This window comes from Schistocerca americana, chromosome X, assembly GCF_021461395.2.
Source record: "Schistocerca americana isolate TAMUIC-IGC-003095 chromosome X, iqSchAmer2.1, whole genome shotgun sequence".
Taxonomy (NCBI): Eukaryota; Metazoa; Arthropoda; class Insecta; order Orthoptera; family Acrididae; genus Schistocerca; species Schistocerca americana.
Genome location: NC_060130.1, coordinates 451148933 through 451221021, shown reverse-complemented (window position 1 = coordinate 451221021; position 72089 = coordinate 451148933). Strand labels below are relative to the sequence as shown.

Genomic DNA, 72089 nt, shown 5'->3' with positions numbered 1-72089 from the left:
CACGCCATCATCATTTAACGATACAGTAAAGCTGCATGCCCTCGGGAAAAATTAAGACTGTAGTTTCAAAATGCCTCTGAGTACTACGGGACTTAACATCTGAAGTCATCAGTCCCCTAGAACTTTGAATTACTTAAACCTAACTAACCTAAGGACATCCTGCCCGAGGCAGGATTCGAACCTGCGACCGTAGCGGTCGCGCGATTCCAGACTGAAGCGCCTAGAACCGCTCGGTCACTCCGGCCGGCAAGACTGTAATTCCCCCTTGCCTTCAGCCGTTCGCAGTACCACTAGAGGGACGCTGGTTTTGTTGCTGTTACATGGACAATTTAATGAGTCATTCAGACTGTTGCTTCTGCATCTACTGGAAAGGCTGCTGCCCCACTTCAGGAACCACACGTTTGTCTGGCCTCTCAACAAATACCACTCCGTTGTGGTTGCACTTACAGTTCAGCCATCCTTATCATCGCTGAGGCACGCAAGCTTCCCCACCAACAGTAAGGTCTATGGTTCAAAGGGGGGCAGGGGGGGTATTCAGCAGTAGAATAGCAAGTGTACAGGGTTTATGAAAATGAAACATCAGTTTGGGCACGTCAATATTTCTGGATCTAACAAACACATGCAACGAATTTTGTTTCTTGATGAACGAGAAATTCAATAAAAATTTTTTTCATACTCTTTCATCGGTGTTCATTATGCCCCCCTTGAGATGCACGGCATATGTCAATGAGGAATTCAGATTGTTCCCACACTGTAGCGAGCATGTCTTGAGTTAGAGCTTCCACAGCTGCTGCTATGCGATGTCTCATTTCTTTCACTGTTGCTGGTTACGGAGGTACATAAACAGGGTGTTTTATAAACCTCCACAAGAAATAATCACATACAGTCAAGTCCGGTGACCTTGGAGGCCAGTAATGTAAGGCTGAATCATTTGGTCCAGTGCGACCGATCCATCGTTCAGTAGTTCTTTGATTTTAAAATTCCCACACTTTCAGAGTGTTCTGTGCTGTAGGACGATCCACACCATACATAGTACGAAAGTCACGCTGAACAGTTGTTACTGACCCGCACTACGCAAAACGTAGAACACAAAACGCTTTCTGTTGTCCCGACACCATTTTTACTAGAACTGAAGTGGGCCCAAACTGCTGCTATCCAGCGGGAACCATGTACAACTCGAGAGATTACTCTTTCCAGTAGTACGTTTTTCACGCACATATCTCAAATAACATAATATTTATGATATCTGTTAAAAATCGGATGATTCTTTTTCACACACCCTGTATATCTAAAAGCAACGAATCATGTATATTTTAATTTATTTAAAAATATCACTAAGTGTGAAAGTGTGATCATCTGAAATTCGAAGCTCATTAAATCAGAAAGAAAATTTTAGTTACTCAAATCCTAGTTCACGGAAGTAAGACAAAATATGAACTATGACGTTTTAATCTACTGAAGAATGAAGTGTCTACTCGCGGTATTTACAGTGAAATAATATACATACATCAAATGAAACCCAACATTAACACTCAAAAATTTATTGATAATCTCAGTCTGCATGTGCCATTCGTTAGACAGCAGCATCAAATTATATCCATTTTTTTCTTAGCACACAAAATAGTTATTAATTCTTTTAAATACATTAGTAGTATCTACAGCACAATCTTCACAGTGAGTTTACAATATCATATCACCATCACCATAAGGAAAAAAATAATTGTGCTCTACTGATTGGCGTTCAGAGTACCTACAATTTCGTGCACAGTTATTAAATAAGTGAAGCGTATGATTTCATTTCACATCATTAAAAGCATATTAGCACCGCAATGAAAGCAAAATAAAAAAAAGTCACCAACACGCACAACAGTCATTCTAGTTAGAAAAAATTTTCCTGTGGAAAGGAGCATACGGTAAAAATGGAAACATTTGTGACACCTTTACGAATTTTTGCAACACAACTTTACACAGTTATGTACTGCAAGATTTAATTTCCACTTATTTGGATTTTTATAATCTTATCCTTTTATTTTGATAACAGTGAGGATTTTATGGATAATGCAATACTGAGAAAATGGAATATGGATTATCAAAAAGCTTCCCCCCATCCCCCCTCCCCTCCCAAGATCAGGACAAATCAAGCCAAAGCCTAAGGCAGAGAAAGTAGAATTAAATTCAAAAGTGAAAAATATGTGCTGACCTAGCGTTACTTTTTGTGACATAGCTATTTTATTTATTATCTATTTGTTGAGTTTTATGAGTTTCTGTTTTATCAGTACATAGAATAATATTCATCATGAAGTTTCCTATTTGCAAAGATTTATTCTTCTAATTTTCTTAAAATCCAAACAATTATAGACCTATCCTCATTTAAGCAAAATAAGAAAGAGAAAAATGACTAAACCGCATTAAATAAGGTAATTATTCTAGACTTTTACGTATCTTTTCAGTAGAAGCACTTCTAAAAAAGTTCAACTTACCACAACACATACATTGAACAAGATATCCGTTAAGCAAGCTGATTAGTTAGAATTGTTAAACATTTACTTACTGGTTCGGTGAAATGATAAAAAAACCAAGTCGTTGCGCATTTAATAGAATATTCTGAGCAACTTTATGTTGTACACAGACCTATCACTTTAGTGCGATCACCACCAATATTCGACATCAACGTGCAGTAACCATTCACAGACGGCAGCACTAGCAGTGGAGAGAATATCAAGTGTGTCAGGGGAGGAGGAAAACAGTGCAGTCGTTGTCGTAACACAGTTACGGAGTTATATATCTGACGTCCAAAATGGCATTATCGTTGCCTTTCGGGTAAAGGGCGGAAGCGTTTTCGAAATGGCAAAGTTTGTAATCTTTTCACGTGCCGCCGTGGTTAAAGAGCTGAAAGGGGACAACGACGCCAGCAGAGATTTGGGCGGACGAATGGAAGTGCAACTGTAGAGCAGCTGACCGCCCGCATGAAACAAGGAACTACCAACTATGTCTCCCCTATGACTCTTCAGCGGACTTTGCAGAGCATAGGCCTCTGCAGCAGCTGTCTGATCCATGGACCCATATTTATCTTCAGATAAATCACTTTTTATGCTCCACTGTACGAGTGACTATTGGCATCTATGGTGCGAACCGTCTGAAAGGAAACATCCTTCAACACTCGTCAGATGGATCCAAGCTGGGGCAGGGAGTGTTACGGCCTGGGGAATATTTTCTTGACATTCCGTGGGTGATTTAGTCATTCTGAAAGCCACAATGGATCAACAAAAACATATTCTGACGTTGGGGACCATGTCCACTCCTACATGCAGTTCCTTTTTCTTCGCAGTGGCATCTACCGCAGCAGGATAAAGCCATGTGTCGCAAAGCTTGCAGTGTACACGTGTGGTTCGAAGAGCACCAAGACGAGTTCACTGTAACCCACCCCCCACCCCCCTCCGGCCGCAAAACTCCCCTGATTAAAATTCAGTTGAAAATCTGTGGGACACCTCGATAGGGCTATTCAAGCGTCTGATCCTGAACTGATAAACTCAACGCAGATGACAACGGCACTAGAGTTGGTTATTCAGGCTTTTGACAGATGGTCATTAATGTGACTGGACTGTGTATTTAGAAGAAAATGTATAATGCGAATTAAAATTTTTTCTTACGTTACAAAACTATTGGTAAATGTCCCTAATTTCATTAAAGAGACTTGTTTACCACAACTTCAATTATAACACTTGTTTCTGCTGGTATGTTCGCTGTGATCAATTTGTCCTACAATGTGCGGTGATAACTTTTTTCATCAATTGCTGCTAACATTTTTTGTGATATTTAACTATTATGCAGAATATTCTATACATACAACTATTTATCAACTTAATTTCCATTATGTAGTAATTGAACGTCATCGGCAGTAGCAGAAAGACTCCATACGCACAAACACGTATCTCCATCTGTAAACTCAATGAACGTTGACCCGCTAAAGCGCAATTCTTGTACATCTACATCTATATTTATACTCCGCAAGTCACCCAACGGTGTGTGGCGGAGGGCACTTTACGTGCCACTGTCATTACCTCTCTTTCCTGTTCCAGTCGCGTATGGTTCGCGGGAAGAAAGACTGCCGGAAAGCTTCCGTGTGTGCTCGAATCTCTGTAATTTTACATTCGTGATCTCCTCGGGAGGTATAAGTAGGGGGAAGCAATATATTCGATACCACATCCTGAAACGCACCCTCTCGAAACCTGGACAGCAAGCTACACCGCGATGCAGAGCGCCTCTCTTGCAGAGTCTGCCACTTGAGTTTGCTAAACATCTCCCTAACGCTATCATGCTTACCAAATAAACCTGTGACGAAACGTGCCGCTCTTCTTTGGATCTTCTCTATCTCCTCTGCCAACCACACCTGGTACGAATCCCACATTGATGAGCAATACTCAAGCATACGTTTAACGAGATTTTTTTAAGCCACCTCCTTTGTTGATGGACTACATTTTCTAAGGACTCTCCCAATGAATCTCAACCTGGCACCCGCCTTACCAACAATTAATTTTATATGATCATTCCACTCCCAGATATTTTACTGAAGTAACTGCTACCAGTGTCTGTTCAGCTATCATATAATCATACAATAAAGGATCCTTGTTTTTATGTATTCGCAATACATTACATTTGTCTATGTTAAGGGTCAGTTGCCACTCCCTGCACCAAGTGCATATCCGCTGCAGATCGTCCTGCATTTCGCTGCAAATTTCTAATGCTGCAACTTCCCTGTATACTACAGCATCATCCGCGAAAAGCCGCATGGTACTTCCGACACTATCTAGTAGGTCAATTATATATATTGTGAAAAGCAGCCGCGTGGGATTAGCCGAGAGGTCTAAGGCGCTGCAGTCATGGACTGTACGGCTTATCCCGGCGGAGGTTCGAGTCCTCCCTCGGGCATGGGTGTGTGTTATTGTCCTTGGATAATTTAGGTTACCTAGTGTGTAAGCTTAGAGACTGATGACCTTAGAAGTTAAGTCCTATAAGATTTCACACACATTTGAACATTTTTGTGAAAAGCAATGGTCCCATAACACTCCCCTCTGGCACGCCAGAGGTTACTTGAACGTCTGTAGACGTCTCTCCATTGAGAACAACATGCTGTGTTCTGTTTGCTAAGATCTCTTCAATCCAGCCACACAGCTGGTCTGATATTCAGTAGGCTCTTACTTTGTTTATCAGGTGACAGTGCGGAACTGTATCGAAAGCCTTCCGGAAGTCAAGGAAAATGGCATCTACCTGGGAGCCTGTATCTAATATTTTCTGGGTCTGACACGATCGCTGTTTCCGGAATCCATGTTGATTCCTACAGAGTAGATTCTGGGTTTCCAGAAATGATATGATACGCGAGCAAAAAACATGTTCTAAAATTCTACAACATATCGATGTCAGAGATATAGACCTATAGTTTTACGCATCTGCGCGACGACCCTTCTTGAAACCTGGAACTACCTGTGCTCTTTTCCAATCATTTGGAACCTTCCGTTCCTCTAGAGACTTGCGGTACACGGCTGTTAGAAGGGGGGGGGGGGGGGGGGGTAGGGGGGCAAGTTCTTTCGCGTACTCTGTGTAGAATCGTATCGGTATCCCGTCAGGTCCAGTGGACTTTCCCCTGTTGAGCGATTTCAGTTGCTATTCTATTCCTTGAACATTTATTTCGATGTCAGCCATTTCTTCGTACGTGCGAGGATTTAGAGAACGTACTGCAATGCGGTCTTCCTCTGTGAAACAGCTTTGGAAAAAGGTGTTTAGTATATCAGCTTTACGGGTGTCATCCTCTGTTTCAATGCCATTATCATCCCGGAGTGTCTGGATTTGCTGTTTCGATCCACTTACTGATTTAACGTAAGACCAGAACTTCCTAAGATTTTCTGTCAAGGCGGTACATCGAATTTTTTCTATCGAACACACAGAACGCTTCACGCATAGCCCTCCTTACGCTAACTTTGACGTCGTTTTGCTTCAGTTTGTCTGAGAGGTTTTGGCTGCGCTTAAATTTGCATTGAAGCTCTCTTTGCTTTCGCAGTAGTTTCCTAACTTTGTTGTTGAACCACGGTGGGTTTTTCCCGTCCTTCAGAGTTTTACTACGCACGTCCTTGTCTAAAACGCATATTACGATTGCCTTGAACTTTTTTCCGTAAACACTCAACATTATCAGTGGCGGAACAGAAATTTTCGTTTTGCTCTGTTAGCTAGTCTGAAATCTGCCTCCTATTACTCTTGCTAAACGCATAAACCCTATTTACTTCCATATTCAGGGATGCTGCAACGGCCTTATGATCACTGATTCCCTGTTTTGCGCTTACAAAGTCGAAAAGTTCGGATCTGTTTGTTATCAGTAAGTCACTAATGGCTGCACTATGCAAGAATAGACTATGATGGAAGTATACAGGGTGTTGTAGTCAAGCTTTCAGTACCTGAGAGGGCCCTCATGAAAAACGAGAGTTCATAGTGCAATGAAACTTTGTGGAAACATCTTAAGGACATGTGGAAGATAAGTAACGAGTAAAACTTTGAAAGAGACGTTCTAGGTTACAACTGTTGCTCAGCGCAGCGACTATCTGCAGTCACGACAGTATGGAACCACACTACAGGGACCATTTCACACTTGTGCTCCGAGCGAGGCGCGCAGTGGTAAGCACACTGGACTCCTATTCGGGAGGACGACGGTTCAATCCCGCCTCCGGACATCTTGATTTAGGTTTTCCGTGATTTCCCTCTCCAAGCAAATGCCGGGATGGCTCCTTTGATAGGACACTGCCGACTTCCTTCCCTAATCCGATGAGACTGATGACCTAGCTGTTCGGTCTGCTCCCCCCAAACAACCCAACAATCCGTACTTGTGCGCAGCACTTTTCGAATGGTGAACTAAATAGTGATCTGTTGTCATGTAATAGGTCATGCACTGCTTGAAGATCACTCGCAGCGCCCAGCAATCTCAGGCATAACAAAAGTGGAACAATTGGCCATCGGCCTCTCTCAGGAGCAAATCCAAAATCGGCAGTTAATTCCAGCTTTTAATCATGTTCTTCAACCCCGGTGCAGAAAGAGGACACCCTTTATTCCTTTAACGCGTCGATGCTCGTGAAAGACAGCAACATTACTGGTGCTGTTTTGATAAAACAGCTGTACTAGTAGTGCCCTGCTCACCTTGTCCAGACCCATGTTGAATGTCTGTAACAATTATGCATAGTGATGCTTATCTTCCAACCCTACGTCGCTATATCAGTACCGGCGCCTAACGGCAACTCGTGACACTAACGCTCTTAACAACGTGAATACTGCAACGCATCCACCGTCTAAACATTATTTCTGTATAGTTGGCTTCGCATACGGTACATACTTTTCCACTTACACTGCCTCACGTGTTTAACTATAATCACCCTGCATGTTGAATGTGGACCTGAGCTACAGCGTTTAAGAATATAATGCTCCAGTGCACTGTTGTCACTAAGTAATACCTAACGCACTAAGTTGCCGAGATTTACGGTAGATCAACATTACTGTAGCACTCTGCAGTCAATTTCTGGGTGTCAGCCTCTTGCACTTAACAGAATATTTCATTAAATAAGAAGATCAATTTCAGTTGATCTTCTTATTTAATGAGATATTCTGTTAAGAGAGTGATACCCAGAAATTAGAACTTATTCAAAACATTTACCACACTAACAAAAAAACTTCCCGTCAATAAACTGTATCAATAACAATAAACTGAAATTTACGCAGGGGCAGATTGACATAACCACTGCGTCAACAAGAAATTACACATCCCAATTAAGCTATATACTGCAGGTTTTCAACTCACCAACTCCCATAAATAAATTTACAGGAATCTGAATCTCTTATGTTATAAATCTGAATGCATACATTGACGGAATTTAACCTGAAATATTTAAAAAGTGCAATTAGTAGAAATATTGGTCACTTGCTTAATTATCAGAAAAATCCACAAAAGGCATCCTGGTAGGGCAAACAGATGAAAACTACCAATACACATTATAATTTTACCTGAGAGAATGGGAAGTTCTGCCTCTAATATTATCATGCTGTTAAAATTTTCTTTTGTATGAAATTTCACCCTGAATAATAAAAATCTGATCTGGCTACAGTAAATAAACTATAAGGCAGGAACCAAATTCTCAGAGTGCAGCAGAACATACAAAGGGATCCTTTACTCAACTGGAACGAAGACGAATTCCAAGTCAGATCTTCAACCATTCTAATACCAGCTATCAGAGGAAATGCTTCTCTCCTCGTACGAAAGATACCTGCCATATAAATGTAATCGCACTTTGTTGATTCTAATGATACGAAAAGATTCACTGATATGCAAATTCTCGAAGTATTCACCACTGCAACAAGTTTCTTGACGTTCTCTGCTGCTCCCGCTCACCTTGTTTGGCTTATAATTGTGTATAAAAGAAGAAAATACGGTATGTGCTAAATTTTAAGTACACTGTTCTCGCGTCTGATACTAATATGAACAAGGGATAAACAATCAAACGTGCAAATGAACATGAATATGCCTTAGATTGAAAAATAACTCCCGGATGACAATAATTCCTGAGAGATTCACTTTAGTTATTATTCAGAAAATAGGTTCGTTAATTCATGAACCCCACATACAAATGTTCCCCCATGGACAACGTGGGTGTACGGTAGCACAAATTCAAAAAAATCAGTAAAAATAGCTCTATGCACTCTAGAATCTCAGTCATACAATTTACAGTGTAGGAAATTAACATGAAAGACGACTTGTATCATAGGTTGACTCACTGAAAAGTAGATATTGATCCTCGCATATTCAAAGATGCGATCTGAACGAAGACCTAACCTTGCCCACATGTATCAACAATTGGAAAAGCTCACTCTAGAACACCACTTGAAAAACAATGTAATATGGACCTACGCCAATGCAACGCAAGCAAGTATCTGTCTCACCAATAATCCCTAAACGCTGCAGATTAGTAGAGCCCATCTCAAGTAATCCACAGACAAAATTGTGGACTTCACAACTCGTTAGCAGACAATACGATATTCAACAGCGTATAGTTCTCACCAAGTAAAAAAAAGAGTAGTTCTTTTTCTGGACGCTGCTCGATAGAACTCCAGACTCATTATGCAGAAACCCGATTTTCTGATAAGATTCTACATTTGAAATACCACATTAAGGTAAGACTTCGAGTCATGCAAGCGGTTTACAACTCGCACACTGGTACGTAATATGAAATATCTGTATAACAGACGGATAGCAAATTTTAAGGGAATGTAACATAACGAGATATTTTTAAGTCTGTCTATTGAGTGTTAGTCATCAGTCTGGAACTCTTTCCAGGTTAGATTGACACAAGGGATGGAGAGGATCCTAAGATGAGCGGCCCCTTCTATCACGACATCGTTCAAAAAGAGCGGCAGAGTTATCGATATCTTCAATTAACTGCAGGGGTAGACGCATTGGGCACCACGGAGTGTTTTACTGTCGAAATATCGAGATTTTAAGTTCGAAGAAGAATTGAGGAACGGATAACATCATTTCACACACGCCTCGCGAGATGACGGCGCCGAGAAAGTTAGGGAAATTAGAGATCATACGAATGTTTAGCAACAGTCCTTGTTACCGAGCACCATTTGCAACTGAAACAGGGGATCAGGAAATGGAAGAAATTGTAGTTATACTATAAGACACTACACTAGACGCCGTAAGCTGGCTTGTGGATTATAAACATAGAAATCAAACTGCGTAATTACGTTCCCAGTGCTTCATATAATAAAACTTATAACTGAGCCGTCCATTTGAAAGGCACTTTTTAAATTTTTTCTATTGTTTTAGAAGAAACGAATCTATTTCAAGAACTTATCAGCTACCATAGCTCGTGCCAGTGTCGACATATTCTATAGTGCCAAAATCTCTTGCCTGGCAACAACTTTAATGTGGTCTCGGACTCACTGCCGACTGCACTACCTCAGATCACCGGAGGAAGTGTTGGGCAGTGTCGCGTGCACGATTTAGCACCGTCTGACTGGCAGAGGAGTACCCTAGCGTTAGTCGGAGCTGTGCAGTGCCATACGGCCGAAGCGAAACACAGCACAAGGCGTTGTGAACACGGTACTGGCCGGCATTATGTAGGACCCCTAGCACATGATGTATACCACTGCCACTTGCTAGTCACATAGTAACCACTGGTTGATCCAGGAATACAATGGGATCCCATGGGCACAATTTAAGCAAAACGTTCCGTCTATGTTTAAAAGACCAAGCACTAACATAACCTGTTCCTATTTCCTTAGAAAAATGTCGCAGTAATTAGATGTAGAGGCGAAAACCTTATTATTGATGTACTCTACAGAATGGTCGGCGGAGAAACAGCGTTATGAAGTCGAAGACAATCATTGCTGTTGTACACATGTGTGGCACTTAAGTATATTATAAAGATCTCTAAATCTGCAAATGTGAACAATGCTATGAATGAATTGTGTCGCGTAAGTTATGGGGTCAGTATTATCTCTAGGGTTGATACAAATATTCGCAACCGAAAATGTTACTATTTTCTCCATTTTTCTGCAAACACTCGTGCCGTATTTTGGAACCATAACTTATTGTATAGATAGTACCGTTATGTTTCCACCTGTTCTAAAGAATATGAACTGTTACATTCTTCAAGAAGCCCGAGAGTATATCGCCTGCATCATACATCTTACATAGCCGATGGACTAGTTTTGTCACTGCTGACTATACCCATGAATTCGGTACTTCAGACGGCATGTCATCTGGAGTACGGGATTTGCTCCCACGAATATGGTGCAATGGTCTGACAAATTCTTATCGGAGAGCCATTTCTTCCACCTCATCTTCATCTGATTCCTCTTTCCTTTGTGTAATATTGTCTTCATCTTCGATTCGTCACATGGACACGGCATGTTTCTTCCATACCTCGGTTTTTCCTTCTTTGCTCAGTACTGGTTTGTCCTGTGAGCTCTTAATATTCATACAGCTGCTTCTCTTTTCTCCAACGGTTTCGTAAATTTTACTGCAGATGGAATCAATCCTTCCTATAGTCATTCATGCTTCAACAGCTTTAACTTTCTCCTCTAACGCTGGCCGGGGTGGCCGAGCAGTTCTAAGCGCTACAGTCTGAAACCGCGCGACCGCTACGGTCGCAGGTTCGAATCCTGCCTCGGGCATGTATATGTGTGAAGTCCTTAGGTTTGTTACGATTAAGTAGTTCTAAGTCATAGGGGACTGATGACCTCAGAAGTTAAGACCCATAGTGCGCAGAGCCATTTGAACCGTTTTTCTCCTTTAACGATACCTGATTTACCATTTTGCACTACATGTGTACTGCGCTTTTTAGACGACTGTATTCCCTATAAGCTGTTTCATTTGCTGCATTTTCAGATTTTATCCTTTCGTCAGTTAAATTCAGTATCTCGTCTGTTATCCAAAGATATACAAATACTGGGCCTTGTACTTTTGCCTAATTGATACTCTGCTTCCTTCATTGTATCACTTCTGAATGCAACACATTCATCTTCCACTGTATTCCCCTGTGTCAGCGACTTGTTCCGCAAAGCTATCTTGGACACTCCAAAAAACTACAGATTTTTTTTTTAGTTCCACATCCCATCTCCTTAATACCGTACTTTCTGCCTTTTCGTCAGGTTTAATCAGCATTTCATAACAAATAAATTATGGGAACAGCCCGCAACTGCCTCTGGAAATATTTTATTGTTTAAATTCTGTCTTCGAGATCTCTTTCTTACCATTACGTAATGAACGCGAAACCAGACTGCTTCCAGGCATAAGACTTTCTTTCGTGATTCTCAGGCTAATTTGTAGCAGTCATGAAATCGAGCTCAGTGCCAAGTTATTCTTGGTGGCCTCCCCTTTCATTATTAACCCGTTTCTTAGTAGTCATACTATTTTTCCTTCTGTTCGTTTTCCTACCACCGAGTTGCTGTCTCCTACCACAATTACACTGTAGTCTCCGTTCACTGTTTGAATAATGCCTTTTATCGGAACATACATTCCTTGAATTTCTTCGTGATGTTAAAAATTTTGTTTATTTTGGCTACAATATCGAATTCATGCGTTCACTACGTTTTTGAAGGTAGTTTCTCTATATTACTTCTTTTCTATTCGTCATTACATTTAGTCCTCCATTATTAGTATTTGGTGCCGGCCGTAGTGGTCTAGCGGCTCTAGGCGCTACAGTCTGGAACCGCGCGACCGCTGCGGTCGCAGGTTCGAATCCTGCCTCGGGCATGGATGTGTGTGATGTCCTTAGGTTAGTTAGGTTTAAATACTTCGAAGTCCTAGGGGACTGATGACCTCAGAACCAAAGTCCCATAGTGCTCAAAGCCATTTGAACCATTAGTATTTGGTGATGTGTTGATGAACCTGTACACAACTTACCAGAAGTCCTCTTCTTCGTCCCGTCGAAACTCAATAATTCACATTATGCATAATACCAGTCAATGATTCTCACTTTTTAAATTCACGAACCCCCAGGAATCCACCATTTCCGGCTCCGACCCACAGCAGACCAATTTTGTTTCTCCTGATGACAACATCCTACTGAGCAGTCTCCTCCTAGAGATTCGAATGGTAGACTATTTGACCTATGGAATACTTTAACCAAGAAGATACCATCATAATTAACGCAGTAGCACTGCATTTCCTCAGGAAATAGGAATTCCATAGTGTCTAGTGTTACAAGTCCTAGTATAATACTTTTGTGCATGCAACTAATGGCCGGCCGCTGTGGCCGAGCGGTTCTAGCCGCTTCAGTCTGGAACCACGAGACCGCAACGATTGCAGGTTCGAATCCTGCCTTGGGCGTGGATGTGTGTGATGTTCTTAGGTTAGCTGGGTTAAGTACTTCTAAGTTCTAGGGGACTGATGACCTCACATGTTAAGTCCCATAGTGCTCAGAGCCATTTGAACTTTTTTGTTCTTTTTTTGTAACTAATGAAAAGGCTGCTGCCCATCTTCAGTCTTGTCTCTTCACAGACACACGTCCAAACACATCGTAGCGGTATACAAGCCACCCTATCTCAGTAATGTCCATAGTTCGTAGGAGCCTGACACAATATGTACAGTATATATAATTCTGCTGCTATAAAGATCAACAAAAGTTGATAAATTTGAAAAAACTATATTTTCCTGCAGATTTTTCGCTTTATACAAAGACATTTGGAACACACAAAGCACACACGTAAGTAGCATTGCGATCCAGTTGCACTTTCAGCGTAGAAGTAATTTGCTGCTTCCTTTAAGTATAGTGAGTATGCTTATCACTCGAAAACTTTGTTACATAGTGGATAGCAAAATTCATGAGCCAGAAATATAAAAGTGCATTGATGGCCTGTCGTTGGAGTAAATATTTCTGTAGTACTGTGCATATAGAAGAGAGACAACTGGTGATGGGAGTAACTACTGCGGAGCAGCAAATACATCGACAAATTGCTTGTAGGATTCTGTCTCTGGTTCTTTTGCCGAAGCGTGTTTGATGATTTTTCTGACGTTTCACTAGCAAAAGTGGCTGGCATAGTGAAAGCTTCAACCTCCATTGGTAGTGGAGGACTGCGGCTGCTAACATCAGAGCATTAAAATTCGACAATGTCATCCATTCGTGCTGGCGAAACGTCGGAAAAATCATCAAAAAACGTTGGCCGAAGTACGCTAGGCAGAAAGCAACAGGCAATTTGTCAGCAAGTGGACATGAAATCATTAAAAAAGTTTTAGCGTATACATCATTCCGCAGTGGTAGAGCCCAAAGGAAAAGAATACCAGAAGACTCACTTGCAGGTCAGATATCTTTCACTCTGTACACTTTGAAGGCTGCCTATTACTTATCATTAACAACGAAAGAAGGGCAGCCTAGCCTTCTAAATCAGCTGTCATTTATTCATAACATGCTGATGCTGGTGTTCTCATGATTTGGTGGAACTATTGTGCCTTAAATACATACCCGTTATTTAAATATTAGCGTAACGGTTTAGTAACTTTAGTATGGCTCCAGTTTCACCTACTGTAACTCCACATTGAAAAATATGAAGCGGCAGTCAGAGCCACCGGAAACAGTGGTAATGTGCGCGTGAGGTGTGCTTGCTTGTGTGAATGTGTGCATGATTTTCTTTATTTTCTGAAGAGGGCTTTGGACGAAAGCTCAGTGTGTAAAAGTCTCTTCATTGTGCCTATCTGCAACACAACGTAAGTAACACTGTATTCTTTTCATAATTCTTGAAGAATGAGAGTAGCTTTTCTTCAGACTCTTGCCTCATGATATTGCTTTAAAAATCCACTACTTCTTGGTCTTCATGTACGAAGTTTAGTGTCATATATTAATTTGGTTGTTAAGATTTAGGATTCTCTGTACACCCTGCGTCGCTGTTTTCTCTCAGATCCCAATTTAAGTTCTCGTTATCCTCACACAAGGAGTTTTTCCACTGGATTGAGTACTATGGCCAAAGGGATCTTGCTACACTTTGATCTTCACCTCTCATCTGAAGATCATGTAGTGGTAGGAACAAACACACGATATCATAAGTAATATTCGCCTTCTGTGACGTCTTCATGCCCCTCCTCCCTTCCTAACCCCTCTCTCCTCCCTTTCCCCACCTTCTCCTCCAATCAGAGCGCAGAATTTTACTGGTTATTAAAACGAAACAGCCAGTCACACCTCAGTAACGTACCACCAATTAAAACAAAGGAGCCAGCATCCAGAACTTCCATCTTGATTATATTCAAAAGTATCTGAATGATATTAATTTACCGCAATTTCCTTAAGTATCCAAATTACATGATTTTTTAGCACCAGGTTAATAAATATCTTAATTATCTGATTTTATTACCAGAAATTAGGTAAGCATAAATACACACACTCACACACACATATGACATTTGTTTCATGAATGTGCAGGTCAAGAAGCAGCGCTTGTGGGCGACCAGACTTCAGTGTCTGTACTCACCTAGAGTAAAGTTCAGTTAAATATTTCGACAAGAAATGCATTTCGGTCAAACTTGATTCATCAGAACATGACAGTCGACTCTCACTGAACAAAACATATGAAGCAATTCATTTTAGGTCCAATTGAGACTCTGCACAAAAAAGTGACCAAATCTATTATTGTGCAAAACACGTTTGGGCTAAGGTGCTATGCTATGTGGCAAACCACGTAAATATATAGACAGTCTGACTTACTTTCTGTAACTGTCAGCTACTGGAAGAGGTAGGCACCACATTATGGCGTAAGAAGACGTCGCAACGAAACTTTAACTCGTTATATCAATTAAAACTCATATTTTCGCAATATGCAAATATAACTTCATAATGCTCTGAGTATGAGGTGTTAACACAAAAATGACAAAAGAAAATTATTAAAAAAGTTTCCAAAGAAAGCTCGCCAGTTCGAAAACACGATATTTGCAAAAAAATTAAGTTTGTTGTCTAATAAGCTAATTATTTGAGTATAAACACACACACACACACATGTTTATTATCACAGTACACAAGTATAATTACAGACCTCCGATCACCAATGAAATTTCGACTGTGCACCAAAATAAAATTATTTTCCAAAATGCTGAAAGTTTCGAGGACAAACCGTAAGTGGCACTACTGTCATAAATTAATTTTTCTGGAGCATAAAATTTATACATGAGGCTTGCATAAGAACATTGCTGATATAACGTTCAGGTTAAGCATCATTTGTCAGTGACTCAAGTTTGATACCTATATGACACTTCCTTCGTAAGGCACAATAAACTTTGAAATCAGATATTTCCACATCCAAACTACCTGTATGACTTGTCAAAATACACTCAGCTCACTTATTGACACTACTCACATAACTTACAGGTTAATCGACGATCTTAGAGTCATCGCTTTACTGGTACAGTAAAATGGGGTGAATGGCAATAGTTTCCAGATGTAAATGAAAAACTGGTGATTTTAAATAGAAACATAACCAAAATTATGTTCTATAATGGGTATCTTTCATTACTTTATACTTATAAGTAGTTTTGGGAACTACCCTTTGACTTTTTAACATACGAAAATTGAAACTTGATGTTTATATTGACATTATAAAAATAGGAATAGCAGTGTCAATCTTTTCAGTGTACCTTTTGTTGGCGATTTAGGTGAAGAGAGACGTCAACGACTGTTTTGGCTCTATGAGAGCAAGAAACTCAATTTATCTTGTTGCAAAAAAATTTTGTTCAGTACAAAACTAAGAAAACTACATGATATTTGAATTTTTATTCTGCTTTCCAAATAAGCAGTGTTATGTATCCATCTGCTTTATTATAACATGAAATTGATGAATCTGTTTTGAGATACTGATATCAACTACAAAAAGGATCATGTCTTTGAATCTGCAAGTCACAGGTGGCCCAGAAGTAATGAAGAGCTTTTGAACAACGCCTCCTTGACTTAAAAATGATTCCTGACCTTTTAAAATACGCGTGTTTGACCTTCATTTATAAAAAAACAATAGTGTAGCATATAACGTCTAAATAACAAATATTATGTGTATACGATCTAAACGACTGCTTCCTTTTTCGATAAACTATAGTCACAACATCACCCTGTGGGTTGAGAACTGTGCAGGATGGTTCTTCGATTCCTTCAGATTCTTGACTTTCTCTAGAGAAAACGCCGACATTTACCTGTTCTATTCATCCCACAAATTCTGACAACATAATCATACGTTTTCTACTAACCAAAACACGAATCAGAATTATGTAGACTTTAAAACTGAACTTTTACTTATTGAAGCAGAATTGAAAATTTGCTTTCCAGGTATGTAAATTAAAACATCAAAACATACATTCCTACACACTGAGAAAGTTTGAAGAAAGGAAATTCATCACTACATCCAATGTTTGTAATAGAGTCCAACATGACGGGACAGAACTTTCTACACCGTTTCGCTTCTGTCGGCTCCACTCTTTCGATTCCTAACACTTTACAGTGCCATATATTAAAGATACTAAAATACGTAAAGGTTAGTTCCACAACATAACAAAACACCTGTGGACGCTACTGCTGATTTAAATTAAAGTTTTAAGATCTTTTAGCTAACACCCACAGACCATACCCCCCATTAGCTACTTGTGTGACAATTCGTTTTTAAGATCCAGCAACTGACACCATTGCATATGCACATTATAGCCATTAGTGTTCAGATACAGTTTTATGATCCACTACCTAATATCCACTGCACGTACACAGTGTGGGCTATTGTTGATGAAATACTGTTTTACAGTACAACTACTGACACCCACTGCACATAAACACTGTCTGCTACTAGTTTAAATATAGTTTTAAGGTACAGTAACTGAAGTCCACTGCATATACACACAATCAGATTGTGGTGTTGTAATACTATTTTTAAGATACTGTAACTGACATGTACCATCAGGTTAGATTACTACTTCAGTTTTCAATGCATATTTGTTTCTGTCAGCTACACTGCCTAGCCTGTTAACAATATTATAGTCTTTCAGTTTTCCAATTATCACATGAGTTAGGGAAACAGAAGGAAACAAAATTCCGGAGTATAACAACATGACACGTATCAAGCTTTGGAAGCTGTAAAAGATGAGATGCCCATAACAAGCGTTAGTAAATTGTAGTTAGTTTCCAGAACGATCCCGACGTTAAAAAATTCTGGAAAATATCTACTTTAAAGAGATCTGGGCCCCTCCTATGTGTTTGGTGAAGAATATGACGCTCAGCTAGTTTAGTATCGGTTGAAGAGTCAAATGAATGGATTCCCTAGTAGTAGACGTCAACTAACAATTGGTGTTCTCAAACCAGTTGCAAAGTTCAAGTTGGGTAGTCCATTAAAAGCTGCGAAAGCTGGCCAGAGGTGGAAAGAAATGTTTTTCCAAGGACATCCAGACATTACACATGGAATTTCAGAGCCGATAACTCAATCAACATACGGTGTTACTTGTAAAATACCAAGGAGGGGGCATGTATGCAGTGTTGTGATGTCAAGAGCTTACAAAGAGCATTATGAAAAGAAGGATCTGCTATTACAAACTTATTTAGTAAGACAATGTATAATGTACAAAAAATGGTAAAAGATAAATAACAAAGAATTAACACTATTGTGCTCTTACTTGTGTAAATGTATATGGATAAATCAATAAACCATTTCTACAACAAAGCTTGTTGTTTTTTGTTCACTTACCAGTCCTCCTAATTACTGTAAACACAGAACGCAGAGCCCACATGTTCTGTGCAGATTTGGAAATGTGTGAAACACTTTGATACTGTTTCGCTGTAACATGGTGATATATGGGGAAATCGTTACAATTCTACTGTAACATAGTGATCCATGGACGTTCAACATATCATGTAGGATTCACTGTGTTACAGCATAAGTTAGCATTATCAGCAAAAGATGACGAACATTTGTACTACCAGGTAAAGTTAATAGCCTAGGCCGGGTGTTACTGTAATGTTTGGTTCACAATGTTATCAGTTTTAGTCACACTGAGACTAGTTTCTGACAAATTTTTACGTGGGTGTGACGTTGTTTACATTGGTATAAAGGTCATACTATTTTCACCGACCAGTGCATTTTAAACTGTAAGCTAGATGGGCTGTAGTGCCTATGCATGTTTTGTAATGTTGCAGAACAAATCTTAAAAATACATGTGAAAACATTTAATTTGATGGTCCATTGTGTCTTGTAAAATGTGGCACAGATATAAATCTTAAGTCATTTACAAGTGTTCCATAACTTGTGAGTTTCATCAACACTGCCAATATGCTAGCCAACTGATATTTTAAATGTTACAGAACAATTAAGCTACAGCAGTAGCGATGAGTGCTTGCAGTCTAAATATTACGTATTATAGGAGTCAGACGACTTTTTGCACAAATTTGAATTCTCGTTTGCGACGAAATTTTCTAATTATACTTGTGTTTTACTATAAGCTACTGCATGTGTTTTTTACTCTAAAGTGTTACGTCTTTTGATAGTTAAATTTAGTTTGATGCATTGATCGTATTTTCGAGTTATCATACTTGACCCTTTGTGATGAAGCTTGTTCCATGAAAGTCTTTGGCCGTACTTGGTGTTTATACTTAGTATTCAGAGAATTATGTAGTTTTTACGTATTACAAAAAATGCAAATTAAGTGATGCAAACCACTTTGCCCCATAAAGTGGTACTTGGTCATTTCGTCTATATTTGGCTATGCTGAATGTTTCAATTTCATATTTGGAGCATTTCTGTTTGGTTTTGGTATTATTGCTAGTTGATGATGGAAACGAAAGGAAATACAATCCGCAAACGTTTTATAGTGACCTGGCACCATAGTTGTAAAAGGTAGATTTGTCAGCCTTTTTCAAAAGTTAGTTTTATACACAGCTTCTAACAAGATCGAATTTAATCATGTAATAAAAAGCACTATTAGCCCGACAAAAACATCGATTATAGGGTATAAATCGCACTCTCTGAGGTGGAACATTTCCGAAATATTTTTAAAAGTCAGGTGACCGGAGTTCATATTACGTCTACTATCAAAACGACAAAATCTTGGCGTATTTACTCGGGGAATTAGCACTGTGGCACTTAATTCTGTATTCACAGTCATTTTGTAGGTTTCAGGTGAGCCTTGGTACGAAAATTTTTGACACATGACTCATCCAGTACTTGACAGTTATAGAAGCGTAGTTCAGACTGCCCACTTGTTTGAGTACTTGCCTGTTAAGTATAATATTTCAGCCAACTTGTGCTGCACATAGTTATAGGTTTGGTCAGTTTCATTTTGCTACATACCTCCTTTAGTACTAAGAAAAGAAGTGTCAACTGCATGCTTAGGTTGTTATTTTTAGCTATATATGTATTTTCATAACTCCCATGTGGAATTAGCATTGTGGCATTTAATTTGAGAGTTCACAGTCATGATTTAGGCGACAAACATTAGTCGTACCCACTGTCACTGACAGTTACAGAACAGTAATCAACGAATTTATGACTATGTATTTGTTTGTGTGTCTTTGCGCTTAACGTAGTGTATTAGCCACATCAGTTTTGTACAGTTTTCTTAGGTCAGTTCGTTTTTGTGCCCAGCCTCAGTTACGCCTAAAATGAAATGTCAGTTATTACTGTATTGCCTGCTTCTTGTGTTTTGTACGTAAATAGAACAATTTAGGCATCAAACAGCATTCAGACATTTATTTTGGTGGTCAAGAGTTGAGGGAAATGTGTTTCTGGACGTGTAAATAATCAGTTGTGCTTTATACCCATTGTTGTTGTATTAAAACTAAACAATGGCCTCTGTCATGTACTGCTTTACCACTAAATCCCTGATGTAAACTTTGTGTGTGTGTTTGTGCGTGCGTGTGTGTGTGTGTGTGTGTGTGTGTGTGTGTGTGTGTGTGCAGTTTTGTGTGTCCGTGGTTGTGGATGTGTGCATAACCTTACACAATTTTTTGATAAATAAATCATATTGTTTGGATACTGCTTATCATTGCTCAAATTTCAGGTTGTTCAGATACTTTAGAACATGACAAAACCTTAAGAACTTTCAGATTGTTTTGAACATGATCCAAAATCGATAACGTTCAGATACTTTCGAAAATCGCCAAGATGGCGGTTCAGGAGGCTACATAGTGACTGGCTGTTTCGTTTTAATGGCTGGTAAAATCCTGGGCTCCGACTGAAGGAAAGGGGAAGGGTAACTAAGCCAGAGGGGTCGGGTGGTGGAGAGAGCCATGATGACATCATAGAAATTCGGTATGGCTTTTGACGTCAAGCATCTGGCCTGCTTCTGTGTAGCTTCCAGGTGATGGTTTAAGGTCAAAGATGTCCAGGTCCCGCACAGCAGTACTACTTTACTGATATCACTGTAGAGATAAAGTAGACCTATAGTGTTTGTAAACCCTCATCGCCAGTTTTGGTAAGACCTTGTCGCTACTGCTGTGGAAAGCTAGTTGCCACTGTTGTTACGGCAGGCCGAGTTTGTGAGTTCGTGAAACGGCTTCAGATGCAGTAAACCGTTAAGACAATTTCTCCCTGTCACTATTACACAGCTATGCCACAGGGTCAGGTAACATTATTGGAGAGCGAAGGTTCTACAACATTCCCACAAGTTAGCAACTATGTGACACAAATGAGTTAAAACGTTTACTTATCTTTGTGACTAGTTGCGTAATAAAGTTCAAATGATTCAAATGGCTCTAACGACTATGAGACTTAACATCTGAGGTCATCAGTCCCCTAGACTTAGAACTATGCAAACCTAACTAACATAAGGACATCACACACATCCATGCCCGAGGCACGATTCGTACCTTCGACCGTAGCAGCCTCGTGGTTCCGGACTGAAGCGCCTAGAACCACGCGGCTACCGCGGCCGGCCCGTAATGAAGTCTGCAGCACTGCTTGTAATACATCTCAATAAAGGCCCTCAATGTCTAAGTGCAGATAATCGTAGGTAAACTTGTTAGTCCATAGAAAATGTAATTTACAACAACTGTCTATTCATTTCTAAGAGTTCGCTAAACGACATTCCCTGTCTGTCAGCCCTGGACGATGGTCTATAATCAAGTGGGCGAGAGCTGCTCTTCTTTCTTCCGAGTAGGCTTCTGTCCGTTGTCGTCCAGTCATTAGCGGATTGTACCCTGCCGGCAATTGGCAAAGGCGAAGTCGATATTTTCATCCTCACCGTCGCCTGTGGCGCTGGTGGAACTCTCGCAAACGGCGAGTCTCTATGGCAGTGGCACGAGCTCGCTTTTTTGCGCCTGTCGTGATTTTGTCCTGGCTGCATCTTGTTCGGACGACACAGCGTAGTGCAGTGACCATGATGTTTTCTCTTGGAGCTTTAAAAAAATAATTAGTAAAATGTGCTAGTTTCATTACAGTCGACGCAATTAAAATCGGACATTTTGGCGTCATGAGCGTCTACAATACTGTATGTAATCCGAAACAGCATTTTAACATGAACATACGTACACAAATTAAAAATTGCGTGCTAATCAGTATGTAGCTCTCCAGTGTTGGTAGAAACACATGTAACACAAGCCAGCGGTTACCCAGAACTGAAATTACGTGTTCAGGGTGATGCAGCTAAGACAGGCCACCGAGGTGTGGTTTTCGCAAGTTTTAGAGGACGACGAATTTCCTTACGTTCACATATAATATTTGTCATTTATAGTAGTTGAATTACGAGAATGGCTTTGTTTCTCTCTAATGGAATTATACATGTTTCTCTGCGGTATTTGCAAAAGATCTAGCAGTTACATATGGAAACTCTCTCTTCTGAACATATCTTCATTTCTTCACTGATTCCCTTTTGTTCTGTTTTCTGTCCACTACCATACAAAGCTTTGCTCCAAGCGCACATTCTCAGACGTCTTTTTCCTCAAACTAAGACGTAGTTTTCCGGTTCAGTTTCTATCCATATTCAACAGGGTGGCCATCAGTGAATCTTCTGTCTGATATCCTTTAATGGATAGACAGCGATATCTGCCCTCAAGAACATTCTTCGTCCCTTTAGCTTTAGATACGCGAAGATTCCAAGACAAAATCGTTTATTGGTTGGGGCGCAAGGCGTTCTAATATTCCACACCCATTTTATCAATTATCATTTTTCTTAACTGTCGTTTTTGCTTTGGCATTATCTCCGTGCCACAGACAGGCGCAGCAATTGAGGTTTTTTTTAAATTTAGAGAGCGGGTTTGGATTTGGGGGGGGGGGGGGGGGGCTCAGAGCATGCGACAGTAATTTACAGGGGACAACCATACACCAAGTTCCAGAGAACCTACAGAAAATTTCACTTGTGATCAAGGTTCAAATTTTATTTATAAGGAGATAAAAAAGGTATGTAAGTGGACTCACTCAAAATTTAGAGGAAGGGTAGGGACATTTGATGTGATTACTTTAAGGGATGGCAAATCAAAAAGTTATTGAGAGGCTTAAAATATGTAAGGAGCAAATTATGAAGAAATGTTTGAAGATTGATCCACTTAGGAAAACAGGGAAGAAGCTGATGCTACAAAAATAAAAAAAAAGAGAAAGCAATGTACTATTCAGGTGGACAGTTTTAGTTCACAGAAGCATTCGTGAAATCTCGAAGCCGATTTTCTCAGTTCACATGTTTACAAAATCTCTTCCCTACCAACTTTTTTTTATGGAACACACGAATCGTGTTGGAATTTTCAGAGGAAAATCGGCTTCTGGTGTCCTACAACGTTCACTACAATTTTTGCTGAAGGTGAGATATTTGAAAACCAGTTATTCATCCAAGCGTGTGTCTTTCTCCTCCTTCTATGTGTATTTCTTCACACAGTAAAATTACAATTCTTCACACAGTATACTGTGCTGAGTTACCTCTTAAACTTCTTGATGATCAAAAATTAGACTGTACTCTAAATTTACTGTATCTGCCTCTCCCTTTTATTTCCGTTCTTGCTTTTTCGACCTTATTAACCTAGGCACTTCTGCTTTTCCTTGTAGTCTTATTACATTCCCTGTAGCTTACACATTTTTATCTCGTGCGTCTAACACTTTTATCACATTGTCGATCGCTTTTTGTTCTAGTTCGAAAAAAGCCTATGAACGTATCCTGACTTTTTTATTCCATTATGAAGACCAAAAGCCAAAGTGAAGTTATTTTTTCTTCTGTATATTATTCCCGCACCTATGTTCTGATGGAATGTTGTCTATTCGATCCAGAGGTCTTTTCAAAAACTATCATCCAGTTTCATCCTCAATGTACTCTTCGTTCTACCTCCTTCTCTGCCCCCCAAATATGAAATGCGGAGCAGCGAATATATTACAGACACAGGATTCGATTATGTGTAGGGGATGATGGATGGTGATATAGAGGACTTGATGGAAATGGTGGAGGAAGGAGGAGATGACACCTTCCTGAGATGTACTGAAGATGATGATGTGTCGGATGAGGAGTTGGAATATCTGGAGATTGAGGAGGAAGAGGACGCGATGGTGTAGAGGGGGAAAAAGCAGTACGTTTTACTCACGTTATTTTCAAATTTCCGCCCGGCAATTTCTGGTTCAAAATGTTTGAAATGGCCCTGAGCACTATGGGACTTAACATGTGAGGTCCTCAGTCCGCTAGAACTTAGAACTACTTAAACCTAACTAACCTATGGACAACATACACATCCATGCCCGAGGCAGGATTCGAACCTGCGACCGTATCGGTCGCGCGGTTCAGGACTGTAGCACCTAGAACCGCTCGGCCACCCCGGCCGGCCGGCATTCTCTATTACGTTCTTCAAATAAACCGCCGTGTCACATATCTCCGACCCATGCACTCGTTATTATTAATATATATTTTCGATCGAATAAGAAAAATAACGCACTATAGTTAAGAATCTGTTTTTTCTCCGACTTAGAAAAGTCTATTCAGTCTGTATCAGGGAATATAACCCATGAAGGTGTTGACAATACCCTTGGCGTAAACGTGTCGTATTTTTTTTAAAAGATTTTGCTCTTCTGCACGCGTTGCGCGGCAGTCCGGGAGGCACGTCGCACGGCGGGCGTCACAGGAGAGCTCGCATAAACCACTGAGAGCAGTAAGCTGACTTCAGCGTTGTATTTGCCATTTCCTAACCCAGAGGTTCGTTTAAACCATGTCATATCATCAGGCACACATATGTGTGGTGCTGTCTAGAATAGAAAACGCCGGCAGGTGTGGCCGAGGGGTTCTAGGCGCTTCAGTCTGGAACCGCGCGACCGCTACGGTCGCAGGTTCGAATCCTGCCTCGGGCATGGATGTGTATGATGTCCTTAGGTTAGTTAGGTTTAAGAAGTTCGGAGTTCTAGGGGACTGATGACCTCAGATGTTAAGTCCCATAGTGTTCAGAATCATTTGAACCATCTAGAATTGAAAACAAAACACTACCTCAGAACATAGTTCGCAACAAAATACAGTGCACCATTCTGTGTCTTAATATATCAAATTATTTCGAACTGAGTCGGGTACAAGAATCATTTTTCCTTCTTATTCGTCTGATCAGGTGAAATGACGGTGGTAAAATTATAAATAAATAGTAATTAAGGCTGAGGTTCGGAGCTGTGGGTTTGTTAGGCTTACATCCGTTACGTGCTACAACTAAGTAATTTTCTTTTTTAGTCTACTGAGTTAGACGAGTCTGCCTCTATTCATTTAGAAATACGCAAATTATTCATGTTATATATGGAAGCAATGTATGTGTAAGTTTTCTGATATAACTTAAACTAAGCGTTGAAGCAATACATTTATTAGGCTTTAATGAATAATATGCAAATAGATATACTTTTCATAATACAAACTGATATCTCCGCATTTATTTAAAGAGAAGGCGTATCCCATACTTTAATTACAAACATATAATGAGAAAAAGGAAAAATACTATGTGCTGATATCATGATGAACTTAATAAATGGTATAGCAACATAAAAAATTTGATTCAGACTTAGCTACGCTACTTCTTCCACACTTACATACATAATCCGCAAGCCACTTCACGGTGCATGGTGAACGGTAGGAATTACAACTACGAGTCATTACCCTTCCTGTTCCACTCGCGAAGACGACGAGGGAAAACAACTGTCTTGAAGACTTCGCACGAGCCCTAACTTCCTTCTTCTTATTTTCGTGCTCCTTACGCGAGATGTACGTTGGCGACAGTATAATGGATCCGCAGTTGATCTCATATTCCGGTTCTCTAATTTTCCGCAATAGTGCCTCGCGAAATGAGCATCGTCTTTCCTCCAAGAATTACCATTTGAGTTCACGAATTGCAACCAGTTTCGGTGACTCAGTACACCATCTTCAGGCCTTAACTGACGCTGAGGGGTGAGCTCCAATCGTATACACGATCTCATCAATGGTCAATATCTATGAACTGGCTTCCTTAGAATACTATAAAAGCGATGTTGTGTCTCTAAGCATTGGCAGTTGACGGTTGCGGACACAACATCGCTTGTACAGTGTGCTACGGAGGCCAGTTCATAGGTGTTGGCCACTGATGGGATCGTGTATACGATTGGAGCTCACCCCCTCAGCGTCAATTAAGGCCTGAAGACGGTGTATTGAGTCCCTGAAAGGGTCTGCAATATAATAAAACATAAAAACGAATGCTGCAGTTGTTTCAATTTATTACGTAAGTGAACGGCCGAATTCCCTTGCTGATTGAACCTGTCGGAGAAAAATCTGGCGGTATCCTCAGAAATACTTCGATGTCTTCTTTCAATATTTCCTGGTGAGAATCCTAAACACTGGAGCACTGTTCAAGGAAGTGTCGACTAGCCGTTTGTAAACTGTATCCGTAATAGATGAGGTACCCCTCACTAAAATTCTCCACACAAATTCGAGCATTCGCCTTCCAGACTGAACCTGAGGTGCTCATTCCATTCCACGTAGCTTTGCAACGTTACGTCTAGTTATTTAATCGATGTGACAGTATCAAACATCACGTTACTAAAGCTATATTCGTATATTACAGGATTTGCAGGATTATTTTTCCTACTCATCCGCATTAATTTTTTTTTTTTTTTACATTTAGAGCTAGCTGCCATTCATGACACCAACAATTAATTCTGTCTAACTCATCTTGTATCCCATACATTCATTCAATGATGCCACCCTCTCCTACACCACTGTGTCATCAGCAAACTGCCATAAAATGCTGTTCACCTTGTCCATCAGATCATTTATGTACACGGAGAATAAGAGCCATCCTGTAACACTTCCTTGTGGTGTCTCCGAGGAACACTCGCCGTCGACGACGACGTACTGGGTTGAGTACTTAAAAAGTCTTGAAGCCACTTAGACCTTGGTCGTCTGCAGTGGAGCACCGCAATAAACGCTTTCCGGAAACTCAGGAATACGGAATCTTCCTGTTGCCCTCTATCCACGGTTCGCAAGATATCATGTGAGAAAACTGCAAGATGAAGTTAGGACGAGCAGTGGTTTCTAAATCCGAGTTTATTTATGGACAGAAGATTGCCTGTCTCAAGAAAATTTATTGTATACGAACAACTGAATGTGTCCAAGAACTCTGCAGAAAACCGATATTAATGAGTTGCTTCTGTGATTGTGTGAGTCCGTTCTTTCACCTTTCTTGCGTACACATCTTTCTTACAAAACACCTGCGCTGTTATGCAGTTGTTTGGGACTTTGCCCTGGGCGAGAGATTCACAACAAATGCAGGCTTCATAAGTAAGGGAGCCGATGCCGCAGGGTACTCTCGGTAAAACAAAATTGGGGTTCCATCTGGAACTGGTGACTTACTCGTTTCCAACACTATCACCAGGGATAGTTATTCCTATGTCTTCCATTCGGGAGTCTCTGCGACGGTCAAACGATCGTCCTGCGTGAATGATTTCTTAAACGCGAAATTTAAAACTTCTGCTTGCCTTTTGCTGTCTGCTATTGCCACACCAGACTTGTCAACGAGTGACTGGACAGAATCCTTCGAACCGCTCAGTGGTCTTACTTATGACCAGAATTTTCTCGGATTCTCGGCAAGATCTTTTGCTAAGGCATGATGGTGGAAGTTGTTGCATGTTTCGCGCGTTGATCTTCTTGCGGATTTACAAATTTCTTCTGACTTTCGCCTGTCGATATTTGTGCGTTCTTTTTTGAACCGAGAGTGCTACAACCGCTTTTACCTCAGCATTTTCCGACTTCCCATCTTTAATCGACTTATTTCGCACGTACGTCTCCAGAGTGCGATTAACAGTCAGTTTGACCTCTGCCCGTAATTCCTCTGCGTCCGTCGAATTGGATCGAAATGGTGTCCATTCATTGTCTAAGTAGGATGCTAACAACTACTTATCCTTATCTGCTTTTTCTAGCGGAAATACTCTCCTAGTCTTCTTAATGTATTTATTACTTTTAGTTACCATCGTCACTATGGTAACATTACGATCACTAATCCCTGTCTCTATATTGACACTGTTGATAAGGTCAGGCCTGTTTGTAGCTACGAGGTCTACAACATTTCCATTCCGTGGGGGCTGTAGAACTAGTTGTCAAAGGCAGTTCTCAGGAAACGTGGTAAAAGTACTCCACAAGGCTGTCTGTCGATACTACCTGCACTGAATCCATAGACATTCCAGTCTGTATTTGATAGATAAAAGTCGCATCCAAATACTACAGCAGTGATCTGAGTGTTACCGCACTACTGAACGTACACAAGGCTTGCATGATTCTATGAGTGTTACGGGGAATCAGGTGGCCGGCGGAAACAGCCGATAATTAACCTATGGCGTCTAATCTGGCCTTTAGATGTACATTCCATGCCTCGCTAAATATTTCTGAGCCTTCTGCTTCGATTTTCAGCCTGCTCTCGGTGCCGAGACTAATTTCAGCGTGACAACTTTAAGTAGAGGGCAGTAACTTCAAGAACTTAATTACGAAGACTTCGAAAATTTTCTGTTCAAAATTTCACTGTAGAAGTAACACTACTTTGTACGTCCTGCGATTTCGTTCTCTGTTAATCCACTACATTTGATTCATCAGAGGCCCTCAAACTACTTCCTGGAGTCAAAAATAAATAAATAAAAAGCCATGTCTGCTAGACAAGTACTGGTGGTGGTTAGTGTTTAACGTCCCGTCGACAACGAGGTCATTAGAGACGGAGAGAAAGCTCGGGTTAGGGAAGGATTGGGAAGGAAATCGGCCGTGCCCTTTCAAAGGAACCATCCCGGCATTTGCCTGAAACGATTTAGGGAAATCACGGAAAACCTAAATCAGGATGGCTGGAGACGGGATTGAACCGTCGTCCTCCCGAATGCGAGTCCAGTGTGCTAACCACAGGCAAGTACTCTGCTACCAAAGTAGCTGCTTCCTTTGTGCAGTAGAGCCCTAATTTGCCAAGGGAAGTCCTACAATTTCTCACTCCATTATGTAGACCTACAAATCTACAGTCAAGTCCGTCACACAATCGACGGAGCCTTTGGTTGAGACCCTCGACTAGGCTTCAAATCAAAGATCCCCGATAGTTCCAGGAACGATGCTGCAGATTGTGAGCTTTGCTTGCACTCTGTACGCATACCCAGCAAATGTCAGCAGTTGCTGACGATGGGTTCAGATCCGAAGTAGCAGATGTCATCAGGATATATCGAATACACATGGGCTTTCTTTCCAACCCCGGACGCCATTTCCCTAAAGGCTCCATTACACTCCTAGCGTTGCAACTACCGATAATTAGTAAAAACCTCCCCCAATGTGCTTTGTGAGACTCTACTCAATGAATTACCTGTCCACTGAAAGGATGAACGGGCAAGGACACACGGCCAGCCTCCACATTGACTTTTTCCACCTTCGAACGACGCGAGTGTGTTACAACCCTCAACTCAGCCTGCGGTGAGTGTGAATCACCCGTGGCGGATACGTTGCAAGGTGCCTGTGGGGCAAAACGAGCGACACTTGAGGTGTCTCATGCGATGCACCAGATGCTCCTCCACCGCCACACGCAGAGGTAGCAGCATCGAGACGGCTGACCATGGCCATAAGTGTTTTCAGTTGCTCACAATGTGCGGTCATCTCCTCCTGCGTCTGCACACAGCACGCGCACATCGTATCCGTCCTACTGACTTAAGACTTAAACTATGAAAGAAACAGAAAAGGCTAAATATGTGAGTTGCTGGTCTTCCGGACCTTCTACAACGGAGGCTGAACTGTGGTCAACCCTTAATGGCGGTCCAGATGACTACTGCACTACACTTGACGAATGTACACTGACTAAAACGCTGTACTACACTTTTCAGATACAAAAAGATGCACTGAATTCATAACTTAAACTATGCAAGCACACAAAAACACTCAGAGAATTTAGGGATTAAATTATGAACACAACAGAAAATCTAAATATGTGGCTTGCTAGTGCCCTTGTGCTTCGCTAACGAAGGCTGAAGGCATTTTTACACACATATTCTAACTCAAGGGAGCAGAAAACACATAATAATTTTGTTTCTGTTTCAGTACATATAAGGAGCTTTCTTTTCTTGATAGAGAGTGAAAGTGCATTTTCAGTGGGGATATAGCTACATTCGTCTTTGGAATCCCTACCCAAGTGTAGCTCAGCATGTGAAGTGTAAGATACCAGAGTAGATCACCCTCAATATAGAACATAAGGTGCGAATTTGCCATTCTTTAATGGTTGGCCGTTAGCTGTTAAGCAATGTTCTGCCAAACTAAGTGAGTTTAGATTCCCTTATGATGGTGTTGGAGAGGAAATTGTTTGCTTCCATTCCAGTTTGGGGTTGACAGGCTGGGGAGAAACACAGGGTCTATGGGCCAAACATGCTATGCCGTTTTGCAAGTGCTTCGTCGTAATTGATTCAAGGGGTAGATATTTTGTGGATAACGTTTGTCACAACAGCGATGCGAAAATTACTGTAAGGCAGTCATTCATGGTTGGCCGTTAGCTGTTAAGCAATGTCCTGACAAACTAAGTGAGGCGATTCCCTTATACCGGTGTAGGAGATCAAACTGCGTGCTTCCATTCTAGCTGAGAGGCTGAAAACAGCATCAGAACGCCACATGACTATGGGAGCTTCCAGCAATGCCCACCTATGTAAAATACGTCTCCATTAAGAAGTAGGAGTGATACGCATACTGTGTAGGCATATCACTGTGTTAAATGTGGACATCTGCTTCCCTCGTGTGCTGAGTGCCATAGAACTGTTTGAGATACTGTAAGAGCATTTTTGTGGTAATTACAACTGTTTTATTACACTCATTGTGGAAACGTCGTCTATTCTCAGGGAAACGTAACAATAAACACGTATATACAAGTGCTGTAACTCCTTTTAAAATAAAGAAAAAACATAAGATGCTCATTTTATTCCTCCTTCGAAACCACCTGTTATAAAATGGTTCAAATGGCTCTAAGCACCATGGGACTTAACATCTGAGGCCATCAATCCCCTAGACTTAGAACTACTTAAACCTAACTAACCTAAGGACATCATACACATCCATGCCCGAGGCAGGATTCGAACCTGCGGCCGTAGCAGCCGCGTGGTTCCGGATTGAAGCGCCTAGAACCACTCGGCCACCGCGGCCGGCCCCACCTGTTATATGGCAATATTTATTACATTTATGTAATCCAAACCAATGCACTAATGGTGTTGTACACGCCTCGCATAATGTCATCAAACACACTTTTCTATATTAATAAAAGGGCATCCAGTAAGAAATGCATCATACTTTCTTCTTAGGGCAGGTTGGTTTTATACAGGATTCCAATACACCATATTATCCTCGACTCTTTTGGCTCCTACACCCTGCTTTTCAACACAGTCTCCGTCCAGTGCGAAGACCTTACGCCACCTTGCTGGGACGGCCTGTATATCCACACGGTACCACTCTACAGGTCGACGTCGGAGCCAACGTTTTGCAGCGTTGATAACCCCATACCCAATCATCCACATACTCCTTCCGACGGAGAGGCTATAAATGTGGTAAAATAGACAGAAAAGTAAGAAAGAAAAAGAGACAATCTTCTAGACATTGAAGCAAGAAATGAGAGCTTGTTTGGACCCAAAGAAATATAGTTCAATCAGATGTAATAAATAAAACTATATGGTTAGAGAAACCTTTTCAAGTCACAAATACCCATTATGTATGTATGCATACTGAACTAACGAAAAAGACCTGAAAATCTCTCAGGAACCATATAGTTCCATTAGATTAAATCACCTATGCCTCGGTTTCAGGCAGGATCCCCTGTTTCTTTCAATGCTGAAGTGCTATTACAATGCAGTTGGCGAGACTCTGTAATGCTGTTCGAGTTTAGGGGGAATAGGAAGTGGGCTGAGTCGTGGATGGGAATTTTGACTGAGAAGGGAGGCGTGCTAGGGTAGTCCGTGCAGTCGTGTAAAATCACTGCACCAGGTTGGCGTATTGGTTAGTGCATTTGCCTAGTGATCAGGAGACCAGACATATGTAAAAGTCTCATATATATATATATATATATATATATATATATATATATATATTTGAGACTTTTATATACATATATGAGACTTTTACACACACACACACATATATATATATATATATATATATATATATATATATATATATATATATATATATATATATATATGAGACTTTTACATATGTCTGGAACCACAAAGGTTCATTTATTATATTCTATCGAGCGATATTTCCTCAGGTTCAAACTAACTCCCATGTCTTGCAGTCTGTGGGATTTGAGAGGTATATTGCGGCATGGGAGTGATCAGTAATAAATCATTGTTATTATTATTACACCTCACTCACAGAGCTACTGTCTACGGGATGGGTTTCAGGGAAATAAGACGTTTTTGTATGAAAATATTATTTATTATTGTTGTTGATTTTTTAGGTACGTCAGTAAAAACCATACAATACATATTCACTAAGTCTCATTTTTCCTCCAAAAAGTGGTGATGGTGAGAACAGTTGCAGTGTACCACATGTCCTGGTTGTGTAATTTTGCTGGTCGAAAAAAGAAACAATGATATAAGAAAACATGAATACATTAATGATGACGATGATAATAATAATAATAATGATAATAATAATGGATAGAGAGAGCTACTTACTTTTCAGATGTGGGTAGGAGCCACTGTTCAGTTTGCACAACTCATTTATTTCAAAAGGGATAGCCCACGTATCCCCACACATATACTTCCCTTGTTTGCTAGGTAATCCGAATAAAAAGTCACCATCATTTCTTTCCATTCTCAATACGCTCACTGCGGCTTCTTGCGTACTGGAAGAGGTAGACTAGGTGGAGGTTTCTACAAGGGTACCGGTATACAATTCCGGCTAATGGAGCTCATTGTCTCAGGAAGCCCTAGCACATAATCCATCTTAATACCATTCTGCTGCATTGCAATTATTTGCTGAGCAATATTCCTGCTCATACGTATCTTGATTACTGGGTAATCCGAATAAACTGTCATACGCTCCTCCATTATCATATCTTTCCTGTCCTGATTTAGACTACTGTTAATTACATTCCTGTGATGAATTATTGAAGGAAATACACTTGTTAAAGTCTTCTCCACCCAAAACAAGTATTTCATTAATTGAACAGATGAGACCCGGATGTACATACAAGCAGCGAACGACTGATGACTCTCATGAAATAGAATTGAAAGAAATGATAATTTAAAAAACTGATTAAATGTTGGGAGACTGGTCTTCTCATTGAAAAGTACATACGTGTAATGATACCTACTGGACGTGAGCAAAGTAGGTGTGGAGGAGGGAACTTTATACCCATTGGCCTACATCCTCTTCCCCTCTCCCTCGTCTCCTTCGTCTTCCCTTCTCCTTCTCCTACCGTCTTCGTTATCTCCCTAGCGGTGACCTTTACGGGTTTAGCATATGACTTTCAGTACGACATGCTCAATTGTATCAGCTGTAATATGACATGAAAAAGATCATTTGAAGATTACTAGCTCTCCCACTGATCCCTGATCCCCTTGTTATGTTTCCACGTATGAGAAGTCACTAAACGATATTATAAGTGTTCCGAGAAATTTTACTTTATTGGTGCACTGATTGAAAATTTTCGGGTGGGAAAACGATAACATAAATTCTCATTTTGCCATTTCATTACTACACTACTAGCCATTAAAATTGCTACACCAAAGAAGATGACGTGCTACAGACGCGAAATTTAACCGTCAGGAAGAAGATGCTGTGATATGCTAATGATTAGCTTTTCAGAGCATTCACACAAGGTTGGCGCCGGTGGCGACACCTACAACGTGCTGACATGAGGAAAGTTTCCAACCGATTTCTCATACACAAACAGCAGTTGAGCGGCGTTGCCTGGTGAAACGTTGTTGTGGTGCCTCGTGTAAGGAGGAGAATGGGTACCATCATGTTTCCGACTTTGATAAAGGTCGGACTGTAGACTACCGCGATTGCGGATTATCGTATGGCAACACTGCTGCTCGCGTTGGTCGAGATCCAATGACTGTTAGCAGAATATGGATTCGGTGGATTCAGAAGGGTAGTACGGAACGCCGTGCTCGATCCCAACGGCCTCGTATCACCAGCAGTCGAGATGACAGGCATCTTATCCGCGTAGCTGTAACGGATCGTGCAGCCACGCCTCGATCCCTGAGTGAACAGATGGGGGCGTTTGCAAGATAACAACCATCTGCACGAACAGTTCGACGACGATTGCAGCAGCATGGACTATCAGCTCGGAGACGATGACTGCGGTTACCATTGACGCTGCATCACAGACAGGAGTGCCTGCGATGGTGTACTCAACGACGAACATGGGTGCAAGAATGGCAAAACGTCATTTTTCCGGATGAATCCAGGTTCTGTTTACAGCATCATGATGGTCGCATCCGTGTTTGGCGACATCGCGGTGAACGCACATTGGAAGCGTGTATTCGTCATCGCCATACTGGCGTATCACCCGCCGTGATGGTATGGGGTGCCATTGGTTACACATCTCGGTCACCTCTTGTTCGCATTGACGGCACTTTGAACAGTGGACGTCACATTGCAGATGTGTTACGATCCGTGGCTCTATCCTTCATTGGATCCCTGCGAAACCCTACATTTCAGTAGGATAATGCACGACCGCATGTTGCAGGTCCTGTACGGGCCTTTCTGGATGCAGGAAATGTTCGACTGCTGCCCTGGCCATCACATTCTCCAGATCTCTCACCAATTGAAAACGTCTGGTCAATGGTGTCCGAGCAACTGGCTCGTCACAATACGCCAGTCACTACTCTTGATGAACTGTGGTATCGTGTTGAAGCTGCATGGGCAGCTGTACCTGTACACGCCATCCAAGCTCTGTTTGACTCAATGCCCAGGCGTAACCACATGTCAGTTCTAGTATATTATATTTGTCCAATGAATACCCGTTAATCATCTGCATTTCTTCTTGGTGTAGCAATTTTAATGGCCAGTAGTGTGTATTCCGTGAACGTAAAATGGAAAACTCTCAAAACTTTGGTTATGAACACGTTCTCTGAGAGAAAAGTGTAGCGCGTATAGCGTATTTCTTCAGCCTGTATAAATCAGCGTTTTTTGGAGATCAAAATGAAATTAGTGCAAGAAATTATATTTGGAAAGGCCAGGTTTATGCCAAATGTCGAGCCGAGAGAGCAAACGAGGGAAACCACATAGAAACGAGTCGTATTACTGCAATGAGAGCATGAAAGCTGTGGAGTCGCGTTACGAAATGCCTGACGGAGATATGACAACAGAGGGAGTATCGAGCGGCCGTGAAATCCCATCGAGCAGCGACGACCACATTATACGCTAACAGCTCAACTTGATTTGTTAATTTCTCTGCCTTGACTCGTGTACTGTATCTTATGTCACATATTACATGTGATTATCATAACGTTAATTACTTCAGGATACAAACAGATGACGTAACGACACTAATATAGCATCGAGCCAATGCGCCAGGCCCAAGACATTTTCTCAGACACCCTTGTACAGAGTTTTCGAACCAGTGCTACTGACTGTTTATAGTATAGTAACGAGAATTATAGGAGAAAAGTTCTGAAGAACTGTTGTCGCTCTTAGCTACTCTTTTGATAGCGTCTTTCTAAACGAAAATGAGCTTTACAGGATTACATTAATCCTCTTATCTAACTGAGGACCATATTTCGTAGAATATAAACTAGTAGTAAATGCTCTCAAACATAGGGCTGCGTATAAAAACTGTAGCACTAAGACAAATAGATATGTAAATATATTGTAAAATTAAATGTGTAGTGAAAGCAAATCAAAAGCTTAACTAGGAAAAATCACAGCTGAGATTGGTAATGTGGAACTCAGATGAATCAGAGGCAGGTGACAACTGTGTTATATAAATGATCTGCCAGAAGAACTGAAGTACATTTCGTTTAGATCAGCAAAATTAGTTTAAAATATAATATAACAGGATAGGGAGGCATTGTTCGTCACGTATGTTGGTGTTGTTTTGATAAACAGAACGAATTCATGTTTTCCTATTTTACCGAACGTGTTTCGATACCTGTGTATCATCTACTGTGGGTCTCGATTAATTTCTGTAAAAGTATTATCCGAAGTTCATAATTGCCTTTCATTTTAGGGCTAATAATCGTAGCATTTGAATATTTTGTTTAGTTTTTCAGTGCTAATCTGAAACTGCGTTAATTGTGAAAATGAATTTGTACACACCGGCTTGCTTGTATGCCTTTCTATGGCTTCACAGCACCTCATTTGAAAGTAGCTGGAAGAACTTGCCTAAAGAGCTATTAATTTTGAAATACTTTTTTCGAATGTAGTAGTGACGTAGTGCTTATGTTTTCCGTGCTGTTGGCCATCTTTGTGATTTCTTCTTTGGTTCTAAATAGGTATTGTTTTTCACACCATTTACACTTTTCTCGCCTGGTATCGAGCACAAACTTGAGAACTGGGAAAAAAGTTATGTCATCATACTATGTAACTGTCGCAGCGTACTTCTTCGCCGTTCTGTTTTTGTCCAGTTTGACGCTAATTTGGAGTGAGTTTTGTGGTGCATGTTTAAATGCATCCCGCTGTACCCAGTATGACGTATCATATTTATTAGGTACCTGAATTAATTCGTGATGTGATATGTAGATTTTCTGTTAGATAGAGTAATGCACGCTTCAGGCGGAATTTAAATAGTATAAGGAGTAGGGATGATGGCTACAGACGTCACTCTTTCGTAGTTTGTAATGCTCATATCTGTAGTCAGTCTGTACATAGTTACTGGTCGTAGCAGCTGAGTCATGACCAAGGCGGTTCTGTTAGGGTGGCAAGAGGGGAGGTTAGAAGTGGGCTCCGAAACGGGCTGAGATGCGGGCTATTTTGTGACTGTAGCTGGCCACCGTGTCGTCCCGCCCTCTCAGGTGGACTGTCGGAATGCGCCGTCTGAAACGATTAACGTTTTGGCGAACTGCGTGTGTCAAGCTGGGGCAGTCCTCTTACCGTCTAAAGCACAGGCGCGAGGCCATAACATATATGAATACCACGTCTCACGACTGCAGGTGACCACACGCAAGGTGGGTGGGAACGAGTGGACGTCGGACTGTGAACAGGGAGCATCTCCGGGTTGCCTAGTATAACATCCGCCCATAACGTGAGAAATACGTAGCACCGCTGTTAAGGGGTAACTTTGTAATCTGACGATGCCTTGCTGACTGATTCCACTATATAGGTACAGTCTACGTCCTGTTCTGACACGAAATCCAGATCGAATCTGTGTGGCCGGTTTACGCAAACTTTAGAAAAAGAATTCTGACATTCATTGAAACTCACAACTCTTTGAAGCAGCGGTCTCGGACCATTTACTTAACCTAGTAAAAGTGATGCCATTGGCTAGAGCTATTACAAAATTCTTCATAATGGATAGAAATGTTAGGGATGTAGACTCACATTGGCGGAAATAGAGATAATCGTTCAGACTTACTTACGCATAATTTCGGCGACATCACGAGTGAAGATGCTGCGGAGCGCAAGTTTAGCATCATTCGAGATTTGTCTTCTGCATTTGGCTTGGTGCTTGGTGCGGCTTCCACATTCCATTATCGAAACTGGACACTGGAGAGTCGCCTTTCGATAGACGCGTGACGTGACAGCATTCAGCAATCCATCTCCTGCTGTAGCGCCAAGTCGCTATCTAAGGCATCATAAAAAGTGTAAGTTCACTTAACAACGAGGAGACTCAGTAGCACTGACGTGGGAATCGGCGCATTTTTATGCTTCAAGTAGCTGAGGACTTCAATCGGCCATGCAGCGTGAGTTGACACACTGGCCGCGGCTTTGCTCTTTGCTCTTCATGCATGCTTATCCTTTCTCTTTCCGTAATCGACGCAGTCATCATGACCAGGTTTGCTTCAGGTAGGTAGTGAGTTTAGTACATGAGTTTCTTTCATTTTTCCATGACATATCCTTTCTCATCCAAACTCATGCGCGTAACTAACATGCAAGGATTCGGATTCCGTTCTGCACTTATTTCCAGTCTGTGAGATGGCGAGATTTGTATTTTCATGTCCTGTATTGTTCTACATGCACTCAAACTTCGTCAATAAATCTTGGTTGTCACTAATTACATTTTAATTACTTTTGGATGCATTATGGGAGTGTATGGGAGTGACAGTGATCAATATGTTACTAATATTTACAATCAAAAACAGTCTTCATCACAATTTATTTATTATGGTGACCGGTTTAGACCACTACTGTGGTCATCTTCAGATCTCCTTCTGGTAGAGAATCACTAATAGTGGTTCTTTAGCAGAAGGAGATTCTTACTCATTGGTCTGAAGATAACCACAGTAGTGGTCGAAACCGGTCACCATTATAAATAAACTGTGATCAGGACTGTTTCTGATGGTAAAAAAATTCCATTTTCATTTCAGTTGTTTAATGTCCCCTCGCATACACCCGCCGGGAGGGTTAGCCGAGCGGTCTAAGGCGCTGCAATCATGGACTGTGCAGCTGGTCCCGGCGGAGGTTCAAGTCCTCCCTCGGGCATGGGTGTGTGTGTTTGTCCTTAGGATAAGTTAGGTTAAGTAGTATGTAAGCTTAGGGACTAATGACCTTAGCAGTTAAGTTTTTTGAAAACTTAGGTTGTTTGTTTTTAGGTTATTTCATATAACGTATTTTCTTTGAAATTTTATGGTGATAAATTTGAGGACATTATTTGATACTTCATGGTAGGATCACTGACTTCTTTAGTGGTATTCTACTTATCTAGGAATTCTTCTGTTTTGCTGATTTATTCTGTTTCACTCTTAAGTACAAATAGGTTTCACTTATCTGCTATGGTAAATGGCACAACCAGTTAAATTTCTGAAGATAGAAGTTGTCAAATATTTGCCTATTGTGACTGCCATACAGTATGAACATTTAAGAAAAGTACATTACAAGCTACTAAAATGAAATTTAGACTAGAGCTCAGTTGAACATGGTGAATTGCCTAACTTTGTCACATCAAGCAAGTTTTGATGTGCTAAATACCTTTTCGTAATATCATTAAACATCAATATTCAGGCATCAACATTTTTAAATGCAGGTATGGTAATTTTGGTGCCAGAATAACAGATCCACATGAGAAAAATTCATTGATATAACTCAACCTGAAAGTAATGGCCTTGTTACAACACAACACATTGATATCAGAATCTCTTACAGCTGTCTAAATAGCCCTGACCTGCATAATATTCTCATCTCTTTACTCTTTCTCGAGACTGGCATAAATGTCATGCATCGCTTTCTTGGTGGTGCTGGAATCCAGGGACAGTGGTGTACGCTTCTGGTTGGTGCGGCATTCACTATTCATATGGGTGAATGAAAGTATCTTTGGTGACTCGCTAGATGTTAAATTTGTATGCCTCAAATCTCTATAGCTATAAGCAAACAATAAGTATTAGAAAACTATAAATGATCTTTGAGTTCGACAATTCAGCATGGTGTAAGGCCTCAATGAGCTACAAACAGGAAGTAAATACCATTCTCCAAGTCACATGCTGCATATTCCATTGTTATCTTACTCACGGAATGAAATTTTAATAACCATTTGTGAGAACCAAGATCCTATGGGTTTTGAACAAAGAGCTAAATCATAGAAAGTAGTGTCGCACGTATCAGTGTGTTGGAGGACATCATACCTTGATTTCCTGTAAGATTCAAAGTTACTTTAGATTTAATATCGTTGAAAGAAGAAAAAATTCGTAATATAGCTGCCACAACTTCTTTGCATCATATTTTAGACAAGATCTGGACAGGAAAAGCCGCATTTCAGAAGTCAGTACACAGTACAGAACAGTATGTGATACTATAGCGACAACCAGTGGACAAGAGAATACAATAAATATCTTTTTCATATATGGAAGCATATTCAGTACACACCATGTGACTAACAGATGTACCAGTACAGAACAGCGGAAAAATTTTTCTGATTAATATAACACAGTAACTATAGAACATGTAAAAAAGGAGGATAAACTCATGCATATGCACTGCTCCCCTTTATGTAAATAGCGAGTTTAATGTAACGTTATATGTGCTTATAAAAGTACCGAACATTTCATTTAGTGTGATGCAAACGTTAAATTTGATAACATGTACATGGAAACTATGGTAATTTTAGACCAGGATAAGGTCAAAGATTTTAACCCCATTCCTACAAAATGTGAGACCAGTGTCTTACCCAGTGTGCATCTGACTAGGTTTCAGTAGAAACTGACAACAAAATATCCAATGAACGAACCAGCTCTGCCATGTCCAATTGAAATTTGAAGATCCGATTCAACCCGAGGAAGAGAAAACTATTTCTCACAGCTATTTAGGCAGGCTCTCTGGGAGCAGTTTGAAGAGAAAGATATTTTGTACATCTATAATGATTCTAAATTTGACAGTTTTTGATTTTCATAAAATGTTAATAACAGTTAAAGTAGCTTCACAGTTTCGCTTAAACAGTTACATGGTTCCATACTCATTTCTCCTCCCACGTGAAAGACGAGTTAGGGAAAATAATAATACCGGGATCAAGGACACCACTAACGTGCCGAATAAAACGCAAAACATCAATGGAATTCTGGCGACGAAGCTGGCACGGGAAATCCCAGCATTGGTCGCTGGTGGTGTGGTAGCGCTCTCCGCTGCCATCCATGCCCACGCCCACGCCCGCCTTGTCGTGCGGCGCGCCGGCAGTGCCTCCCCTTGTTATTGTTCCTTGTGCAAACACGCCGCTGTCAGAAACAGCGACTTGATGGAGCCGGCGCGCTAATCCTCACGCCCCCGTGAACAAAATGCCCGCAGCTCGTGTTACTTTGATTACTGGGCTCCCCCGTGTGTTTATTTTGCCACCTCTAACGTCTATCTGGCGCCGCAGCCGGCGTTATTTCCGAGTGGAAGCGGCGACGCAGCTTTCGAGTGGACACGCTCGCTGCCTTTGTAAACTGGCCTCGGTAGCCGGGCACAAGCTGCAGCGTTAATTCCCACCAGTTCCGCATCCTGTTTGAACTGAGATGCATTTCACGCTACGTTTTTCCTGTTTCTATGAAGCAGACTGTTTAGTTTCTTTTTGAACACGAAACGTAACTTCGAAATGGCAAGTCTGCCACCACGGCTCACTTCTAGTCCCGTATCCCAATTTGACGTTATAGGAAGCTACAAACCTTTCCACCTCTTTTTATGTTTCATAACCATTCGGTTCGCTTGTACTTTCTACACATCACAATATAAACAGATTAACAACTAAAACAAGCTATTACAACGGCAAACAGATGAACATAAAGACTGCGAAAACCGCGTAACAGGTAGAGCGTAATAATTTACAGATTATTAGTAAAATTACGTTAGTTGAAGTGTTGGCCTTTAGTGCTTTTTGTTGTACTTCCTCCCAGCACAGATTGCTCGAACTGGATCTGTGCACACATAAGTCGTATAGTTTGAATGTTTTCCAGCTCCTTTTTGCGAAATGTTCAGCACAAAATTTAACGTTAATTACACCCATAAGCCATTCAGATCGATCTGCGAAGTAGTGTGCAGTACCCTTTCCCTCTCTGATGACGATGGTGACGCACAATAGGAAGGAGTCCACCAGGCACTAAAAGTGTCAGACAACAGCTGCCACATTTTACCGATATATAGATAGCGTGGGGCAAATAAGTGGCCCGAACGAGTGGGTACGATGAGACGCGAATTTGTGGCAGCATTAACGGAGGAGGAAAGGACGTGCAGTTACTTCCGACAGGATGAAGCAACTGCCCATACAGATGGCCGAAACTTGTAGCACATTCACACAATCTGCAAGGCTGAAAGAGTTGTTAGTGGAGGTCAGTCTGGTCGCGGCCCTAGCTGGCGACCCAGGTCACCTGATCTGTCAGTATGCGATTACTTTGTGTGGGGCGCGCTCAAGTATAAGGTGTATCGCAACAACAGTCGTAGTCTTCAAGAACCACAGAAGAACGTTTCAGATGAGCCTGCAGCAGTACCAGCAGTCCAGCTTCGATACGGCTTCAGCAACCTGCTGACCAAGGCCCTAAAGTGATAAGAGGTTGAGAGGTGGCATGAGCCCCCTCTCATATTTCTATCTTACGATTCTCCTTTCTAATTGCATGCGGTGGAAAGTTGCTATTCCTTCACACGCGGACTTCCCACGCAGCGTCTCTCGTCACCCAGGTGGTCCGGTGACAGGCGGGCTCAACTGATCTCGAGAAGGTTAAGCCGATGGGTGGGAGGCAGTCGAGTGAATGCTTTCCAGACGCCGACATTGTCAAGAGACACGCCCGCCGGGGCCTGAAGTAGCGGCTGGGCTAGAGGTTCCGTTACTTCGCAGAAACTTAGCGAAAACACTTTCTGGCGGGCTACCAGCGAGGCGTGGGAATGACTTGTGTACCCAGGCAGTTGTGGCGGGAAAATTCCCGCGCTTTCTGCAAAATAGTAACTGTGATTGGCTTGCTAAGGGCATAGCCCCGTGACGTAGCAAAATCAGCGCAGAAATTGGCGCCAAGAATCTCCATTGGTGGAATGGTAGTGGTCCAGCAATGGAGTGGAATTTTCAGCCGGTTTTCGAGTTGCTGATTGGAACGTTTAACCACGGCCACTGTCGTGGGGGCGGGAATGTTCGGTGTTCGGCATGTACGGGTGCTCTAGGGTAGTCGGCTCTCGCTTTTCGGTCGAGGACGTCGAAGCAACCAGCCCTCGCCTCCGGTACGCCAGATCGTTTTCTGGCAGATAAGAAGACAGTTTGGTAATGTATGTCCGCAGCACCGGCAGATAGGGATTTTCCTAGGTGATAATCAGAGCCCAGCAGAGTGCGCCTGTTCATCTTTTTCTAACTTTGTTCTGTCTGGAGTAGCAGCAAGTAATATTGGGTTAGCTGTGTGTCTCTCTTAAGATTTGAGTGGCAAGGAATTGGCTCCACATACCACTTCGTCATACACCTCACAATCTAGTTTAGGGACAACTTCACCTTCACAGCGTTTGTTTGTGTATCCAATTTGAGCCAATTTGATGCATTATAAAAGTTTCATGTGTTTTTGTTTATTATTTTGTGTTTAGTCTTAATAAATCATATTGTTATTTTGGACAGAACTTTCATTCTGTTAATCGGTAGAGCAACCCATCATTTCTCACTACGTTAATGAAACCTTCCTTTATTTAACTTATTTATCAAATTAAATTATTGCAGGTGCCAAACTCTTTTCTACTCCACTTGCAGGGCTGATTACAGTCAGTTCGTGTATATTTTTTAATCCCTGTGCAACAGCAAAAGTCGGAGTTAGAATAGGGGGGGGGGGGCTTAGAGCATCATTTACATGTGTAGATTCTAGAATTTAGTGTTAAATACACTGCTAGCCCCGGCACCTCGCAAGGTGTATGGTTGTAACTTTCGTAATCTACTTTAGTAGGTTAATACTGTGCTTCCTTTCCTCTACTGTGTTTCTTTGTACCCTGGAACTCTGCACTCTGGGCTAGTTATATTTGTCCTACCCTGGAGAATTTCGGTCCAAGGTTCGCACATCTCGGTCGATGGCCTCCCAGAAGTGTTAAACAAGACTGAGCGCAGATGCTCAGGGGAGTCACAAATGCATTTCTGTGAAGGCAAAGTTTCTCAAACCACTCTGACACTATGTAGGAGGGATCAAGTGATGGGCAGTCTTACTGTATGTGGTCAGTAAAAGCCTATAGGGGAGTAAATACCCTGAAGTGACAAAAGGCATGGGGTAGCGGTATGCTCATCTACAATGGCTGTAGTATCGTGTACACAAGGTATAAAACGGCGGGTGCATCGGCCGAGCTGTCATTTGTACTCACTTGATTCATTTCCAAAGGTTTTCGACGTGATTGTGGCCGCACGACGGGAATTAACAACCACTGAATGTGGAATAATACCTGGAGCTAGGCGCATGGGCCATACCATTTCAGATAATCGTTACGAAATTCAATATTCCGAGATTCACATAATCAAGAGTGTGCAGACAACACTAAATTTAAGGCATTGCTTCTCACCACGGACAACGCAGTGCCCGACAGTCTTCACTTAACGACCGAGAGCAGCGGCGTTTTCAGTGCTAACAGACAAACAACACCGCCTGAAGTAACAGCAGAATTTAATGTGGGACGTATCCGAAAGAACAGTGCGCCGAAATTAGGCATTGATGGGCTATGGCAGCAGACGACCGATGCCAGTGCCTCTGCTAACAACATGACATTGCCTGCAGCAGCCGGGCGAAGTGGCCGAGCGGTTCTAGGCGCTACAGTTGCGAAACGCGCCACCGCTACGGTCGCAGGTTCGAATCCTGCCTCGGGCATGGATGTGTGTGATGTCCTTAGGTTAGTTAGGTTTAAGAAGTTCTAAGCTCTAGGTGACTGATGACCTCAGAAGTTAAGTCCCATAGTGCTCAGAGCAATTTGCCTGCGGCGCCTCTTCTGAGCTCGTCACCCTATTATTTGAACAGAAGACTACTACTGGAAAGCCGTGGCTTATTCAGGTGGGTCCCTGTTTCAGTTGGTAAGAGCTGATGATGGGTTTCGAGTGTGTCGCAGACCCCACGAATCCATGGACCCAAGTACTGTACAAGCTAGTGGCGGCTCCATAATAATGTGTGCTGTGTCACATGGAATATACTGGGTCCTCTGGTTCAAAAGAACCGATCATTGACTGAAAATGGTTATGTTTGGCTAATTGGACACCATTTCCAGCAATTCATGGAATGCATCTTCCCAAAAAACGTTGGAATTTTTATGTATGACAATTCTCCATGTCCCTGGACCACAATTGTTCGCGATTGGTTTGGAGAACATTCTGGATAATTCGAATGAATGATTTTGTCAACCATATCGCCGACATGAATTCCATCGAACATTCATGGGAGGTAATGGAGAGGTCAAGTCAACCACAACATCCTGCACCGGCAATACTTCCGCAGTTATGGATGGCTATAGAGGCAGGGAACCTCCAAGACTTGTTGAGTCCATGGTACGTCGAGTTGCTGCACTGCGCCGAGTAAAAGGAGGTCTCACACGGTATTGGGGGTATCCCATGACTTTTGTCAGCTCACTGTAGATGCAAATGCTTGGACAGTAAGTCACTGTATCGTTGGCTGATTAAACTGGATAGCTGAAGTTTCAGGAACTCATTTAATCCCATGCAAACGTCTCCAACATAAGAATGTCTCCACCACTAGCATGAGCATAACTGTTACCCACTGCCTGCTATCGACATTTGTCAAAATGGCTCTGAGCACTATGGGACTTAAAATCTGTGGTCATCAGTCCCCTAGAACTTAGAACTACTTAAACCTAACTAACCTAAGGACATCACACACATCCATGCCCGAGGCAGGATTCGAACCTGCGACCGTGGGGGTCACGCGGTTCCAGACTGAAGAGCCTAGAACCGCACGGCCACACCGGCTGGCCGACATTTGTCAACCTGTACCACAACTCATTAGTCCATATGACCTTCCGCGATATCACACACTCGTGAGGTGTTGATATAAATGTGGATAACCCATAGTTTAAATAAGAGAAGCGTTTTAGGCTAATTTTATTGAGAAGCCCTTCCTAATTAATGTTAATACTGTGTTAAAATATGTAATTATTATTTTATTTGTGGTTCTAGGGTTTCTGAGACGATAAAAATGGAAATGCCGTTTGGCTAGGGCCTCCCGTTGGCTAGACCGTTCGCCTGGTGCAAGTCTTTCGAGTTAACGCCACTTCGGCGACTTGCGCGTCTCGGAGGGTGAAATGATGATGGTAAGGACAACACAGCACCCAGTCCCTGAGCAGAGAAAATCTCCCAGCCTGGCGGGAATCGCAGCCGAGCCGTTAGGTATGACATTCCGGCCGGCCGCGGTGGTCTAGCGGTTCTAGGCGCGCAGTCCGGAACCGCGCGGCTGCTACGGTCGCAGATTCGAATCCTGCCTCGGGCATGGATGTGCGTGATGTCCTTAGGTTAGTTAGGTTTAAGTAGTTCTAAGTTCTAGCGGACTGATGACCACAGATGTTAAGTCCCATAGTGCTCAGAGCCATTTGAACCATTTTTCTTATGACATTCCGTCGCGCTGACCACGCAGCTACCAGGGCCGGACTGAGAAATGGTGTTAATAAAAGACGTATCATAATTAATATCGGAAACTATCATGATGAAAGACATCCGTTCTTTTTTAAAATTGTAGGCGCTTGGTATCAACAGTTGTGAAGCAATACGAGTCATACGATACCGTGCTGGAATAGAAGATCACGCCATAGTATATTTGATCTTTATCAGAAAAGTACTCAAAAGAAATGCATATCATCCCGTACGATCATACAGTGAAGATAGATTCTATTCGAATTCATTTACCATATCTGAATTTAGTGCACCTCTTGGACGCTTCTTCAGTGTCGGTGTTTCTCAGGGGGATGACTCTAAGTGCCTTGAAATCTGTTATTTATCGCATTAAACTTCAGGTAAACGTAAAAGAACAACCTTAACTCTAGGAACAATTCTTAAAAATGGCAAAAGACATTGAATAATTTAATTAAATTTACAAGAAAGGAATCTGTCAATAGGTCGTGGTATTAGACGACATTAACACTCGAGAAAGAAAGCTTCGAATTTAGTACGTCAGGTAAGAATTTAATTATTCCGATAACGTCTGTTTTAGAAGACTATACCCAAGTATGTAACGATTTATTCTACTGAGGGAAACTAGTGTCATCCAGTTACTTTGAAGGCTACAAACAGATTAAGAAATTGGACAAACTCGCAGTAGCACAGCTCGTTAAATCCACTAAATTTAATTACAAGAGCTTGGCATTATAGGCATTGGTATTCACCAAGCTCTTAGAATCTAGTTATTACTGGAGAAGGGGATTATTTATTGTAAAACATTGGTTGTTGCCAAATGATGTATAGAACCACACGAAGGATGGACATGGTTCTACGAAGTATTTTTATTTGGTAGAAGGTCAGGTTTGAATTATAATAGTAAAGCTCGCTGAAGTCTATGGGAAGAAGACATAATAAACGGAACTCAAGAATGTAAAGAAACACACATTGGGCCCTCATTCATGAAAGGTACCAACTCCGCTCCACTACAAGAAATTCGTTACCATTAAGAATTTCGCTTATTGAACAGTGCAGTAAACAGAGAGTTTTGGATAATTAAATCCAGGTGCAGAACGCAAAATTAAACAAATGACTGGGTGATAGATACTGTGGAAGAACAAAGCATGAACACTGTATTTTAAGTTATACAAGAATCTACTTGTGCCAATGTGCAAACATTATTGAAGAAGTGGAATTGATAAGACACTGAACGTGGAACTTCTGATACTTTCAAATCTAACTTCTCACTGCCCCACACATTGCAAGCCGACTTGTAATAAGACCATGTTCTAAGAGAAAAACCATATTCACACGTCGGAGCCAGTAGGAAGAGTGTCTCCAAAACGCCAGCCTCCACTCGTCCGTTGAGGACAGTGTCTCGCTTTCTTCCTATGGAAAAGAATGTCGCTACCATGATAGCCAATCAAAAGAAACTGAAATTCCGGGAAAGCTCACAATTCATGGGATGCTGTTTTACTTGCCAAAAAAATGACCGGGAAGATTCAGGATTCGCTACATGTCCTCTCACTGCGGATCTCTGGAGCTGAAACTGAGAGGAAAAGAGCGTAAATCATCAAAGGATTGGTATGGTTACTTCTGAGAGAAAGGAACTTATCTTATCTGTTCTAAACTTTCGAAAATACACACCCATGGTTCCAGGACCTGGTAAAGGAAAAGGAAGAGGCTCTCAAGTGAAAATAAGGAAAAAAATGTATTCTTCTCCCAGGCATGATATAATTCAGACAGGCAACAAAATTGTGCCATTAATAAATCGTGAAATCATAAAGTTATACTGTAAAAGGGAAGAGGGAGGTGGACGATGTAGCACTTTGAACGGATTAAAATAGAAGCATAAGCGCTCCAGTAAACGTGGGACGGCACTGAAGCCATCTGCGAGATAACTGAGAATGTGTGGCAACAATCGATCACTGACTTTAATAAGAAATACTTCATGGTCAGTACAGGAAGTTACCTAAGAACGTCACAGTTTGGCAGGACCTGACAGCATGGAGCAGCAATTATGGGCACTTAGTGGCCATGTCAAGCTCCGCTCTTCTTACAACCTTGGCTAATGCACCCGTCGGTATGTCTCAACTTGGGTAACTAAGGATATTTTAACATAGGCTGTAACTGACGTCACTTCTTGTTTATCATGAGAGCCTCAGCAGAAGCAACCAAAAAAATAACTCTTGCAATGAAACTCTCTTTCCTCAAAATGAGCTATAGACGTCTGTTATAAGAAAGCAGACAGTGGTTTTGCAAGAGGTGGCCTCCAAAGCGGCTGAACCAGTGCAGAGAAGTGAGACTTGCCGAGCTAGAACCCAGTTCCCAGCACTCATCTCCCAGCACTCTCCCACAAGCGCCCAGCCCACAGCATCTACCATTCAGTAACCAGCACCAAGTCCCTAGCGGCCTTAGCCCAGAACCGAAGCTCCAGCAGCCAGCACTCTGCACCCAGCACATACTTTACGGCACCCACTGACCAGTAATAATGGCTAGCAATTAGTGCCCAGCCTCCGGCGGGCAGGCCCCAGCCACTAACGCCCAGTCTCAAGTTCCCAGTGCCCAGAGCATAGCCTCAAGTGGGCAGACACCACCACACACTGCCCAATGCCTGTCGAACACCCAACAGGAAGCTTCCAGCACTCAGACCCTGGTGTCCAGGCCACAGCAGGCTCCCCAGCACACACCGCCCGATGTCGAGCTTCCAGCTTCCTATAGTCAGACCCCAGTTGCTAGACCGCAGCTGCCAATGCTCAGCCACGGGTGCACAGCCTCCACCGTGCAGCTCCCAACAGCCTGGCCTAAGTGGCTAGACCCAAGCACTCAGTCCCCAACACACAGGCCCAAGTACACAGCCTACAGTGCGCAGCACCCAGCAGCCAGCCCGCAGACCCCATTGCACAACTCCTAGCGCCAACAGGCAACTAGAAGGATGAGGACGATATAATTTGAATCTTCCACATGAGATGCTCTACCCAATGGGGCTAATCCAAAAATTTAGAGCACTCTATTGTTTGACATAGGGCGTTGTCTCCTTTCCTGTCAATGCTAACAGGAATGAGAGAGAATGTTGGCTTTTAGTTAATGTAGAGAACACTATCTTTTTTACACTTTCGACAGGCTTTGCGAGTCCAATTGTTTGACATAGGGCGTTGTCTCCATTCCTGTCAATGCTAACAGGTATGAGAGAGAATGTGGGCTTTTAGTTAATGTAGAGAACACTATCGTTTTTACACTTTCGACACGCTTTGCGAGTCCAATGATTATGTTCCTGAGCGAATATTATTCCTTTCGAGTGACCATCTGTGCACCCAACAGATAAGATTTGGTTTGAATGGTATGAGTGATCATGGTTTATTTTCGCCTCCACTGAATTACTAAGCCATTTGTTGCACTGTTGGTCATATATCCGTAGCAGGCAAAAGATGACTCTAGCAGTGACGCAGTCTCTCCAGCTGAGGCATCTGCTGTACACCCTTGGCACAGTGACACATGGAAAGCCCAGTATCTACACGATCTAGGCGTTGGTCCCTCAAGGTCAATTACGCTAATAGCGCCCTTGATCTCTGTAGTGTGCTTGATAGGACGACAGCCACTGTAAATTTGAGGGCATCTCATTCCCTTGTATCAACACTGCAGCAATCTCTAATTACACTGTCTACTCATATGGAATGTAGTCGAATTAAGACGGCTGATGCTGAGGGAATTAGATTAGGAAATGAGACACTTAAAGCAGTAAAGGCGTTTTGCTATTTGGGGAGCAAAATAACTGATGATGATCGAAGTGGAGAGGATATAAAACGTAGACTGGCAATGGCAAGGAAAGCGTTTCTGAAGAGAAATTTGTTAACATCGAGTGTAGATTTAAGTGTCAGGAAGTCGTTTCTGAAAGTATTTGTATGGAGTGTTGCCATGTATGGAAGTGAAACGTGGACGATAAATAGTTTGGACAAGAAGAGAATAGAAGCTCTCAAAATGTGGTGCTACAGAAGAATGCTGAGCTTTAGATGGGTAGATCACATAACTAATGAGGAGGTATTGAAGAGAATTGGGGAGACGAGGAGTTTGTGGCACAACTTGACTAGAAGAAGGGATCGGTTGGTGGAACATGTTCTGAGGCATCAAGGGATCACCAATATAGTATTGGAGGGCAGCGTGGAGGGTAAAAATCATAGAGGGAGACCAAGAGATGAATACACTAAGCAGATTCAGAAGGATGTAGGCTGCAGTACGTACTGGGAGATGAAGCAACTTGCGCAGGATAGAGTAGCATGGAGAGCTGCATCAAACCAGTCTCAGGACTGAAGACCACAACAACAACAACAACAACAACAAGTCATGTACGGTATAAACAAGATAGAAGTTGCCCCATTCCATAGGCTACACATCGTGAATTTACAGTTTTTACTGCCCTGATCTCTCAATCCCGTGAAGTTCATGGTTCACTGATACAGCTTCAGTTAATGCCTGTTTCTTGATTGCACTATTAATGTCTTTCCCTTTCGTCATCCTCTAAGCTATTGAAGAAAAGTAAGCTATATTTTGTCAATGATAGTGGGTATGGTTGAACTTCGCATTCCGTAGTGGTCCATTTAAGATATAATAGCGTCCCCGTAAAACTGGTGTTTGGAAGGTGACAACAAGATATTGGTCCAGTGAAACAACCGTGAGCCTTCATATCTAGTTCCGGAAGTGGCTGAAAACATTTTACAGAAAATTACTGCTAGCACGAAAAAAACGTTTTAGGCTCCTTCCGCAACAGTATGGAGTAAAATGTAGATTTTGTCATATTTTAAGAGTGCTTAAGTCCTTGTGCTTGAAACCATACAGCTGTACATGTCGTTAAGCATATTTTCCAGCTAATGAAGAAAAGGTTTAAGTATAGGGAGCAGAAGTTTACAAACACTGTGGATAACGAACTTGACCAACACTGAATTTTATATGAGGGAAGAAACTACGTTCACTTTTCTGGCAACTTGAGTAGGCAGACTACTTGCTACTGCTCCACCTAATACCCCTTTATTGAGTAATTACGTATTTCTGCTTTATGAGAAATAAATTGGAGTTTGATTCCCGAATTCTGAAAGACAATTTATCAACCTCATATTGCTTGAAAATATTATCCAGACAAACGTTTATCTTCAGATTTTCGAGAAATTCTGCTCTCAGCCAAAGGAACATGAAAGGTAACGCCAATTTTTCTGTAAGATGGAGCTACTTGCTTTTCTTTTCGTCTTTTGTTAAAAAAAGGTTCAAATTGCTCTGAGCACTATGGGACTCAACTGCTGAGGACATTAGTCCCCTAGAACTTAGAACTAGTTAAACCTAACTAACCTAAGGACATCACAAACATCCATGCCCGAGGCAGGATTCGAACCTGCGACCGTAGCGGTCTTGCGGTTCCAGACTGCAGCGCCTTTAACCGCACGGCCACTTCGGCCGGCAGTCTTTTGTTATCTCGTGTTCATAAATCCTTTACAGAAGCACGCAATACAAGTGATTATTTGTGGTCGCCTCGCTCACCTCAATTGTCTTTTACTCATATTTATCTGTGAGGATACTTAAAAGGAAAAATGTAAGAGAGTAGCCCTAGGACCAACTGAAGGAAATGGTTTGCTGAGGTGCTGAAATAGCGTAAATACAATTCTGTGTGAAGTGAGCTTGAATATGATTAACCAGCATAAGAATGCGTAGAGTTGCAGTGCGACAGTTCTCAACAAACAGGCGTTGTACAAACGAATGGACACACCGCTGGAAATGCATATTTAAACATATGAGTGGAAGGGGGGGGGGGGGTGTGGAGTGCTGAAAAGTAATGCCTCCGAATTTTTATATGTGAAAAGTCTTCAAAGCTTTGTAATGTAGCTATAATTTCACGCCTTGCAAACACTCATGCGCATACTTTGCCATGAACTACAACCACAATGAGATATCATTTGATAGGTTGTACTTCGTATATATGAATATTTAAAGGAGACTGGCACTGTAACGTACACCTTGTAAATAATTTTTAAAGCTTATTGCATGAAAGGTGACAGAGTGTCTTTATTATAAAAATGGCGTAATGAATGATTGCCTTTACTAGTAGAGGTTGGAACGCCAGTGGAAATGAAACGGCAGGCGGAACTCAAGCCCTGGGTGGAAGGCGCACACAGGTGTGTTGGTCCTGCTTAAACACAGGAAGTAGCAAGACGGATGTCGTAGCACCAACGTGCTGGAGCACAATAGAGTCGCGACCGGCCGGTTTGTAACCGAGCTGGAAGGATTATACTTGGGAAACTACGAAAATCTTGTAAGCAGGTGAGAGGGACAAAGTAGCGGTACCTCGGAAACCACGCGGGGTGGGTTGTTTCCAAGGATTTTTACTCAAAAGCATACCATTGTATGAGTACAGGTTTTCCCTCGCAAACTTTCCTCGCTGGACGACAAAAGACTAAAATATGGTTGGTCGGCGTTCAGAAGAACTGTAGAGAGGGAGAATATTCCGTGGTTTCGGGAATATGATTCGTTTTCGGAATTACGATGGTGGGGAGCCGAACCTTGCTGGGAGGCCAGCGGTGGAGAGAAGAGGTCTTTGGTTGTGAGCGCCCATGTGTGACGGTCGCTCGATATCAGCATTGTTTGTACAGACAGACTTGCTGTCTTTGCTCTCAGGAGAGTGATAGAACAGTTAGTCACTGTACTGTTGCGAACCTATACGTTCTGGACTTCACCTATGGGTTGGAAGTCGTCGTTAAGTACGCAGTGTTCAGTAGTCGAGAGCACTTCCTCTGCCTATACTTACGTTGAGACGTTATCTGAACTCCATCCTTGTGGCTAGGAGTTCGCGTTTCTCGTCTGCAGAACACAGAGATGAGAAGACAATATTATAGTATATTAGTCAGAGGACCACCTATTGCCGTCCTAGTGTTTGAAAGAGATTATTTGTGGCTGGATTTTTTCCATTGTCGCAGACGAGCACGAGAACCATCACTTCGACGCACCGGACGCAGTAGAGTCGTGCTCAAAAGTATCCGAACGACCTGAATTACATTTCACTTGATTCGCATGCACCCCACATAATGCAGCTGTCTAGCAGGTCCTCTAATCGCTCCTCGGTACAGTCGTTTGACTATTGAAAATGGTTCCAACCAGCCACCACTAGAAAACACTGCTCTATATTGCAGTAACTCAAGATGTAAAGTTATACCACAATACTACAAATATCAGGGAACACCTTATCACAGACAAGAATGTCCTTAAGGCTTGTAAGCTCACATTTATTACAATAAATGACATACCTGAAATGTTACCACTCTCGTTATTACGTCAGATAGGTAATGCACGTAGTAAGTTCGTCGTATTGATGACTTCCTCTTCAAGGTAACATACCGTACTTATTATTTAACACAAAATGACATTAAGAATTTAATTATTCACGGGCAGCTAGTTCAGAATATGTATGAACTTCAAATGACACGACTCGTTCTGCATATGGATTCAAATCAAGATCATGCAGACTAAGCAAAGATTTCGTTACTGACGGAAACTAACAGTCATTCCTGACTATCCATACAGAGAGTGATATACCTCGATTTTAGACAGTATCAGTTAGCAAATATCAACTTTAAATTACATAACGTAAACATTTTTAACGGACAGGAATTCCTACCCACCATCTATTGTCCCTGTTAACGAACTACGAGAGATTTTAAATATTGCTTCTTCACAATTAACTTACTTGAAATGCCTTGAGGTAAAGCTTTGTGTTGGAATGGGATTCGAACCCAGAACCTATTCAGATTGTTATCGAAGCACAATCAACTGTGTATATCGGATTTTCTCGGCAGTAGCTAGATGTTTTAACTGAAATAGCGAGACGAAACCTTAATTTTTTCATTCCCAGGACTCCAACCCGACACCTATCGATGTTATACTCTAGAGAAAACCAACTTTAAATATGGGTTTGCTACACCAGCAGCGACATGTGAGCATGTTTGAACTAGAAATAATATGACGAAGAGTTCAATGCTGACTGGGAATCGAACCCCACACATATCGTTGTTGACTACACACAAAAAGAGGCGTCAGCTACCGAATTTTTCTCCACCAGCATCCTTGAACTTACAGTTATCTCGCAAATATTTTTGTGTCATACTAAGAGTCAAAAACGTCAGATATCGTTAGTGTTGACAACGAATGGAAATACATTAAAAATCAAAATTATTATCCACCAGCAGTCAGGTGTTCTCATCCCATTCACGCGCAATACGTGGAGATGTTGAAGAATCTGCAATTTTGAATAAACGACAAATTGTATTCGGAGGGATCAAATTCCGCGTTAAGGTCGGTCTTAGTTGCATTCCCAGTTCAGAACCAACTTTATCGACATACAGGAGCTCAAATAGAAGATGGAATAAGCGTCCTGTGACCCTACATAGCATTTTTTTCGTCACTAGAAATAAATAACTAGTACAATAAAGGTTACTGGTGATAGAGTTTCTACATGTCGCCACTCCTAAGTTCATTGTGATTCAACCTAACGTCTACTTAGTAGAGAAGGAATATCATGATTAATCTGAATTTCAGACCACAATGCCATTACACGTCATTCACTTGGGGTAGCCATAAGAGAATAGAATCTGTTTCTCCTTATCAAAAATCATGAACCTAATATCAAACCAACAGACCACCGACTCCTCTACACATAACACCACACTGCATCAGAATTCTGACGCGTAGGCTCCCTGTAGTGGTTTGCAACATGTTCAGTACATTCCTTTACTTGGTTGACCGAATCGCCATGATCTAGCTGCCTCAGTTACCCAGTGCATACATTTGACTCTATTTTGTAATCACTGAAATAAAATCGCCTAACTGCTACCTACACAGAACTGCCAACAGTGTAGGAAGCAGAAATTTAAATAGGAAGTGTTCCTTTCCACTTGAGCTACCCTATTGCGCTATCTGTCTGTTGAAAATTTCATGCAGTGCAAAAGAAAAGCTGTAACTGTCCGTCTCTCCGAAGTCTAGATCCGGTTATATGCATTATCTCTCAGCACTGTGGAAAGCGAAAGTTCTGGAGGAATTGTTATTGATATCTGGAGGCGCCAGAGTTACGTGTCAGTTAGTAGCATAATAGTAAGCATTGGGCACTGTAGATAAGCTGACGCGAGTTCGAGTACATTCACTGCTACATTTTTTAAAACCCAATTCTGCTGTCTGCTGAAGTTATCGATCTGATGGAACTTTGAACATAATTCCCTTCACTTCTCAACCCAAAATAGTCGCATGTGGAAAAAGGGCTAACTTCTGCGACATTTTGTTCTTTTCAGGTTTAATAGACGACCAGGCGGCAGATGCATCTCGAAACTTTTGTATTATGTATGGGGACAGCGCATTGTGCCAAAATACGTCAAAAAGTATTTTCTACATTAGCTGTCGTGTGGTAGCGGCATTTTATTCTTCTTCAAACCTTGTTTGTCAGCTTTAACTCAGAACAAGTTTTCTACATGCATGTAATCTATAAACTGCATGTGCATTATCAGACTGTTATAGATAACATAAGAGAATTCGCATATATCGTTGATGATTAATTTCTCTCTCATGTTTACTATTCTTGTACGAAAATTGTGCACTGTATTATAAGAAATGAAATAAAACTACCCACGATAATCTTACGACGAAAGTCAGTTTTATTGAAACAGAGTATCTGTACACAAGCGTGCCTCTATCGACACTAATTAGTGAAACACTACTCACTTAGATTTTGATTCGGTCTGTGTTTAATTGGTACGCTGTGTCATACTCAAGAGGTATAGAAATGTGGCATTTCATATAAAAAGTAGTGAATTCCTAGAAACCCAAAATTTGCTTGTCAGCAGCGGAAAGAGGTGTTACCTGTTGTGCAGCATTGTAAGTTTTTCACCATTGCACTATGAGCCGAAAGTATTTTATTGCGATTTCCCTACCGATGTTTGATCCGACAACTTGTAGCTCTTTCACAGAAGTGATAAAAACGTTATTGTCAGAGAGACTGGAAGCGCGAACCACAATAAACGCATTTTCACAGGTCAGAGCGTAACCACAGAGGAAAGGAAGAGGTACGCGTTTTGGCTTCCTCTTACAAGGCCAGTAATGCCTAGAACTTGTAAACCGATATTTAAAGGACGAGATTAGTTGCTACTTCCACGTGCAGTGATTTTCCTGGGCTGAGAACCAAGAATTCACAATCATTTGTTACACTTCAAGCGATAATAACTCAGATTATTCAATAGAAATAACAGGAAAAATCAAATGAACTTTGATGCTTAATTCGGTGCACACCAGGGAGTAACTCATCGATGACAGATTGCCAAACATACCTTGCCATGTTGCCAAATCTCAGTTACAGTACCAGCAGGAAGAAGACGAACCAATGTGAGCTTACAGTGGGCTGGGAAGTGACCATAGCTGGCGTCTCAAAGACGCAGCTGCTATGGCCTGGGATACGTAATGCGTCTGATTCGCATTTCTGTAACCAAGTTTAGCGACTGGAACGTAGTTACTATTAATACTCAGAACTGACTGCTAACTAAGCATCATAAATCAGTAACTCTCATAGTTGTTTTTATATTTCTTTCGTAAGTGTACTCAAAACTAAGAAACTCATTCATGGACGTTTTCGTGCCTCACCAATAATCGAGCAAAAAAAAAAAAATTGTGTGTGCGAGAGAGAGAGAGAGAGAGAGAGAGAGAGAGAGAGAGAGAGAGAGAGAGAGAGAGGGAGAGACAGAAGAGAGAGAGAGAGAGAGAGAGAGAGAGAGCAATAAAAAAGAATGAGAGAGGGAGTAAAAAAATTTTGTAAAGGAATTGAATCATGGTATGGAAAGAAATCTTTCATTAAAATGACGGTTCCATATCAATACAAAATGTCGTATTCATGATCTATGGCAGAAGTATTAATGTAATCTAATCTAATCATATCACATTTCTAACTAGCCATGAAGAGCTATGAATTACCGAAATTTTCGCCAACATTAGTAACCTAATATAAACTTGAAAATAAAAGACGACACTTTTTGTAATAATCCAGGACTTCTATCAAGACCCTTTCGTCCCTGTTAGTTAACCACGAAAGATGTCTGATATACTTCCATTCCAAAGTAACAAAGTGTGCATGCAATAGCTGATGAAGCGCATGATGTGAAGTTCTGTGGTGGAGATACGAACACAACACGTAATCGGATTGTTAACTAACTAAAATCAAATGTTTCTTATCGGTTTTTCTTACCAACTGCTGGGTGTTTGAATCTAAAATAAGGATACAAATATTTGTGCCTGAGCGACAATCGAACCGTACACCTACCGTCCTTCTTTATCATCCACGAATATGGTTTAAGTATCAATTGCTTACTCACCAACCGTAAGATGTGTGCGTGTTTATCCAGAAGTAACGACACCTATTGCGATTGTTGGCAACACATGAATAGTCATAGAAAACGCACGTTAATTTTCACTAGCAGACCGGTGTGCACGTGTTAGGACTTGAAATGAAATTGCGAATATTTTTGTACTGGATCAGGATTCGGACCCACATACTTGCCTTTGGGGGAGACATAGAGAAGATTATGTCCATTATAATTATCCGGGCTGTTACGCCGTGGTCGGTTGATGAATTCTGAATTCATCAACCGACCACGGCATAACAGCCCGGATAATTATAATGGACATGATATTTCCGGCCGTGAAAGTCTACATTTTAGTATAGAGAAGATTGCAGTCTTTGGAAGAGGAAGGAAATGATTGAACTATACTGTTCAAAGAGATTGACATCCTTGAAAGAGGAGATACGAATTCGAATCACACCCATTTTTCGTCTCTAGTTCATTCAAGTGCAAGTAAAATAAGAGCTCTGTCCCTTTAAATGGCTATCAGTTCATCCATAAAATAAAATTTTCTAATGTATCGAAGTTTACTGGCGATAGTATTTCTGTTCACCATCACATCCGCCTATGTAATTGACCAGCGTAAATCGGCTCTACCCAGTTGGTAATGAAGAAACGTGATGTTTAATGCGGATTCAGGATTATAATGCCTTTGTCTCGAGGTTCCCAGAGGTATAGTAAAGCTGTTTGTTCCTCTTAAAAGTAAATGTCTGAACCCACGCATTGCACCTGTGATAACTCGTTCTTTCCCCGTCTACGGAATCCTTTTCACGTTTATATCAAATATCAGCAATTACTCGTAGATTACATTGAAACTAAAGTAATTGATGAAGACGTTATCTGATAACAAAAACGTTCTGCCTTTCTCCATTTACTTGCGCCTACAAATGGCGGTCAAATACTGCCAAACTAAAAGCCAAGGGATCTTACTGCCTTCCGATATACGTCGCTGTCGGTTCTTCCGTATAATTTGGTCAACGTGACCTGTTTCAAGTTGTGTATGACACAGAATGTTTTAGAAAAACAATTGTTTTCCTTTGCAATAAACAGAAAGATTTACATTCTAAGCTACCCAAGTTCAACATTTTCACAATATTAGTTCAATTTTAATATTCGCGTCTATAATGTAGGAAAGTATTTTACAGTTGCAAAACCCACATCCGATTCATTTACCTTACACTTAGTCGCTGACCATAAATTCTAGCTCAGAGTGACACCAGTTTAAGTAACCTAATGTAGCGAGGACTGTTTGCCAGTGCTCTTTCTCACCGGAAAATTCACTCACTGGGCTCCATAAGCACACTGTAACAGTAATTTCTGTGTGTATGCAATGCATCAGGTGTCAGGACGCCTGCAGAGCGAGACTCATACAACATATTAAACTGGGAGAGATCACTACACCACAGCAGCAGTAAAAGAGCCGATTATACTCTACTTCCCGAGAGTAATACGTATTCACGGCAAAAAATGTTGTAGTGTATCTTCGAATCAGTAGAAAATCTACTGTAGTCGTGACTTAATACATGTCTCATTTCTCATCCTCCGAGTGTAGTTAGTTTACAGCAGCTGAAAGTGACATTAAATTTCCCGTTGTACAACCGAACTGATATTACTTTCATCTATATCAATGCACAATTTAACATAATTTTATAGTTTATGCTTACTTAATCTCTTATATACAGAGAAAGAAATGTTAGGAGTTCTTCACCGGGAAAAAGTGTTGTACTTTTTAAACCGAAGCTCGTCCCGCAAGAATTATAAAAAAATTACCATCAAATTAATGTTGATTATAACTTTAGTTAACATTATGTGCTAAAAATACAGATCCAAATGAAACTGAAATTGAAGAAATACGGAACAGAGTGCTGAAATAGTCAACATTAAGGGAATTTTGTGGTCGAGACCCAAGAAAAATAGATTTTTCAACATAATTTTCATCACTGAATAATTCTGAATATACCTGAAACGGAATTTTTAATGATGAAGGTATTTTAGATGTTACAGTGTGTTGAATGGAACATTGCGGCGACCGAAATAACTGCAGCTGTAGGCACTAAATGAATTAGTTCAAAATGGTTCAAATGGCTCTGAGCACTATGGGACTTAACATCGATGGTCATCAGTCCTCTAGAACTTAGAACTACTTAAACCTAACTAACCTAAGGACAGCACACAACACCCAGTCATCACGAGGCACAGAAAATCCCTGACCCCGCCGGGAATCGAACCCGGGAACCCGGGCGTGGGAAGCGAGAACGCTACCGCACGACCACGAGCTGCGGACGATGAATTAGTTCAAGAAAAGATTCGATCAGTATATAAATTGATGCCCAATGAATGTTTGCTTAAAAGATGCACCAAGCGGTGAACCGGTCAAGATGGGATTGGAGAAGGTGTTGGGAGCGCTGTAGGGTGGGGGCAAGGGCAAGGAAGGCGGTGTCATCGGCAAACTGGAGAAGGTGGACGGGGGCTGACGGCGGCGGCATGTCCGCCGTGTACAAAAGGTACAGAAGGGGGGAGAGGACGGAGCCTTGGGGCACACCGGCAGAGGAGAAAAAGGTGTAGGAATCTGTGTTATGGATGATGACATAGGAAGGACGGCGGGAGAGGAAGGAGCCGATCAGACGGACGTAGTTAATGGGAAGGGCGAAGGTTTGGAGCTTGAAGAGGAGACCGGAATGCCATACGCGGTCATATGCACGTTCGAGGTCCAGGGAGAGGAAGATTGCGGAGCGACGGGAATTAAGCTGTTCGGAAAGGAGATGAATGAGGTGAAGGAGAAGGTCATCGGAAGAGAAGGACGGCCGAAAGCCACACTGGGTAACAGGAAGGAGGCGGTGCTGGCGGAGATGCTGGTGGATGCGTCGGGTGAGGATAGATTCCAGGACCTTGCTGAAGACCGAGGGAAGGCTGATGGGACGGTAGGAGGAGACGGCGGACGGTGGTTTGCCAGGTTTAAGGAACATGAGGATACGGGAGGTTCCCCACAGGTTGGGGTAGTAACCGGTGGGCAGGACTACATTGTAGAGCCTGGCCAGGGTTGAGAGGAAAGAGACAGGAGCTTCACGAAAGTGACGGTAGGTGACACGATCGTGACCAGGAGCGGTGTTTTGTGCGGAGTGTAGCAATGAGATCCTGTGAAGTGATAGGGGCATTGAGTTCCGTGTGTGCAATGTTGTCCAAGTACTGGAAACCAGGAGCGAGGGGAGGGACGGAGGTGTCAGTTCAATCGTGGACATCCGGGAAGAGGGAGTAATCGAACTCGGGATCATCGGGGATGGAAAATACATCAGAGAGGTTGGAGGCAAAGTGATTGGCCTTACTAAGGGTGTCAGGGAAAGGGCGATCATCATGGAGAAGAGGGTAATAGCGGGAGGGTTTAGTTCCGGTAAGGCGACGGAAGGCCGACCAGAACTTGGACGAGTTGATTGGTAGGGTAGCATTTAAACGGGTGCATGTCTGTCGCCAGTTCCGGCGTTTCTCAGCCGCGAGTAAATTACGAATGTGTCGCTGGAGTTGCCGGTGGCGTCGTAGTGTGTCCGGGTCACGCGTGAGGAGGAAGGCATGGTAGAGATGACGGGATTCACGGAGGTGGAGAACGGCCTGTGGGGGTAAGGTAGGACGGTGGGGGTGGATGGCGACAGTAGGGACGTGGGCCTCCACGGCCTCAGACAAGGTCTGCTGGAGAAAGGAGGCGGCATGGGTGACATCGTCAGGGTGGTGGTAGGTGAAGGGGTGGCTATCGTCCTGGGTGGAAAGGGTATCCCGGTAGGCATTCCAATCGGCACAGGAATAGTCGTGGACATATTTAGGGGGAGGGTCAGTACGAGGGTCGGGGCGAGGGCGACGACCATCTGAAACGGTGAGGTGGACAGGCAGATGGTCGCTACCAATAGGCTCCAGGACATCCACCGTTATGCGGCCAAGGAGTTTGGGGGAGGAGAGGATAACATCAGGAGTGGAGTTGGATTCGGGACGGGTGTGCTGGGGGATGGGGATGAGGTCACCTTGAAGGGAGGAGAGGAACCGATGCCACCACCATAACTGGGCGGCGGAACGACTATGGATGTTGAGGTCGGCGGCGATCACATAGGAGGAGAAGGTACGGTCAATGTGGGAGAGGAAGTCGAAGGGAATAGGGGCGTTAAGGCGGACATAGATGGTGGCGCAGGTAACGGTAAGGCCGGGGAAGAAGAGACTAAGGATCAGGTGTTCGGTGGGGTCGGGAAGGAGAGGTTGGAGCCAAACGGGTATCAGGCGGTGGTGACCAATGGGAACTCCGCCACGCGCAATTTGGAGGGGGTTATCGGAGCGGTGGAGGAGATAGGGTGAGGTGTGGACGGAGTGGTGGGGTTGGAGGAAGGTTTCAGTGAAGAGGAAGGCATCCACGCGGTGTGTGGCAAGGGTGTGCAGGAAGAGGTTCCTGTTGGCGGAGAGGGAGCGGATATTGTTGAAAAGGATACATTGCTGTCGCGCCATGACAGGGATTTAGATGAGGGTGTCAAGACGGGAGAAGGTGAAATGGGCCTGGTTGTTGGAGTAGGTGGCGTACATCTTGAGTTGGAATATGGAACGGGCGGCAAGGGAGATCTGCTGGAGGGTGTGGGGGCGCTGAAAGGGATGAACATTTTGAACGACGATGGTGATGAACCTGATGACGTCCTCAGCGGTGGGGGGGGGGGGGGACGAAGGGAATTGCCAGAAGGGGTGGGGGCGTCCATTGGACGAACAGGGACGGTGAGTTCAGGAGTGGATGGAGGGGGTCGGGCTTTACACTTTAGGGAGTAGGTGGGATGGGGGAGATTGCAGGTATTGCAGGAAGGAGGGGATTGGAGGTTAGGGCACTGCCTGAGGAAGTGCGCTTGCCTACAATGTGGGCAGGTGGGGGCCTCGCGGCACTCAGCTGTGGGGTGCGCGTTATAGCGCAGACACCTCTGACAGTGCAGGGATTGGGGAGGGGAACAGGAGGGATCAACCTTATAACGCTGGTTAAAAAGGAGGGCACCCTCCTTCAGGAGACAGTCTATGGAGGGGGCGTGCTCAGAAAAAACCCGCATAAGGCGGGTGGGGCCGGCAACGTTATGGATCCGGCGAACCGCACACAGCTCCAGATGGGGATGGGCCTGAAGCTCCGCCAACACCACCTCCTCCGTGATCACTGGACTGAGCCGAGTGATCACGGCAGTGAGGGTCGGCGAGCGACGCGGAGGTTGGGGTTGGCGGGAGGGAGGTGGCGAGGGAGCAGGGGTGAGAGAGGCATGAGGGCCAAAGCGGGTGACAGGGATGTGGGAAAGGAGGTCTGTGTGGAGGGTAAGGCTGGGGGAGGGGATGAGTACCGAATCACGGCGAGGAGTGAGGAGGGAGATGGGGGCACCAGGACAAATCTGGCAAAGGAAGAGGTTGAGGTTCCGGGCTTCAAGGAGGGAGGGATCTGGACGGGAGAGGAGGTAGCGGTAGGAGGAGGGGGTAGAGGAGGAGGAGGAGGGGGCAGGAACGGGCGGGGAGACATCCATGGCATCAGGGGTGGGGGAAGGGGGACGAGGCGGAGCCTTTTTTGGAGCAGACGAGGCAGGGGTGCCACTGGGGCCCTTGATGGCGGCGGAGGAGGTGTGGGGGATGGGAACAACTGGAATGTGGCGGGGAGTGGCAGGTCCCGGGGCTGGAGTCGGCGCCGGAGATGGTGATGGTGACGGTGACAGTGACGGTGACGGCGACGGCGACGATGACGATGACGGTGGCGGTGGCGGCGGTGATGGCGAAGGCGACGGGGACAGCTGGGCATGGACAGTGGCCCGACGGGCCACCACCCTAGCCGGAGCAGCAGTGACAGGCTGGGGGAGTGGGGGGAAAGGATCAGATCGAGAGGAGCGGGAGGAAGAAGCTGGAGAGGGGGCAACAAAGAGCGAGGGCGAAGGGAGAGTGAGAAGAGGTGGGATGGAAGGAGGGGGTTGGGACTGGGCACACCACGTTATAGTGGTGGAGGCGGCGGAAGGGGAAGTGTAAACTATGGCGGTGGTGGTAGTGGTGGCGGTGGTGGCGGGGGCGGACAGGACGACAGGGAGAAACAATAACGCACAGAACGAAAGGGAAAGGACACAAACCGGGGCAGACGAAGACAAAGACGGAGGAAGACGAGGACGGCCGAAGACCAGGGTCGGACGGCGGCGGCGGCGACGGCGGCGGTGGCGGTGGCGGTGAACAGACGGACGGACGGACAGCAGGCAGCAGCGGTAGCGGCGGAGACGGACAGCGAGCAGGCAGGCGGACGGACGGACGGACGAACGAACGAACGAACGAACGAACAGCTACAGCAGTAAGCGGCGGGCAGACGGGCGGGCAGACAGACAGACAGACAGACAGACGGACACAATCTTCGAAAGCGGAGATTCCAACCTGAGAGTAGCCCAGGCTTTGCAATCTGGCGCCTTCGAATGAGGGGATCCAACCCTCTGATGTAAAGGGGCCCTTAGTCATCTGTAATATTACCTACGCTGAGCATAGTTGATTCAAGAACAACTACATTTATATACCTAATGCACTGACAGTCAACATGAAAGTACTACTATGGTTCACATACTTCCAAAAATTAGCTTTGGAATCGAAGTACATGGTGAACGTTAATAAACCGACAAACTGCAGAGGCGGATTCCTTACTGGAAATGGAGGAAAAAAGGTCTTATGAACATGTGTCCGGAAATGCATCGTTGCCACTGTAGATGGCGCTAACGAATGAAAGTTAATTTGATCACGTGCCATGTGTTCCTTAGGTATTGCGGGCTGTGTGTTGACGCACAGTACCATAAGCTGCAAAATGGTCGTTATCCATGTCGGGAACAAACCGAGATCGTGTTTGTGTACGACTAAGCAAATGGAAACGATTGAGAGGCAGCGCAGCTTTAAGAAAACAAATACCCTTGCAAACACCACTGACACAACACACCATTTCAAGCCCTTCTTAGGTGTTTGTCTAATCATCGGTCTTTTCAGACAGACGAACGTTGTGCGATGTGCTTGGTGTCTCGGAGAGTACTTTTGATGGTATAGTATACTGTTTCCGTCCGGTTCCATCTGCTTGGCCGTACGCAAACTTCATCTTGGCTTGTTCCCGACATGAATACCGGACCATGCTGCTCCTTACAGTCGCCGCGTCAATCACACAGCCACTAACACACAAGGAACACACGGCACACGCTCAGAGGAACTTTACACGTCACTGCCATCTACCGTGGCAACGATGCATTTCCGCACACATGTTCATATGATCTTTTTTTCCTCCATTTCCAGTCAGGAAACCGTCCCTGCAGTTTGTCGGTCTTATGCAGAGATACAGAGGTGTCATACTGCATATATCTAGAAGAGATTACACTGCCCAAAACAATCAAGATATCAGGTATACTGAAGCCAGGCTATTGCCTCGGCAGTCTTTTCAGCATTCGGATGTTACATTTTTTGAGAAACGACGTAATCTAATATTATCAAGAAACGATTACACACATGTATGGGATGGCATGGTACAAGGTTACTTGATTGTCCTCTACATGCATTCTCCTGTACTCACAGGAGACAGCCGTGCAAATTCATTCGAAAAGTGCTGCCGGCTTTACTGTAGGGGGTGCCACTTGCAGTGCGTGGGACTGTGTGTTTACAGCACGAAGGGACATCTACTCACTTCAGTCTAGTTGCCAGAACCAAGAGCGGACGGATCGCTGGAATGGCAGGAGATACTGTAACTTGACCACGTCGGTTGCTTGATCCCAGAGTTTTTCTTCTGGAGTCATCTGAAGAATGTGATGTATGAAACTCCAGTGGGGTCACAGGAAGACTTAGTTCTAAAGATACATGCAACGACTGGAGATGTTCGTACCATGCCCGGTACCTCTGAGCGAGCGCTAGTTAATGGTGCGTAGATGTCTGGCATGCTGATATGCTGTAGGTAGGCATTTTCTGCACCTACTCTAATTTTTTTTTTTTTTAGCTTATGGTAATATCTGAATAAGTAGTAATGTTCCTCCCTTGAATATTGTTTTCAGTTTTCTGCCACGGTGTTCTCATGTATCCCCCTGTTTTCTTTGCATCCGTATTTCCTTTCAATTAAATTAAATAAAATCGCTGAATTCTGGAAAACTCCACTGTCGCAAACTCCAGCAGAGTCGGTAGCGATAGCTGCTGCGTAGGTAGATGTTAGACCCTGTAGTTTCTACATTGTCGCTTTCTTCCTGTTACATCACCCCCCCCCCCCCCCTTCCCCTGTATACCGAAAAACATTGGAAATTTTGGATGGTCCCAGGAGAAAATTAAATTTCGGATGGAAAGCCGTGTCTGAGACCGTCATACACCGAGCAACGGAACATTGCATACAGTTAAGACAAGGCCTGGCTATGTGGCAGTTAGAACAATCTTCTCCACTGGCGATGGTGGTAATCAGTCGTGATAACTGAACAACAAACAACACAGGACTACTGCGAGACGTTCCATCTACAGTACGTCAGCGTACGTTTCCTTTGCTGCTGATATGATGGCCCAGCCCCTATGACTTCGAAGCTCAGTAAGGTCGTTGACTGACGTTTCAGAACAGGTATTCCTATCCTATATTGGTTCCTCAACATATCCTATACAATCACATGAAGTTATTCGTTCTCATTTTGTAACATCTTGTATAAATGTAAGACACCATACTGTATATTAGTAAGCCATGAAGCAATCTGATAGTAGTACTCTATCAAATGTCATTGTTTTTATAACCACGCTGCTTCTGTCTGTCTGTCCGTCTGTTACGACCCCTTATTTCAGGAACTGGTAGAGGTATTGAAGTGAAATTTATGCTAAATGGCTCTGAGCACTATGGGACTTAACTTCTAAGGTCGTCTGTCCCCTAGAACGTAGAACTACTTAAACCTAACTAACCTAAGGACATCTCACACATCCGTGCCCGAGGCAGGATTCGAACCTGCGACCGTAGCGGTCGCGCGGTTCCAGACTATAGCGCCTAGAACCGCTCGGCCACCTCGGCCGGCTATGCTGAATACTGTGGTCCACGGTCACTTGGCGGCGTAAAAAATTTAAGCTTATATCTCAATGTAGTAAAAACATGGCCATTTATGTCACATAATTTGATATTCGCAAACTCACTCATCAAAACCTACTGCGCTAGGTCTTAGCCCTTAGGTGTTGTTACTCCAACCACGAGACTTTACAAAGGCTCAGTGGGAACTGGATTGACATGCATTGCGGACCGTCTGGGGCTAAATCTGCCTGTGTCATGCAACTCAGCCTCAGCCACGGTAACTTAATAATCCCTGGGAGCAATCACGGACCATAGCATTAAGGGGAGACCTTGGTCGAGGGGCACAAAAAATGGGTGAACTTCATAGTTTTTGTCATATAACGATTGCCTTAATTAAAATTGGGCTTTTAGCACTTTTTGTGTATAAATTGCTGTACGAAAAAATATTTATCATGTCATAATAAAATGAAAATGGGGGCTTCAGCCCTTATCAGAGTATCACCTCACGACGCGTCCTGGGTAGTGCGAAGCGTTCTAGAGACTCGTGGCTAATTCTGAAACTCATAAAAATAAAAAAATTCTTAAGTTAGAATGGATTATGGGGCTATTACAATGGAGCTTTGAAACATACCTCAAAAATGGCAAATATTAAAAAAATGTAAATATTTTGCAGGTTTTTCTAAGCTCAAATGTTTTAAACAAATATTTAAATTCGTACTGGAAAAGGCTCTTGCTAAGGCCCCGTAAATACAATTGTCTTTCATTTTACAAAACTAAATCAGTAGATCTCTTGAGGCTCTAGAGCACCTCTTAGTCTGAAAATTGTTGTTTCCAGAAAAATGCGTTTAAAATTTAGAGTAACAAAAAAATGTTGTTTCAAAACTTACGGCGATTTTGCGATCCCAGGACCATAGAGGCACCTTCCTCTTATTCGAATATGCTATGGTTCTGAATTTGGTTCTATACACTTTAAATCTGGGCTCTTTTTACAAACGGAGACATTCCCTTCTCCGTGGTTGCCATGCGTTTCCTGTTTATTAACTCCGCTAACTTTTCGTTGTCCAACGATATGTCGATTCGTAGCACGTTCATGGCCTTAAGAGCAGATACATAACCTTCTCTGAATACTCCTGCAGCCATTATGCTACTCTTTCAACAGTTTTTGTTCCAAAATGAACAGTTTTCGATGTCAGTTTCCAGATGCGTTCGTTGAAGTTCTTATTGTCGTTTTGCGTTGCGCAAGGTCAATCCCTCCAAAACCCAGGCGATCATTGTAGGCAAAACCACCCCTTCCTTCCGCCTCCTTGATTTCTATCTCACCATCTATGGCCGTCCTATCGCCCTCACTCCCACCCTTAAGTACCTTGGCGTCACCCTCGACCGTCGCCTCTCCTGGACTCCCCACCTCCGGACAATCCAAGCCAAGGCACGCTCCCGCCTCAGTCTCCTCAAGCTCCTCTCTGGCCGTACGTGGGGTCTGGACCCCTCCACCATCCTCCACTCCTGTAAGTCCCTCATCCGCCCTATCCTTTGTTATGCCCATCCGGCTTGGATCTCCACCCCCCCCTACCTTTTATAAGTCCCTCCAAATCCCTGAACGTCATGCTCTCCGCCTCGCCTATCGCATCCGTCTGCCCTCCCCCACGCAGATCCTGTACAATCTCATCCCCTTCCCCCACCTCCTCCTTTTCCTCCTGTACACCTCCCGCAAACTCGATCCTCCTCACCCGCTCGTCTCCCCGATCCTCTCCCACCCCCACCCGCTGCCGTGCCTGTATTCGCACGTCCCACCCGGTCTCCATCTCTCCACCCTCCTTACCCTCTCCCAAGATGGCTTCCGCCAGCTCCCCCTCCCTGATGATGCCCTCCTCCCCTCCATCTACCCCTCCTATCAACTTTGACCCTGCCCCAACCCCCACTTCCGGTGTCCTTTCCTTTGGGCACCCTCCCTCCCTTCTCTTCCCTTCCCTTCTCTTTCCTTTTCCCACGTCCCCTCCCTCCGCCCCTCTTCCCCCGGGTTTCCCCTCCCCCTTCCTCCCTCCCCCCTTTCTCCCCTGCCCGTGGCATCTCTGCTCTCCCCTCTCGCTCTCCCACTCCCCTTCCTCCTCCTCCTCTCTTGGCAGGTCCCCGGACTCCCACACGCATAGTGAACATTCGAGCGCCGGAGATCATCGACATCAGTACCTCGTGTGTGTGCTTCGTTTTGTGTTTTGTGCAGTTACGACTCCACTGTTCACATGTGCCATCGCTGTTCTCCGTGATTTGTGCGCCGTGTCCACAAGTGTTAGTGTTTTTATCGTCCAACGTGAACGGCTTCATGTTTATTGTTTTTTTTGTATTTCCATTTTCTGCCCGCCGTTTCTTGTATTGTCTGTATCACCTCTGTCATTTTATTGTTCCACTTAAGGCTGAAGAGCAGCGTAATGTGCTGCTGCCAGCCCGCCTGTATAGGTGATTAAAATTACAATAAAGGGAAAAAAAGGCCCCTTTACACGAGGCCACCGAGACGCGCTTCCCTGCAGCGCAAAGAGCATTCACACGGCCTTGAGCGGCGTTTTGCTACTAGAAAGGGGAGCGTCTCCTTTGTCGTCCCACTGCGCCGTTTTGATCCGCCGCTGCTGCCTTGCCGCCCTGTTACGGTGAAGTCATGGAACTTTTTACTTGTCTTACTAAATACGAAAAGCAAACTGAGGTAATTTAAAAATAAATCGTGGTAGGCACCGTTTCTCGAAGAAAAATAATTAAAGGTTTACTAAAGAGGCAACCAGTTTATGAAACTGTGTAGCGGCTACAAATGGTAAACATAGACGTGTCATCAAGCCAGCTGACTGTGGGTCAGTTTATGACAACAACAAAAACTTTTTCTCGATATTATTGTGGCCATGTGTGATCCCCACCACAAAATCATGTTAATTGACTCTGGAGTACGCAGAAGATTGCCAGATTGATCTGTGTGCACGATTTCATTGCCTCGTATGAAGTAACTGACAACGAAATTAAAACCTCCTCAAAGCAGGCAGTTATATGAAGGCTGTCATTATTTTCCTCCCTCAATCATTGGTGCTTAAGGTTTGTCATCTTTATTACTGGGTTAATGCGGAGGCAATTTGTTTTAAAACAGTTCTCTTTTGGGATAGAAGAAAAGTATTTAGAATGTAATTTTGGAATTTTTGCTAAAGAGTGCAGAATTTTTTATCGGCCTTTGAATGTGTCTCCAGAATTTACTGAAAATATTACATAAAACTTCTTGTGTGTTACACAACTTTGTTCGTGACCGAGACAGATGCTGATCTATAGACATTTTGAGTGCTTGTGTGTTGCATGACATGTCGAAGGATCCAACAAAGGCGGGAAGAATTTTGAGTGACGTTCACCAGTATCTTCTTCCCCTGAAGCACATGTGACAACAATGCCCAGAGAAAACTTCAATTTTGAGCAGTTTATCTGTAAATTCCTCACACTCCATGTTGCATATGGATGGAGGTTTTTCAGCTACACAGAAGAAATCTTCTGTATTGACTTCTGTCTCTAACCAACTGTGCTACCAAACAACAATGAGCAGAAACCCCAATACGGTCACTTGTCGATTGCTAACCCTCGCAAAACCAAGGACGGAGGGGAGGGACGGCCTCATGACCACCATTTGAAAATATTGTAATCAAGTCACTTACTGCAAATTTTAAAATCTTGAAAAAAATGTTTATTGTTACTAATGAATTCTTCTACAAGATTCCATACATGTTTTAAATTTGCCAGTTAAACTTAATCCGTAAATTCACGTCTCATCAGTTGATGTCACTTTCCCCTTTGAATTTCGTATTCAATATATCCAGGCTCAGGGCTACTACACGTCGCTATGTACGAATGCAGAGTCTCGCCGCGATAACATTAAATAAAATGTTCTCGGGTTTCCAACCGCGTCAATTGCTTAAAAATACACGAGCTTTCGGCCAAGCACTTCAGTGACCATTGTCAAGTGGTATGGTCATACCACTTGACAATGGCCAAAGAGTGCTTGGCCGAAAGCTCGTGTAGTTTTAAGCAATTGATGCAATTGGAAACTCGAGAACATTTTATACACGTCACTATGTCTTTTAAAGGCATATTGAGATTGTGAACTGTCATACCACTTGACAATGGCCAAAAAGTGCTTGGCCGAAAGCTCGTGTAGTTTTAAGCAATTGACGCAATTGGAAACTCGAGAACATTTTATACACGTCACTATGTCTTTAAAAGGCATATTGAGATTTGTGAACTAAAGTTATATTTTCAAAATTTATTTGTGGTGGTCATAAAGTCAGTGTCCACATACCAAAAGTGTATGGTGCTAACGGATACTTTCAGGTTCTGGGCTCCAGTTACACATCAGTAGCTCTTTAGAAAGTGTGTTTTCAATGTAATTTAACAACAGTGAAGAGACTTTGTGTTTTTAAAAATTACTTTTCACGGTGGGCATAAAATACCACTCCGCCTTTGGTAATGCGCTTTATAAAAAACCTCTTGTTATTTCTAGGGTTAACATACGGCATTACCCATTACTCGGCCGGTTAGCAGCGCCACCGACTGGTGTCGTGTGAAGCCTAGTGACGGTTGCGGTAGTTAGCTACTGAGAGGCGTAGCCGCGCGGTGCCACTGTACATCTGAAGGCGCCCTTTTAAATCATCGCTTCGCTAGCGAAAGCGCCCACGAGAAGCGATTCTCAGTGGCTCCGTGTGAAGGGAGCCTAATAAGAGAACCGGTATTGTGAAAAACGCAGCAACAGATTGAGCTATCGTACGTTTACGAAAATTATAAACTCTGTTTGAAGTCTCTGTCAAACGCATTCTTTTTTTTTTAAAAAAAAGTTGCGTTTCTCATTGGACACTCATTTTATAATAGTAAATATGTACGTAATACCGCAATTACTGGGTATCAGTTCTTCAATTACAGGAAGTTAATGGGAATAAACACCGAAGCAATTGCCATCAGGGGACAGTCGTAGAAGTCTGGCAACACCAGAAATGAGTAATTACAAATTGTCTGGCATCGAGTAATACAAGTACCAGTGCGCTTCAGAAAGTATCGATTCGTTATGAACTGTCAAGCACAGCGGAAAATGGTATCTACAACACGAATAACGTTCTTTTTCATGAACGTCGTGATACTTGCAGACCTATTGTATGCGACCAAGATACCCAGAATCACAACACAAACTGAACTACTGGAGACCGACAGACAACGATCTTCACATAATTACGCTTCCATATATTTTCTATGCTGCAATTATTGATATAAGGGTGGTCTATTGATCGTCACCGGGCCAAATATCTCACGAAATAAGCTTAAAACGAAAAAACTACAAAGAACAAAACTTGTCTAGCTTGAGGGGGGAAACCAGATGGCGCTATGGTTGGCCCGCTAGATGACGCTCCCATAAAAAAATGGTTCAAATGGCTCTGAGCTCTATGGGACTTAACATCTGAGGTCATCAGTCCCGTAGAACTTAGAACTACTTAAACTTAACTAACTCAAGGACATCACATACAACCATGCCTCAGGCAGGCTACCTTCGACCGTAGCGGTCGCGCGTTTCCAGAC

At 42.8% G+C, this 72089-nt stretch overlaps 1 protein-coding gene across 1 annotated transcript; it reads left to right on the top strand.

Moving 5' to 3' along the window:
- The first annotated feature begins 23868 nt into the window (after positions 1-23868).
- On the top strand, positions 23869-49014 carry LOC124556069. The gene is made up of 2 exons (XM_047130098.1): positions 23869-24006; positions 48628-49014. Exons 1-2 carry the CDS (start codon positions 23869-23871, stop codon positions 49012-49014), a joined length of 525 nt encoding a protein of 174 aa, XP_046986054.1.
- Positions 49015-72089: the final 23075 nt, after the last annotated feature.

Bases quoted from the DNA above. Each gene is read 5' to 3' on its own strand.
- LOC124556069 (XM_047130098.1), top strand. From the start codon at position 23,869: ATGGATGGTGATATAGAGGACTTGATGGAAATGGTGGAGGAAGGAGGA. The intron at 24,007-48,627 runs GTGTAGAGGGGG...TCCGGCGGGCAG, and splicing joins AGGAGGAAGAGGACGCGATG to GCCCCAGCCACTAACGCCCA.